This window comes from Podarcis filfolensis (assembly GCF_964270895.1).
Source record: "Podarcis filfolensis genome assembly, chromosome: 5".
Taxonomy (NCBI): domain Eukaryota; kingdom Metazoa; phylum Chordata; class Lepidosauria; order Squamata; family Lacertidae; genus Podarcis; species Podarcis filfolensis.
The window spans coordinates 76,996,242-77,068,330 of record NC_139608.1 but is presented as its reverse complement, the minus strand read 5'-3'; the positions used below and the strand labels follow the sequence as shown (position 1 = coordinate 77,068,330).

At 42.6% G+C, this 72,089-nt stretch overlaps 1 protein-coding gene across 5 annotated transcripts; it reads left to right on the top strand.

The window, feature by feature from the left end:
- The first annotated feature begins 52,894 nt into the window (after positions 1-52,894).
- GHITM (growth hormone inducible transmembrane protein) lies at positions 52,895-71,044 on the top strand. 5 transcript variants are annotated; one of them, XM_083616190.1, is made up of 9 exons: positions 52,895-53,098; positions 57,597-57,751; positions 61,091-61,190; positions 63,381-63,492; positions 65,127-65,268; positions 66,499-66,607; positions 68,121-68,309; positions 68,753-68,930; positions 69,809-71,044. In XM_083616190.1, the coding sequence occupies exons 2-9, from the start codon at positions 57,626-57,628 to the stop codon at positions 69,894-69,896; spliced, it is 1,044 nt and encodes a 347-aa protein (XP_083472316.1). In that variant the 5' UTR covers positions 52,895-53,098; positions 57,597-57,625; the 3' UTR covers positions 69,897-71,044. The 5 variants fall into 5 exon arrangements, with proteins under 5 accessions (XP_083472316.1, XP_083472319.1, XP_083472317.1 ...); XM_083616193.1 differs by having other exon boundaries at positions 52,950-53,107; XM_083616191.1 differs by having other exon boundaries at positions 53,038-53,205.
- Positions 71,045-72,089: the final 1,045 nt, after the last annotated feature.

The following is a 72,089-nucleotide window of genomic DNA, read 5'->3' as shown; positions in this document are numbered from 1 at the left end:
CTCTGTATCCTCCATCCTGACAAGCAAGAAACTTTATCAGAATTCAAGGATTCCCTCCACCTTGACAAACACTATGCCAAGCAGAACTGGTGAGTGATGTGGTTCAGGAGCTTTGTGGACTGGGGAGAGTCCCAGCGGTCAGGTAGAGAGACCTGGAGGGCTGCATTTGGCCCACAGGCTGGAGGTTCTCCATCCCTGGTATAAAGGGAGGAATCTGACCTTCTATGCTTGGTCAACAAAGCATTTCCTTGTCTGCATGCTTGGTTGATACTCCTTGTGATTCTCTAAAAATGAGATTCAGAAGTAATACAAAACACAAGTGAGTGAGAAGATTAAAGATTTTATTCTAAACAGCAAGCAATATATACATAACAAGCAAGCACCTCAATCTCCGCCAGGTAGCCTCAGTTTGTACGGCCCCACGGCCATCAGTCCGTGCAAGACTTTCTGTCTATTCTGCCCCAAACCATTCGATTTATATATCCGCTCCACTTCCCAGTGGGGAGCAGTTGTGGTGGACCACGTGGCCACCCACTCCCGCCCTCCCTCCCTATTTTCAGGTTTCGAATTTGGCCTTGCTATGGACCTCGGTTGGTCACCATTGAGGGGCCTGGTAGGAATTTTTCCACTTGGCAAATTGGCATGGGCCATTTGGTTTTCGCCTACCTTGTAGCAATGGTCACAACTTTGTAAGGTTTGGCGGTTAGGCATTGGTTGATATTATGATGGGGGAGGGAAGGTGTGGCCATCACCTGCCCCTCCAAGCTTAAGGGTATTCCATTAAAGGAATCCAGGGGTGTGGATCTTGTCCAATGTCCAGGGCTGGGCTAGGGTCATGCCCCGACCCCACTGGGAACCCAGGGGGAGCTTGAGTTGGTTTGCATCCCCCTACCAGTGGTTGACCCTTACTGGATTGCCTGCATCATTGGCAGGAGTCAGATATAGTTGGGTCAATTCCAATGCTTAAGCCAATACCGCTCACATTCTGTAGCCAATAAAGTTGTGGCCTAAATTTGCCCAATAACATTAATGAATATCTGTGTCCTTGTGTCTTATTCATCAGCAAAGGGGTGGTCTTGGGGTCTCGACAAGCAAATGGCTAGCCTGTGTGGCTTGCCCAGCTGGCTACGTGCAGATCATTCATTACTGGCTACGTGCAGATTATTAATTAGCCAACCCCTCCCAATGCTTCACTTCCTCGAAACAATGTCCAGCATCAAACAAGGTACTCATTACCATCTCTTCCTCCTAACTGAGTAGGACGTTATAGGCTGTTCTCATGCCATCAATGAACTTAAGGGACAATGAAAGGGAGAAGGAACAGAGGCAAGAAGAGGGCAACTGAGTCAGATCACTAACTCCTTGATACAATTGATTTTCTGGATAGATTACCCATACACTCCCTTTTCTATGCCTAGTTCCAGATGAAGCTGTCTGCTGACATACTCTAGCTTGAACGCTTTTATTGGCCAACCCATAATGGATAGGGCCAGGAACTTTGGGATATGCTTGCTGTCATCTGGCAATGCACTTTTCTGTATGGAACTCCGGGGTCTTTTCATTCATTTGCAGGCTCCTTGACTTTGATTGTAAGTAACCCTGTGGAGTCTGTCCTGTATTCTCTCTGGCCATTGCCTTCGCAGCTGTGTGCACACACCGTATATTAAAACACCTGCAAAGGATCTTGGGTACTGTGGTCTCCACACAGCTACAATTGTTACCCAGGTTTGGTAATGCGTGCTTCAAATGTCTGATGTGTTATACAGCCTCGGTCTCTTTTTCTGTTTCTTCTTTAACCTTGGAAATGGGGATATGGCTTTTCCCAACACGCACACACCACCACTTGCATGCATCTTGACTGTGTCAGAGGCAAAGAGAAAAGTGTATTGATTTCTAATTTCCTACCCTGTAGGTACACCTTTATTACTTGATCCCATGAGATAAGTAGGAAGCAATGAGCATGAGCTGGCATATCAATTGGGGAATAGGTAAGCAGACTCCTTCAAAGATAGACTTTGCGAGCACTCTGTAGCTTTGTGCCAGATTTGATGTTTCCTGTAGCACTTTTCAGACGTTGCACCTGTGGCAAAATGAATGTGTGTGTAAAACTCTTTGTTTCCCACAAAGGTGAAACCCAGCCAGATGGGCGGGGTATAAATAATAAAATCATTGTGGATGTTGCTGTTGTTATTGTTAGGCACAGAAAATCCAGAAATAAAAATAAACCAGTTCATTTATGTACCTGCAGCATTTATTTCCACCTAAAAGGCCTTCAGAGCAGCTTACAAAACTCAGTTTTAAGATGGTCCCAGCATTCAGGCTCACAATCTAAAAAAGACATGATACATGCAGAAAAAGGAATGGGAGGAAAGAGGGAAAAGCAAAACGCAAGTACAAAGTGGCAGTTGATGTTGGTGTGGTTCTGACTGTCTTGCCATTGATTAAAAAAAAAGCAGTCATTGCCCCCCAATTCCCCCAGTTCATACCCAAGGACAGAGCTGGCGACAACATCCACGCACTTTCCCCCCCGGACAGCTGACTTGATAATAATAATAATAATAATAATAATAATAATAATAATAATAATAATAATTTTTTATTTATATCCCGCCCTCCCCAGCCGAAGCTGGGCTCAGGGCGGCTAACAACAATAATATAATACAACATTCTAAAATCATTTAATTATAAAATTAATTCAAATCAAATTGATGGCAACCATTGGGCTAGAGTTCTGTGAAGATTGCCAAAGGAGGGAGTCAGGCTGTGCCCTGGCCAAAGGCTTGGTGGAACAGCTCTCTCTTGCAGGCCCTGTGGAAAGATGTCAAGTCCCACAGGGCCCTAGTCCCTTATGGCAGAGTGTTCCACCAGATCGGAGCCACAGCCGAAAAAGCCCTGGCTCTGGTTGAGGCCAGCCTAACCTGTCTGTGGCCTGGGACCTCCAAGATGTTTTTGTTTGAAGATCGTAAGTTCCTCCGTGGGACATACCAGGAGAGGCGGTCCTGTAGGTACAAGGGTCCTAGGCAGTGTAGGGCTTTAAAGGTGGTAAGAACCCTCATGTGTTTGATGAAGTTCCCTCCAACTTCACCAATGTCAGCGATAGCTCTTGGAGCGTTGATGGAAACAACAATTCCTGAAACCTATGAGAAGCTTCCATGATAGTCGATGGTATCTAACACCGAGTAAATTGGCAAAAATGTATAAATCTAAATCAAATAAATGTTGGAAATGTAAAGAGAAAGAAGGTTCTTTTTATCATATGTGGTAGTCTTGCAGTAAGTTTAAAGATTACTGGGAAATGATATATAATGAATTGAAAAGAATGTTTAAAATAATGTTTGTTAAAAAAAAAAATACTAGAAGCTTTTCTTTGGGGAATTATAGGGACAGAATTACCTAAACTGTATAGAAACCTATTAATATATACAACTACAGCAGCAAGAATGTTACTCGCCCCAAAATGGAAAGAAGCAGAAGTCCCAGCAAAGGAAAAATGGATTCAAGAACTTATGGAATATGCAGAAATGGCAAAACTTACTGGAAGAACAAGAAATGAAGATAACAAACTTTTTATAAAAGAATGGAATAAATAGATAAATTGTAAACAGATGAGAACATTGGCAGGATTATTGTAATAAACTGCAGTTTTATAAGAGTATATATTTAAAGTAGATTAATAAATGAGCAAATTAAGTTAATTTGAATATGCAGAAGATATTAAAAATAAATTTAAGGAACTGCAGACAGAGGGGGAAGGAAGTCAAGTTTTGAAAAGTTAAAATATTTATAAAATTAGTGAAATGTATAAATTTGAAAAGCATAAATATATTTTATTTTATTTTTAAATAAGCTTCCATGATAGTCTATACAGGTCTAGATTGGAGAAAGAGGCTGGGTCCTGAGTGAAACCTGGGCTGGGACTGCTCCCAGATCCAATGTGTTATACTGCTAGAAAAACAGAGATTTGACTCCTAAACTTTACACCGGGGGTAGCCAACATAGTGGTCTCTCAATGTCACTGGATTCCAGCTCCCTGTTCCAGATGAGAGAGAGTCAGTGTGGTGTAGTGGTTAAGAGCGGTAGACTCATAATCTGGTGAACCGGGTTCGATTCCCTGCTCCTCCACAGCAGCTGCTGGGTGAGCTTGGGCTAGTCACACTTCAAAGTCTCTCAGCCCCACTCACCTCACAGAGTGTTTGTTGTGGGGGAGGAAGGGAAAGGAGATTGTTAGCCTCTTTGAGACGCCTTAGGGTGGTGATAAAGCGGGATATCAAATCCAAAGTCGTCTTCTTCTTCTTCTTCAGATGTTGATAAAGGACAAGCATTTGCAGGACTGGTCACAGCCTGCTGCCACATGGCTGCCCAACCCCTGCATGACATCTATTCATTTCTCCACACTTTTAACGCCAGCAATTGGTTTTTCAATTCCACTTGCTGCAAGCAGCAGGAATCTCAATCTGATGCCAAGGGTTTCTGAGATGGGGATGACATAAAACCTACGCAATTCTTATTATCCAGCATTAAACGGCTTCAAAACCAGTCCCGCAGCTGAAATGTTGGGGATCCTTTGAAGCTATAATCGTACGCTGTAACTTCCTGTCAGCAACTGGAGATCCCCGCAAGCTAAATCCAGTTCCCCAACGGATGTTTTCCCAGTCATTAGAAGCATGGATAAAGTGTCAGCTGCGGCAACAGAACTTGTGGATGGAATCTCCATTGCCCACTTTCCACAATGGCCCTTCAGGAAAAGTGTTTCCTGATCAGGGCCTGATTAAGTTAGGTCCCAGGTGGAATGCCTACCTGTTTAAGGTTACTATCTCCTGGGTCAGTGTCAGTTGGTGGCATCCTGAGGCAATTATCCTCAGCCAGATCTTCCTGACATCGTGTCCTGCTACATGGCCTGGTCTAAGATGGCTCACAACAACAGCACAGCCATCACACAAATATATGGATTAGGAAGGAAGGAAGGAAGGAAGGAAGGAAGGAAGGAAGGAAGGAAGGAAGGAGTCCCCAAATGGGTGGGAACCTAGTCTGAAAACGTTGAAGACTTTGTTTCTCCAAATGGAGATTATAAGGGCCCAACGTCTCTATTATTCTAGGACTGTTCATTCTGCCATATCTTTAAGCTGATGCTTTTAAGCCGGCTTCTTCTGTGTTTTGTGGGATTTGACCATGGATGCTTGAAGACCTTGTGACAGCTCAGAGGGGCAGGAAACAGGGATACAATTGGGAAGGATGGATGGAAAGCAAGGAAAGTCTACACTGAAGCCTTTACCCAAGTATTTTTTCTCACAGTGAGAGATCAGGAGCAGACCTTGGGTAAGGGGAATGACTCTAGGTCAGACTTGGCTTCATCAGCATTTTTGGACTAGATTCCTGCCTTTAACCCATTTGGGGACTCCTTCCTTCCTTCCAAATGCATATATTGGTGTGATAGTCATGCTGTTGTCGTGAGCCATCTTGACCAAGCCATGACCCCGTGGCAGGTTCCAAGGCACCAGCTAAGGACCACTGGTGTAAGCAATAGCCTACAGCTAGGCAAATCAGCCTCTCTCTTTCTCTGCCTCCCCCTCCCCCTAGAAATGCCAGCAATAAACGAATAGCCTGGACCCATAAAGGTAGATTTGTGAGATGACAACGAGTGCCAGTAGATGCTCTGAAAGTTCTGCTGTCTCGCATCCAACGGCCCCGAGGAGGATTCCGGAGGACTGGAACAGAAGCTGCCGGAGAATGGTCGGTTGAATGCCTCCCATTTTTTAAATGTAACTCTCTTACTGTGAAGACTAATGGGAAATAAAGACAAAGACAAACCGAGCCGTTATGTTGCCTTGTAAATCCTAAGGCAGATGTGCACCGAAGTCCATGCAAGGAACAGTGGGATGGCATCCAGGCACAAATTGCTGTTCTCTGTGTGGTCTCCAAATTACTGTGTGTGCTACATTGTCACCAGGCCAGCCTGTTTTAAACAAGGGAAGAGCTCCTGCTGCTTGCCCCCTCCAAACAGATCTGTTTTCTCATTCCCTTGGTCTGCAGTAATCCAGCAATTTGCTGTTTGTCACACCATCTTCCTTTTCCACCCAACTGTTTAATAGACATACTTGGAGCCATAGCTGCAGTGTGCCTCATTATTCTACTGGGGAGAAAAGGAGAGGAGGAGGAGGAGGAGGAGGAGGAGGAGGAGGAGGAGGAGGAGAGCCAAAAAAAGACATCAGTTTAGGAGAAGCTCCCTCAATGAGTCTATTCTGCCAACTGGAGCCGACATCGCCCGAATCAATCCCCCCGGGCGGAAAGTAAGACTGGAAAGAAATAAACCGTGGAGGGTCCTTTTTTAAAATGTAGTTTTTGCCGCAGAAATGAGTTTAATTGTCCTGCCATTTCGAAAGTGCTCGGTGACTGCAGTGTGTGGGCCCTGAGCATTATTCTCTGAGATAAGAGCGTCAAGTCAAGAGCAGTCGAAGCCGGAGGTTTTAAAGGCATCTCTGCTTATCATTCCTCCTGCCACTGAAATGAGAATCTAAAAGACAGAATATTAGATGGCTGTGGTGCAGACAGAGAGGAGGAGGGGATCTTGGAGGCTTTGAGAGGCAGCAGTTGAGATAAAGGCTGGGGTCAGTTGGGATGCTGAGGCAGCCATGCTTTGCTGGGTTGTGTGTGAGTCATTCAGTAAGGTGGCAATAAGCCAGGGAGTGAAATGCAACTTTAGTTGCAAACCTATTGGTAAAAGGGAAAGGGACCCCTGACCATTAGGTCTAGTCGTGACCGACTCTGGGGTTGCAGCGGTCATCTCACTTTATTGGCCGAGGGAGCCGGGGTACAGCTTCCGGGTCATGTGGCCAGCATGACTAAGCCGCTTCTGGTGAACCAGAGCAGCACATGGAAACGCTGTTTACCTTCCCGCCGGAGTGGTACCTATTTATCTACTTGCACTTTGACGTGCTTTCAAACTGCTAGGTTGGCAGGAGCAGGGACCGAGCAACAGGAGCTCACCCCGTCGTGGGGATTCGAACCACCAACCTTCTGATCAGCAAGTCCTAGGTGCTGTGGTTTAACCCACAGTGCCACCCACATCCCAAACCTATTGGGGCAGGGACCAAATTCTCTTGTTTTTCGTATCTCTTATGTTGCTCTAGAAAACACCATATACAGTGGTACCTCTGGATGCGAATGGGAACCGTTCCGGAGCCTCGTTCACATCCTGAAGCGAATGCAACCTGCATCTCCGTGTGCGTGGGTCGCGATTCGCATGCACGTGACGTCATTTTGAGCATCTGCTCATGTGCGAGTGGCGAAACCCGGAAGTAACACATTCCGTTACTTCCGGGTCCCCGCGGAGCATAACCTGAAAACGCTCAACCTGAAGCATATTTAACCCGAGGTATGACTGTACATTTGAAAGCAGTGGTATAATAACTGCAACACTATGGTTAGCCCTAAGTATTGGAACATGGAAAGCTGCCTTATACCATTGATCCACCCAGCTCTGAAATTTGTGCAGCGATCGGCAGCAGATCTGTGTGCTCTGCTCTCAGTCTTTCCCAGCCCTACCTGAAGAAGATAGAGAAGGAGTCAGGGACCATGCTGCAGGACTGAGACACAGCCCATCTTGGCTCTAGAGCAGGGGTGGCTAACCCTCGTGATGTCCTTGGGTTGCAAATCCCATCAGCCCCAGCCGAGCATGGTCAATTGTCAAGGATTATGGGAGCTGCAGTTTAGCGATATCTGGAGAGACATGGGTTAGCAACCCTAGAGAAATTTGAAGTATGATATTCAGCAATGCCGAGAACCCACAACTTTCAATGGTAGGGGTGTTTTTGTGTGTGTGTTTTAGCCACTGCAGTCAAGTCCCTAAAATGCATAGAATAACAGACTGTGGGGAATATCAAAAGGCTATATTGCCCACCCCTCCATTCTAAGGCAGCATTATTATCAAACAAAACAAAAAGAGGCAGTAATCATAATTACATTGCGGCTTATTTTAATAGGGAGGAGGAGGAGGGGATAATCAAGACTACTGTGCTAATTGTGTGAAAGAAAGAAAGAAAGAAAGAAAGAAAGAAAGAAAGGAAGGAAGGAAGGAAGGAAGGAAGGAAGGAAGGAAGGAAGGAAGGAAGGTAAAGGACCCCTGGGCATTAAGTCCAGTCAAAGGCAACTATGGGGTTGCAGAGCTCATCTCACTTCAGGCCGAGGGAGCCAGCGTTTGTCCACAGATAGCTTTCCGTGTCATGACTAAATCGCTTCTGGTGCAACGGAACACCGTGATGGAAGCCAGAGCACACGGAAACGCCGTTTACCTTCCTGCCACAGAGGGACCTATTTATCTACTTGCACTTGTGGGCTTCTGAACTGCTAGGTTGGCAGAAACTGGGACAGAGCAACGGGAGCTCACCCTGCCGTGGGGATTTGAACCGCCAACCTTCCGATCAGCAAGCCCAAGAGACTCAGTGGTTTAGACCACAATACCACTTGTGTCCCTAACCAAACACACTTAAAATAAATATTGAACCCTCTGTCAATACTCATCATGTTTAACATACAGGTGGAGTTTAGAACAGCTGTGAGAGAAGCAAGATCCATTCCATCCCTGGTTTAATTAGCCCTATCAGAGCTGCATATCGTTATGTGGCATTTTTAAGAAATAAACGTCTAAGTATGTGCATTCCGGAATTTCAGGTCTGTGGCTGCTGTTTTTAGATTACCTAATCCCATCTCAGTAGCACTACGCTGATCCCAGCATAGTGGTACCTCTAGCTACGAACTTAATTCATTCCAGAGGTCTGTTCTTAACCTGAAACTGTTCTTAACTAGAGGCATGCTTTCCGTTCTCATCCTGGGGCAAAGTTCTCAACTCAAGGTAACTCTTCCAGGTTAGAGGAGTTTGTAACCTGAAGCATTTGTAACCTGAGGCGTTTGTAACTCGAGGTACCACTGTAATTGCTGGTGGTGGTTGTCTCACATCCAGGAATGCCTTTTCTACACGGAAGCAACATTGATTTCCCTCCCCTCTTCTCATTTTCTACATGAATCGGGGGATATTTTTCTCCTGCCATGAAACACTTAACATACCAATTCAAATCCGATATTAACTGGGTAAAGAGAGTATGAGGTGGGGAAGTACTTTAATTATAACATGTCTGTTTTGCTTCTATACACAGGTATGTTTGTCAGTACCAGAATGAAAGGTTGTGTGTTTGCATAATTTGCTGCTATACCATGGACCCTAAATAAATTAAAAATTGAGTGCTGCAAAGTAACAACAACAACAACAACACCCTTGAAATAGTGTTATATTTGTATCACAGCTATCTTATCCAACTTTCCCTCTAGGTATTTATTTATGTATTTACTCCTCTGATTTAATCCATGTATACACTGCCCAAAGCAACTAATAAAAACAGGACACTAATAAAACTAATAAAAACAGGGAACAATAACCAGTAAAAATGTAAGATAATCACAAAAGGAACCAGTTAAAAGCACACAGAACCACAAATAAAATATTTTGAAAATTGTGAACCAGGAACACTTTAAAATATCTGCCAGAATAAACAGAGTCCAACATCAGCCCTGCTTTAGAGGCAGTGTTGCTCCTCTAGAATAGGTGATAGCACAAATCCACACAGAGAAGTCATTTACTAAGCAGTGCCCTTGCCTCATCTGAATTGAGCTTCCTTTTGTTAGCCTTCATCATGTGGGTTAAACCACAGAGCCTAGGACTTGCCGATCAGAAGGTCGGTGGTTCGAATCCCTGCAACGGGGTTAGCTCCTGTTGCTCGGTCCCAGCTCCTGCCAACCTAGCAGTTCGAAAGCACGTCAAAGTGCATGTAGATAAATAGGTACCGCTCCAGCGGGAAGGTAAACGGCGTTTCTGTGCACTGCTCTGGTTCGCCATAAGCGGCTTAATCATGCTGGCCACATGACCCAGAAGCTGTACACCAGCTCCCTCGGCCAGTAAAGCGAGATGAGCGCCGCAACCCCAGAGTCGGTCACAACTGGACCTAATGGTCAGGGGTCCCTTTACCTTTACCTTTATTCCCTTGTTGCACCCATTGCCTCACCTGGATCAATGTTTGGTGACCGATCCTACAAAATAGTTTTGTTCTCTAATGAGATTACAATATTTTGGCATGGATGGTGGAGCCCCTGCTATACCACCGTGGCAAAAATATTCATGTTGTTGTTGTTGTTGTTGTTGTTAAGTATGCTTGACCTTTTTGTGCCATTGGTTTTTTGTTTTTGAAACGACCGTTGCCTTGCCTCGGTAATGGACTGGATGAGAACCAACAAACTAAAGCTCAATCCTGATAAGACTGAGGCATTGCTAGTGGGTAGCTCCCTAGATGGAATGGAGGGGAGGTTGCATGTTCTTGATGGGGTTGCACATCTTCTAAAGGTATGGGTTTGCAGCTTGGGGGTATTTCTGAATCCTGGCTGTTGCTTGAGGCTCAGGAGGCCTTGGTGGTGTGGAATGCCTTCCATCCTCTTTGGCTGGTGTCCTAGCTGGTCAGGGATTGCCTAACTTCTGTCATCCTTAACCCAAGGTTACCAGACGTCCCCATTTCCCAGGGATAGTCCATGGATTTGCAAATCAGTCCCCCTGCAAAATCCATTGAAGTTGAAAAGTGTCCCCGGATTCATTGAAAAAAATCTGGTAACCTTACCTTAAACTGCTCAGGGCCACAATACCTCAAGGATCGCCTCTTTCCATATAAACCTACTCGGACCCTGAGATCACCTTCTGAGGCCCTCCGTGTGCCGCCTCCTCAGGAGGTTCAGAGGGCGGCAACACAAGAACGAGCCTTCTCTGCAGTGGCTCCCCATCTGTGGAATGCTCTCCCCAGGGAAGTTCGCCTGGCGCCTTCATTATACACCTTTATGTGCCAGGCCAAAATGTTCCTTTTTATCCAGGCATTTGCTTGATCTGATTGACATCCTATGCCCTTTTAAAATATGTCTCTTTTTTGTTGGGGGGGGGTTTATTGGGTCATTCTTATTTTGATTTTATATATATATATATATATATATATATATATATATATATATAGTGATTTTTATGTTGATCTTTTCTGTGAACCGCCCTGAGACCTCCAGGTATAGAGCGGTATATAAATTCAATAAATCATCATCATCACCACCACCATCTATGCTGTGGTAACATCTAGGTTAGATTACTGCAACACATTATACATGGAGCTGCCTCTGAAGGCAGTTCAGAAATTTCAGCTGGGGCAGAATTCAGCAGCCAGGATGCTCACTGGGGCAAGATGGTTTGATCCTGGCCCAACTGCACCTGCTCCCAGTTAGTTTCCAGGCCTGATTCAAAGTGCTGGTTTTGACCTATAAAGCCTCAAATGGCTCAGGAATGCAAGACTTCAAAGACTGCATCTCCCCATATGAACTGATGAGTGCACACTACTGAGGTGTAAGGCAATCTCCAGGCAGCTATTTTCCAGTAAGCAAGCATTATTTCAAATTACAGGCAGATTAGTGACAGTTTCATTTTAAAAAAAAATCAGTTGAAAGCCACACGCATAACAGATCTTTCATTGTCACTGGGCTTCGTGTCTACAGACACACAGGAAGTGCAAAGAACACAACTGTGGACACGCGTTGGCCACCCGGGATGACCTGCAATGTCATCAGGTGGAGAAGGTTGCTTCAGTTTAAGGTCCTCTGTACTCCATGCCACCTATCAAAGCCTGTTTACAGTGGCAAACAGAAAAGAAACATTTGCTCTCCAGCCTCTAGTAATGACAGTGGACTCATTAAGTTGTTGTTACTGCTTACGAAGATATTTTTAGACACATCGGCGTAACTGCATATGCTTACAAACCTGCCAGGAATGCCACACACCCTGTCAGATGGATTTTATGATACGCATTCTATGGATTTATGTGATAGAAAACAGAAACAGTCCATTGAGGATGGAATCACATTGTCCTAAACTCCTTTCCACCCCCCTGGACATGAACCCAGGTTTAGATGGTGGACTTGGAATGCCCTCTAGTGATTGTGGTTGGAGTTTCAACTCATGCCTCTTTGGTTGTTCAGATCAATAGTCTTTTCAAAGATCCTGCAGCGATGGATCTTTGTAATCTTTAGGATTCAATTGAAGATGTCCTTTTCGTTGGGGATAATTCTGATGGAAATTCCCAGGTATGAAAAAAGGTTATTTATGTATGCTGCTACTGCTGCCCGTGTTTTGTTAGCCCAAAAATGGAAAACGAGCGAGGTCCCAACTAAAGATGAATGGCAACTTAAACTGATGGAATATGCGCAGCTTACAGATTTAACATATAGATAGAATAAGAGAACAAGAAGAACATACGTTTAAACAAAATGTTTAAACAAAATGTTTATTGATTATATGGAGGGAAATTGTGTACACTTGAAATGTGGGCAGCGTTAAGATGAACTCAACAGTGTAAATAAGTTGTGATGGATGTAATAATAGAAGTTCTTGAAGCTACCAGCATGAGTTTGACCAAACTGCAGAAGGCAGTGGGAGACAGGAGTGCCTGGCGTGCTCTGGTCCATGGGGTCACGAAGAGTCGGACATGACTAAACGACTGAACAACAACAATAATAGAATACTGAATGGTTAAGTTTATGTAAAATATGCAGGGATTTATGTTACGCAAAATGAACCATGGAAAAAGAAGAATGGAAGCCACTGATACTTTAAGGTTGTTTAAATGAATATTCTAAAATGTAACACAAAAAAATTAATAAAAATTATAGAGTGAAGATGGTCTGTAGGGCTGTTCGTGAAGACAGCCACCGCCGATTCCTTAAGTGTTGTGTGGAGTCAGGCAGCGCTATTTGAAGCGGGGGGTAGAGGTGCCAGAATTCACCATCAACACTTCCCTTGTTCGTTTTGAATGGCAATGGTGCCCACCTGAGACATGCTGAAACTGCTTGGGGAAAAAAGCCCTGGAACCAGGGACTCTGGCGCTTGAGCCACACACCTCACGGCCTAGACCCTAAAGCGGTGATACACCTGTGCATTTGCTCCTCAGTACCCTCTTCAGACCCGGATTAGAAATGTGTAATATGGTAGAGGGAATGTTCTTTCATATGTGGTAGACTTGTAAAAGGGTAGAAGAGTATTGGGAAATAATCCATAATGAATTGAAAAAAAATGTACTTTCCCCCAAAAAGCCCTTTCTGTTTCTGTTAGGGATATTTCAGACTGAAATTCCCAGGTGTCAAAAAAGGTTGTTTCTGTATGCTACTACTGCGGCCCGTATTTTATTGGCCCAAAAGTGGAAAACAAGTGAGGTCCCAACCAAAGAAGAATGGCAACTTAAACTGATGGAATATGTGCAGCTTGTGGATTTAAAATATAGAATAAGAGAACAAGAAGAACATACGTTTAAAGAAGATTGGGAAACATTTATTGAATATATAGGAAATAATTGTGTACAGCTGAAAACGTTGGCAACACTAAGATAAATTAAACGGTGTAAACAAGTTTTGATGGATGCAATAAATTATTACTGAATGGTATAGTTTTTGTAAAATATGCCGGGATTTATGGTATGTAAAATGAATCATGGAAAGAGAAGAATGGAAGTCATTGATACCTTAAGGATGTAAAATGAGTATTTTAAATTGTAAAACAGAAAACTGAATCAAAATTATACACAAAAAAGAGAGAAATGTGTAATATGAACTCTGCATAGGCAGGCAATGAAAAGTCTCTGGATTGGCCAGACTTGGAGTACAAATACAAGAAGCCTGATCTTCTAACCTTGCAGTTAACCCTACCTCCAGCCAGCTGTATGTTAGCTGCAAGCCCAAGCAAATAACTTTAAAGGTCCTGGATTGGCAGGTACAAATGCCATCTAGATTCAGGTACATCCTTCCTCAGCACCTGGCCCTGACAACGGGGAACGTGTTGCTATGGTTACGTTGCCTTCCAGTTAGTTTGGGATCACATCTGAAGGTCCCTGTTCTGGCATTTAAACGGGGATCTCCATATTTCCATATCTCAGTGCTTCAGTCAATAGATCATTCAGAGAAGTTGCAACGATTTCACATGTAACTTTAAGGAAAGCCATTATTATTTTCAGGTGGTATGTGACACATGACAAACCTAGGGGGGGAATGTACAGTATCTGAGTTGGAGATGTCAGCGAGAGAAAAAGTGGATAATTTTCATATGCATGTGTGGTGGAAAAAGCGTTCTGGCTAAAAATAATTTAACACATGACCTCCCTCATTAAATGATTGTTGTTGGAAAATATTAAATATAAAAGGCAGAGGACTTGTTTTTATATTTGTTGATACCTGATAGCAATTTTTTTAAAAAAAAGCCAGGTATTGTATTGTATTGTATTGTGACAGGTAGTGTCTCGATAGTTGTTTCTGTATCGTAAGAGCATTGTGCCGTATCCTTTATATTACAGAGGATTTTACTCAAAGTCATGGGCCATTATTTCTATTAATCACTGATGAATTTCTATAAAGAGTGATACATTTATTACAGCTTGCAAATAGGAATTGATGGGAAATGAAAGGTACACATTAGTCCATTAGCTGAATGAGCACATTGGCATTGGGCCTAATGACCTGAGTCGTCACAAAATGTAAGCTTTTTTCATCACCGTCTCAGAGCATCAAGCCATCCTAAAGCTTAGGAAAATGAATGATGGGATTAAGCCTGGGAGTCATCTTTTCCAATGATCAGTCTAGAATGTGATCAGGGTCCCTGCTCCTTAACTCAATAGCCATGTTGAATCATGCCTGCCAGCCCCAAATATATATAATTATCCCACCTTGCCAGCTTTTAGGAGGCGCTACGTGTTATTCAGTAGGTCTTTTGCACTGCTGCCTCCTTGATTCATTTTTGAGGTTGTTTTTATCACCATTCACTCTCCCGTATTTGTGTTTGTCACAGACTACCTATCCCTGAAACAGCCAATGTAGTTCCTTCCAGATGTTGCAGCTGACAACATCATCCCTAACCATTGGCTATGTTGGCAGGGGCTGGAGGGGAAAACATCTGGAGGGTACCACATTGGCTGCCCATGGCCTATCCTTACTTGAGCAATTGTTAGACTAAGGAGGAGCATAAGGACAACTCAGCGAGAAACTGTCGCAAGTTTCCAAAGCAACACGCAAAACCCAGGCAAAGCCACGCTTTGAAATTCACACTCCTCCAGATGTTGCAATGCCCATGTTTTCCACCCATGCAATGCATACAAAAGACATATGCTAGGATAAAGTGTGCATTGAAATGCATATATGGACAACCCTTGATTTTTCATGGGGGTTGCATTCTGGGTCAATATGCGCATGCATGAAATCTCATGCCGTTGAAACACCCCATTCTGCCCCCTCTCTGCCCTGCTCCGCTCCCGCTCAACCCTTTTAGTGGCATATTTTATGACATTTCTGGTACACTTCCAGGTTTGGCGCTGTGCATGTGTGTGTGATTGCACACATATCGGTCACGCGTGAAATGGGGGTTGCCTGCATTGGCAAATATAGTGTGCAAAAATGCACCGTGTAAGGGGAAATTGCTTTGCAAAAATGAGAATATTTGGCAAAATTGCATATGACATGTGAATTGTTGTTGTTTTATATGCTGCCCATCTCACTGGGTTGCACCAGCCACTCTGGGCAGCTCCCAACAAAAAATAGTAAAAACACAATACAGCATCAAGCGCTAAAATCTTCCCTGAACAGGGCTGCCTTCAGAAGAGAAATTCACAATAAAATTTTGCTAAATTATCATGTAAAAGGTAAAGGTAAAGGGACCCCGGACCATTAGGTACAGTCATGGACGACTCTGGGGTTGTGGTGTTCATCTCGCTTTACTGGCCAAGGGAGCCAGCGTACAGCTTCTGGGTCATGTGGCCAGCATGACTAAGCCGCTTCTGGCGAACCAGAGCAGCGCACAGAAACGCCGTTTACCTTCCCGCTGGAGCGGTACCTATTTATCTATTTGCACTTTGACATGCTTTTGAACTGCTAGGTTGGCAGGAGAAATTATCATGAGGACTTCATAAATCACAAACAGATGAGGAAATAGTTGTGGCGGTCTCATTGTCTTAAGAGCCCAGGTACGATGATGATGATGATGATGATGATGATGATGACTGCATCTGCACCTTTGAACCCAGTATGACCACAGATAAGGAACAGGGAAGCATTCCCCTTCCCTTTGCTGTTTTACCATCAAATATTTGCGTTTCAGGGCATTACATCAAAGCGCATCTTACTAAGGATGTTCTTGAATCAAAAGTTGCTGGACTTGTTGCAATGAAGCACTTCCCTGTTGCCTAGAGATGGTCCCTAACACCCCCACCACTTTTTGCAGCAATCTATATTAAGTAGGTTTAAGCATCCCTTGCTGATAGATGTGGCATCTGGACCCTTAAAAACTGCACTCCAAGCAGTATATTATGGAGAAGGGCAGTCAATACCACTGTGAGTCTAAAGAGACTGCTAGAAGGCAAGTCTGCAATGAGCGCTGAGTCTTCCTTCCAATAAAGATGGTGATCTGGATTCTTTCTGCCCACAAAAGCAAAGCTGATCACGAATTCCTGCTGCCGCTCTACCAAGGCAGCCCTTATCAGCTTCCTGCTATGCAGGAGCTAAATTCCCAGCTATGTCACCGGTTTAGATAAATGCAAAATCTGAGCTTGTTTTAGATGGGGTAATAAAAGACAGATGAGCAAAGGAAACCTAAGGAAATGGAAACCTTTCGGAGTGTTATTGCTTATCACCCTGGGACACAATATGAAGTAGATACACCCCGTAGGATATACTGAAGGGGGAATAAAATGACATTAGCTCATCCCTTCTACTGTAAATGCTGGTGAAATTATAAGGAAATCCCAAATAAACAATGGGAGGAAGAGTTTTATCTATGAAGCGGTCCTGTCTCTTATGGTTATACTTAAAACACACTGTCAACGTTTTAATAGACCATCCATCTCCCATTTTAAACGAGATGTATCTATATTAAAGCAGACATTCCTGCAGTATTTGATGTGTCTTTTGCTTGTTAGATGCTGACATCCAAAAATTCAGCTGGTGTCCTTGGCCAAGGAGGAAAGCAGAGAGCTTATGGCAAGTGGCAGCCCTTTGCTATAGGACTTCTCCCTAGTGAAGTCAGACATGGGAGCTGTTGATCTGTGATCAAGTCCCCTGCAGCTGGGAGGATTTATTTATTTTTCAGGATGCAGCCATACGGGCAGAGACCAGCCACATGTTTCTTGTGCAGCGATGCCAGGAAAGAGCGGCTTGTGCAAGGGAGCTGTCTCCTGATAAACAGATCTTCTTGAAACTTGAGACACATTCAAAGGTATCCCAATTGTGGCTGCTACCTTCTGTGGGTGGCAAGACTTAAGAAGAGAGGACTACCTTTAAGAGAGGACTCCACAATCTATTTATTCTATTTTTGTAGCTGCTATCTTATCGCAGTGTGAAATTCTTTAATAAAAATCTTGTTACAAGTAATAATAATAATAATAATAATTTATTCATACCCACCTATCTGGCTTGGTTTCCCCACCCACTCTGGGCGGCTCCCAACAGAATATTAAAAACACGATAAAACATCAAACATTAAAAACGTTTCTAAACAGGGCTGCCTTCAGATGTCTTCTAATTTCATTGTACACAGGTTGTACAATGACAATAAAGGTATTATTATTATTATTATTATTATTATTATTATTAAAAAGTCAGATAGTTTACTTCCTTGACATCTGATGGGAGGGCAGTCCAAAGGGCGGGTGCCACTACCGAGAAGGCCCTCTGCCTGGTTCCCTGTAACCTCACTTCTCGCAGGGAGGGAACCACCAGACGGCCCTCGGAGCTGAACCTCAGTGTCTGGGCTGAACAATGGAGGTGGAGACATGCCTTCAGGTATACTGGGCTGAGGCCATTTAGGGCTTTAAAGGTCAGCACCAACACTTCGAACTGTGCTCAGAAACATACTGGGAGCCAATGTAGATCTTTCAGGACCAGTGTTATATGGTCTCGGCAGCCACTCCCAGTCACCAGTCCATATAACACCAGTGTGGCAGGAAGGAGGCTGTCCCTGAGCCTGTGATATTTCACAAAAGGAAAAAAAGCGGTGATTAGTTTGTGGCAGAGTGTGTGTGTGTTTGTTTGTGTGTGTGTGTGTGTGTTCCACTGAGCTTCTGTAAGAGAGGAAACAGATGTGTCAAAATAAGGACCAGCAATAACCTTGCTTTTTCAGAAAAGCACTTAAAAGAATTGTGGGGGTTTTATCCTTTCCCTCCCTGTGGAAGAATGCTTATCTAAAAGTCAAAGAAAGGCATGCTGTAGAGAACTTACTGCTGCCACCCAGAGTGTCTCCATGCGTAATATCAACAACACTTTGCTTGTGGTTTTTTATTTGGGGAGGGAGGGAGGGAGACTGGCGAGATTAGAGCAGATGATCCTTCTGCATATAAAACAGTCTGAGACAGCATGATGGATCATTGCAGAATACATTTTGGCCCATGCATAATTGCTTTCTGATGCTCCGCTCCAGAGCATTATCACAAGTCCACGCCTTGACTATATTACTTAACTTGTAGAAGCCACAGAGCTTCCTTTGCCTGTGTCTCTCTCTTCTGTTACCATACTTGGTTTGGGGTCACTCACTTTACACATGGCATTGCTAAATGTGACGGGGGAGATTCCAAGGCTGAGCAGAGAAAGTGAAAATTGGCTGCATGTTGCATCCAGGAAACAATCACTTATTGGCATTGCCTAAGACGCCTCGAGCCTATTTTCTACTTAACCCTCGGACATTTATTAATTAGCCTTGTGGATTGGACTGCAGCTCCTTAGGTTTAAAAAGAAGGAGAAGACAGCGGGGTGTCTATGAAAACAAATCATTTCTACTTACTAGGAATTCCTCAGAGTGAGGTGCTTCATATTAACATGGGGAATGTTATGTATGCAGTGATCTGTGTTTGCCTGAGCTTGACTCCAGACTAAGGATTCTGAGCCCCTGTGTTCTGATTCATGATATCCAATACATGATATCCAATCACAGAACATTCCAGGATTTGGGCCTCTGCCATTGGCCCTTAAACTCCGAGTCATGATTTGCAGCTTGGAAGTTTAGACAGCCAATCACGTTGGGAGTGCCCAGGCCTGCAGAAATGTATATAAGCAGTTGCTTTGCCCCTGTTGTCCAGTTTTGTTAATTCAGTAAAGGTTCTTGCTGTTATCACTGTGTCTTGCCTCGTGGGAACCCACCTACACTTCAGGAAACATTATGCCCAGGGAATGGAAAGGAAGACCCATGGGTTGCAAGCTCCCTTGGGCCTGCTGTGAGTCTCTGTGTGCTCTGCACAGAGACGGGGCTCAGTGACATGGTGTTGGGGGCGCAAAATTGTTAGGGGTGCAAAATTGTATTGAGGGTGCTGCCTCAATACAGCTTCACGCTTCTGTCATTGGGCTTCATTGAAAACGGCTTCTCCATGCAAACTAGGAAGTGACCTTTCCAGACAACATAACGACTCTTCTTTTCTTACCTCTACGGCTGTGATCTCCTAGATGACAGTCCTACCCTTAGGTACAGTGAGGTGGCTGCCTCAGGTAGAACGTTTTGAGTACTGTGAAAGGAAAACAAATTTTAGGAAATAGGTGCCAGGTGAAAACATTCCTCTTTTCTCAGGCAGATGGTTAATTAAACAATCTATGTTTTATGTTTTTATTTTATTTTTGCATTTTCTATTTTACATAAACAAATGAATTAAAAACATATAATCCCCTTTGACTTTCCTCCCCCCCCCCCCTTGTGGATCTTAATATAATGATTTTCCCTTCTGCATCTCTTTCATAACTCTATTGTTATAAATCCTTTATCATTCCATAGTTTAATTTTTTTCTACAAGTTTTCTGTCAGTCCTACCAATGTGTATAATTCCTCTTTTTCCAGGCGGTTGGTTAAAGAGTGGTTTTCCCCAAGGGGAAGCAGTGGAACAAGAGGAACTATGTATAAACACTAAAAACACTCAGGGGTCAAAGCAGGTCCAGTGTGAGATGTGGGCTCAAGAGAGGTGATGGCTGTCTCCCAGCCCCCTGGGTCAGGACATCTGAGGGGCATCTGAGGGGAGGATATCCCTAAACAACACAGAGAGTTCTGAGGTCCAGAATGAGAGGCCTTGAGGGCCACATCTGGCCCAGAAACCTGAGGTTTCCCACTGCTGATCTAAATTATTTGGGTAGCTATCATTTTAAGTTGTGACAACTTGGAGTGTGTGTGTGTGTGTGTGTTTAATTTACTGCTTCCTATTTGGCTACAAACAAGAAAAATCTGATGACTTGACTGACTGACTGGGATCCTGGCAGGAGAATTTATCACCTCATATGATAGGAATAAATCATGCATGCAAATCACACATCAAAGTTGTGAAATGGCCTGCAAATGCGATGAAAAATAAGGTATTCAAAAGCTGAATAAATTGAGGTGTGTGCTATTTGGTCTGGGGCTGGCCCTGTACATAATTCAATTCCTTATTTCTCAGTTATCCAACGCTTTATGACTAGCAGTTGAATGTATGAACAGACTCGGCCGAAATGAATTGTATCTGAGATGATGGTGATCACAGGAATATACTATCTCGATGCTGGCTTTTTTCCCCCACACATGCAAGGCATCACGGTACCTTGCATTTAAAAAGTGGTGATCCTATATGTATGCAGTGGCTGTCAGCGATTTGTGGTTTCTTCCAAAATGACTAAGCAGCGAGTATTCACACTATTCGGTTTTGTGATGAAGATGCAATTGTTACTGAGACTGTGTAAGAAAATGCTTTCAGAAACAGCCCATATCATAATGCCTTCGGACAAATTGGTGGTGTAACAGCTCTTTGCACACTGTGTGTACAGTTCTGGTTACTATCTGTTCAAAAATATTTTGACATGGACCGTAGCAACCCCCTTATGAGGAAAGGTTTCAAAAGTTGGGGCTTTGCAATTTAGAAAGAAAGTGGAGGACAGGATTAGAACTGCTCATGGGCAAGAGAAAGCAGAGAAGCTTCTCTCTCTCTCTCTCTCTCTCTCTCTCGCTCTCTCTCATAATACTAGATTTTGGGGCCATCTAGAAAAGCTGAATGTTGGAGAACTCGGGACAAAATTAAGTACTTCAATATACAATACGTGAACTATGGAATTTCTTACCACAAGACACAACAATGTTCACCAGTCTAGAGCCAATGGCAGAATTCCACCATTCAAAGCAAACATTCGCTTTAGAAGAGGGATTATCTATTAAACCAATGGAATATGCGCAGCTTGCAGACCTAACATATAGAATAAGAGAACAAGAAGAACATATGTTTAAAGAAGATTGGAAAATGTCTATTGAATATATGGGGGGAAATTGTGTGCACTTGAAAACGCTGACAGCACTAAGATAAATTCAACAGTGTAAACAAGTTTTGATGGATGTAATAATGGAATACTGAATGGTTTAGTTTATGTAAAGAAAAGCTGAAACTGGCATACAAACATACAGTAAGTGTCACATTTGGCTTGGTCCCAACAGGGCTTTCACAGAAGATTAGACAAATTTGTGAAGGCTAAGCATACCAGTCATGAAGGCTGGGATCACAGGCCATTGAACAGCATTGCTGGACAGCAACAGCAGGAGAAGACTATTGTCTTCATGTCTTGCTGGTGGACGTCCTATAGATATCCAGCTGGTCACTCTGGGGTAATAGATGCAGGGCTGGTTGGATTTTTGGTCTGCTCCAAGAGGGCTCTTCTGATATTATTGATATATTACACCAATCCTGGTCCGACTGCACTAGCTACCAATTAGTTTCCGGGTCCAATGCAAAGTGCTGGTTTTGACCTATAAAGCCTTAAACGGCTCAGGATCACAATACCTCAAGGACCGCCTCTTTCCATATGAACCTACCCAGACCCTGAGATCATCTTCTGAGGTCCTCCTTTGTGTGCCTCTCCCTTTGATGTCCGAAGGGTGGCAATACAAGAACGGACCTTCTCTGCAGTGGCTTCCCGTCTGTGAAATGCTCTCCCCAGGGAAGTTCACCTGGCACCTTCATTGTACACCTTTAGGTGCCAGGCGAAAGCATTCCTTTTTAACCAGTCCTTTGGTTGATCTGATTTACATCCAACACCCTTTTAACATGTGGTTTTTTGGGGGGGGTGAGGAGGTTATTGGGTTGTTGTTTTTATTTTGAGTATATATTTTGTTTTATATTTTTATTTTGTTCTGTGAACTGCCCTGTAAACTGCCCTGAGACCTCCACGTATAGGGCGGTATATAAATTCAATAAATAAATAAAATAAAATAAACTGTAATCTGCAACTTCTGTAATCAGAAATAGTTTATTTTCTCCACATACCTACCCTCAGCCATTTTCCATAAAAGGGGACTATAGTAGAAACTTATTTCCTTGCCTGTCACCTGCACACCATGCAGAGACGTTTTATGGGATTGAGTCTGTCCTTCAATAGAATAAGCAATTAATAAGCCTGCATAAAAATAAATTTGCAGATTGCCAAAACCTTGATACAGTGTCTTTTTTGAGAACTGGGGAAAAGTGTAAGGTATATGTACAATCAGACACCATCACTCCTTTGTGGAAAGAAAACCTCATATTAAAAAAACCCTATTATGAAGGGCTGGCCCAGTAATTGGACAGAATGAGACCATTGGGCACAATTTATGGGTGACTCAACAATTTTTTTCTTATATAGTTGTTTATTATAGAAACTATTTATTATTAACTATTTAGCACAAATGTTGAGGGGGGAGGGGTTCCATTTGGACTTTACGTTTTAGGAACCAGAGTAGCTCATAATTGACAGTATCACCAAGTAAAATTGGCCTCTGTGAATTAATCAATTTAAGATTTAGTGGATTAAGCTGTTGATCAAAGCTTTCAGAGTTAAAACTTTTAATACAGAGGAGTTAGTGCCTTTTTCTAGTTTCTGAGCACATTGCAGAGGGCCTTGAAAATGATGAAATTAATCCATGTCATCTGCAAACGCATTGATATTTCTTCCTATTACCCCTTTTTTCCCTATTCTTTCAGCACAAATATCAGCTCTGTTCTTAAACGCTGCACACAAATTGTGTTGTTGTTTTTTTAATCTAAGTGTGTGTGTGTGTGTGTTTTTTTTAGTGGTGTGAGGGAAATGGAAGAGAGAGAGAGAAAATATTTCCTTCCCTTAGGAGTGTCAGATGAAGCCAGTTTGCCTTATTTATAGCTGACCCTCATGAGCAACCACAGGAAAAATGTGCTACAAGCAGGGCAGAGTATAGACAAGGTGGAGAAGATGAATACATGTGAGGGTTTATCGAAACATGATAAGTAAATGTTTAACTAGGACAATTCAGTGAGCTGGGAATACTTCAATTTTTCAACAGTCACCATATGGCCTTTGCCAAAACATATGTTATCATTATATATATATATATATATATATATATATATATATATATATATATATATTAAAAAATCTGTGTTATTTGTGATGCTCCAGGCAAATAACAGTTATCCCAATGGCTATGCTCTATCTCCACTATCAAAGCCAGTATGCCTCTGAATGCGCGTTTCTGAGGATCACAATTGTAGACAGAGCTGTTATGCTCAAGTTCTGCTTTTGAGTTTCCCACAGGCATCTGTGAGAATGGGATGCTAGACTAGATGGGCCATTCGTCTGATTCAGCAGGGCTTTTCTATTGTTCCCAAATGGCAAGACAGGAAACATAGTCTTCTTCCCTGTCTTGCATTTCCAGGTCTCATATGTAACTTCTTCTTTGGCGATCACTCGTAGCCGAGTGAAATTGTCTTCCATGAACACGGTCTTAACAGTGAGTCCATATGTGACTGGAGGCCAATTCTGGATCCACACGTCCTTCCACAGTGGGGACAAAGGTGGGAGTGGATTATGGCAAGGGTTCGCCAAATGCGCCTTCCTCTTAGCACATTTCTCCCTTTTTTCCTGAGTTTGAGCATCTTCAAAGCCCATGACACCTTTGGTAAAGACTGTTCTCCAATTGGACTGTTCTCCAATTATAAAAAAAAATGTTCAAAACCACTTTCCCCCCAAAAGCCAGAGTCCTTTCAGTTAGGGATAACCCAGATGAAAATTTCTAGGTGTCAGCAAAGGTTATTTATTTATGCAACAACTGCTGCCCATGTTTTGTTAGCCCCAAAATGGAAAACGAGCGAGGTCCTGACTAAAGAGGATTGGCAACTTAAGTTGACAGAATATGCCCAACTTGCAGATTTAACATGTAGAATAAGAGAGCAAGCGGAACCTACATTTAAAAAGGGCTGGAAAACATTGATTGAATATATGGAAAATAACTATATACAGCTGAAAACACTGGCAGCATTAAGATAAATTCAACAGAGTAAATAATTTTTGATGGATGTAAAAGTGGGAAACAGATCTGAATGGTTAAAATAAAATATGCAGGGATGTAAATACATAAAATGAACCACGGAAAGAGAAGAAGGGAAGTCATTGAGTATTTTAATGTTTGCAAAATGTTTATTTGGAATTGTAAAACTGAAAATTTAATAAAAATTATTTTTTTTAAAAAAATGTCTCTACAAAAATACTCTACAAGGTTAAAGCTGTATTGTGGGGATGCTGAGACAGGAAGAGCTAATGATTCCTTGTGTGAGCAGCTCAATAGACTCAAGATAATATAACCGTATATATATATATATATATATATATATGTAAACAAACAAGAAACATCCATAAAAATGAGAAACGTAGTTTCTTTCCCAAATAGGTTTTATCTGAAATGACTGCAAACACAGTAAATAAAGAGTTTCCCTGCAATATATCAGTGGTTCAGCGCTCGGATGTTGTTCCAGTAATCAGACGTTTTGTCGCTAAAGAGCTTAGTCATCAAGCTTTTATAATATACAAGAGAAGGCAGTATGTAAATGACTTAAAGAAGGGGTATATCTGTCCCTATTTGCATATTTCCATCGGGAGGAGCATAGAAAGAAAACGTTATATGAAAAACAATTTAAGCCAATTCCATATTTTAGGAAGAAACAGGTCTTTGGAGGAAAGCAATGCTTTTAAATGGTTTTCATCATTGTTTTTAATAGAATCACTCACTGAATTGCTTTTAAATATCCATATAGTGTGCTTTTTATTGTATCTTTTTCTATTTCCTCTGTGAGACGCCTTGGGTCCTGCATTGGGAGAAAGGCGAGATGGAAATAAAACATTTTTTTTTTAAAAAAAAGAGGAGGATAATGCCCTTCAGTTTGTTAAACCTCCAGCATCAGCTCAGCAGCTACCCATCAAAGCTGAGCAACCAGGTGACATAGCCACTTGACCAGGCTGCAGCTTAATGAGTTCATGGTAGATGAGACATTTGAAGTCAAGGACTTCTTGGCTCAAGACTCACATTCAGCCACTACAATTCATCTTTGATGAATGCTTCGGGGAGGGGGAATGTACCTGGGTGAAAGGAAGTAGAGGATTGCATTTTGCTAGCATAGCAGTTCGTCATACAGACTGTACCAGGCGTTCAAAAAAGCACAACTGATGTCAGAATTACAGGCTCTCTTGATGATATATCAGCCAGGAATTTACATACATCTCTCAGATGTGAAGAGCAGGTTTCCTGCATTTTCCTGCGGAAATAGGCTGGGCTTCTAAGCATGCTGCTATCCCAGAAGCCTGCCGATCTGTCGGGCTGTCTCTTTCTCCGATAATTGTTCGTATTTCGCTTCATGCCTTGCCTTGAAAGCCAAGCCTCCGTTTAAACATGTCAACACAGAACTGCCTTCCTTTTCTTTGAGACACGGTAGCTGTTTAACGTCTTGCACGTCTCTCTTTTTCGGGTGCGCAGGAGGAGATGTGAGCATTGCAATGCTGCCGTTTCCAGGCTGCATTGCTAAGCACTGCTAAGACATTTCGTCTCGGAAAATGTTTTGGTTTTTTGCTCCTTGCGTGTCAAAAAGTGTACATGTAATTAGCCAGTGAAACATCAGGGCATGGGAAATTAGTAAAATGCCTGGATTTCATCCAGATCTTATTAATCAGGTTGTTGGGGGGATTCTGTCTCCCTGCAGCTCTGCTTCTCCTTCCATTCTGCACCATTTGAGCTGTACCAGCCAAGCGGCCTTGAAAAATGTGTCAGCTGCAGACATCTGTTTGTTCCGTTTTATTTATTACTGACATATCCTGGCTGATTGCCTTGCTAACTAGGCTCTTTAAATATTGAGAACAAATAGGCTGGCACTCAGACACAATGCTGCCTAATTAAACCCTGCCCCTCGATCTTATCTTATTAGGAATCCGTTCCATTGCAGGGTTGGTTCATTGTTGTTTTTTCCAGATTCTGCAGAGTGCTTTGGGGTTCCCGACCCTCCAAATGTCTCTATTTTCCAGGGACAGTTCCAGATTTACAGAAGCCATCACCATTTCTTATTTCATCCCGGAATGTCCCGCTTTTCCTTAGGATGTCCCTATTTTCATTGGATAAATGTTGGAGCATATGGAGTTATGCGATCCTTGAGCCAAGCAAGCAAGGAACTACACAACCTTTAGAAGATAGCCCTGTATAGGGAAGGTTTTTTTAATGTTTAATGTTATATTATGTTTTTATATATGTTGGAAGCTGCCCAGAGTGGCTGGGGCAATCCAGTCAGATGGGAGGGATATTATTATTATTATTATTATTATTATTATTATTATTATTATTAACCTATTGGAGGGCATGGGGTTCCTCAAGTATGCATCGATCTACACAACAATCCTATAAGATTGACATGGATTGATCTGCCCAAGGCTGTCCAGTGAGCATCAGGTCTGATCGGAGAGCTGAGACATATGCAGAAACATTGGAATAGTATTTGACTTTTTAAAAATGCAAATCTAAACGAAGACATGATACCATTGTTCTAACATAAGTGTCGCCACAGTCAGTGGAAAACTGGTGTCCAATATAGAAAGATCTAAGTTTTAGAGCGAGACTCAGCAAACGCAGTCTGATGGGCCCTCCTGCCAGGCTTAGCTGGTGATGGTAATGTTGGCAGACAGTGGTATTCCTATGCAGCCACAATTATAATTTTATAGAATGTCACCAATTTTAATTTCATATAATATCACACCAAAGCACTATGGGAAATCTAAAGGGCAACCCCCAGATCCCACACTTAAAGGCTATTTAAATTTCACCCAATGTCCCAAAGTGATGCTCCATCAGGATACAGTGAGAAATTAACATGCCAGCTCCCAGAACCAGCAGACTTCTTGTTTATAAGGAGGTCTTTGGGCAGACATCAGTGGTGGGACATTCTGGGATTTCAGGAGTTGCCTGAGAAGGCTGTTTGCTGACCCCTGGCCATGATGTAAAGGTAAATTTCCAGTTATATCAAGAAACACGTAAGTCAGATCAACAGGACTCAAATGACATGATACAGACAGGATTGTGCATCCAGCCACATATCTTTCAAACACAGGGGGTTACTCAAAACCCTGATATTCAAAGCTCAACTGTAATATAATTAGAGCTGTGCAATAACTCCAGCCAAATCCTAGCTCCCAAGCCAGATCAGGCTGATTTCATTCTACCTGTGATTCTCATTGAGCAGGTTGACATCAGGTCCTCAGATCAGGTCCATTCAAAGAGATCTGGGTCTATTGGGGGTAGGGGGAGACGGCAAGGAGACCCTCTCCCAACCACAAGTTTAATTAGAGTTAAAACCTTAATGAAACACTGTGCCCTCTGCAGGGTGGTGAAGAAGCAATGTCTAGGAAGTTCTTAATGGAGGGGAAGCCTTTCTCCAGAAAATAAAAGCTGCCATTCCAGCTGTGATTCCTCTTGGCATGTAAAAAGAACCCATGTAATTCCACTACATTCTGCCTCTACAACTTATTTCTTTTACATTTCTGGAAGTCACTGTATATCAGCTGGTGGGAGAAGTGAGTTCAAACTTGCTTTCTGTAGGGATGCTCACGAGGATCTCAGTTGGGCAACAAACCCAGCTGTGTCTCTGCCTGTCTCTCATCTGATGTCATATACAATATTAGGCATGCGTGGTTTGGGGATAATGGCCTCAAGAGCAAATTGAGAGTCGGGCCAGGCCAAATGTGGTCTGTGGGCTGAGGGCTCCTCACAGTATCTGGCTGCAACTCTTCAGACAAGGGACAATACCAGCCATATCTGTAGACGTGGGAGACTGAACCTGCAACCTTCTGCATGCAAAGCAAGTGTTCTGCCACTGAGCTATGGCCCTTTCTCAAATCCAACTTGAGAACAAAACCCATGTGTACCATTGCATGCATGCACAGGACAAAAGGAGCCTCTTTGTGTCTTTTTTTCTTTTCTACTTTTGGCATTTGTTTATTTCTCTCCCTCTGCGGCTTAATGCGCTGCTGCTACAGTGGTACCGCAGGTTAAGTATTTAATTCGTTCCGGAGGTCCGTTCTTAACCTGAAACTGTTCTTAACCTGAAGCACCGCTTTAGCTAATGGGGCCTCCTGCTGCTGCCACGCCGCCAGAGCCCGATTTCTGTTCTTATCCTGAAGCAAAGTTCTTAACCTGAAGCACTATTTCTGGGTTAGCGGAGTGTGTAACCTGAAGCGTATGTAACCTGAAGTGTATGTAACCCAAGGTACCACTGTATTGCCTTTTGCTTAGAGCAGCTTTCGGATTTCACCATTTTCCATGGATCACTCAGATAGAGCTTGCTTCAAGAATGATGGGTTGAAGGGAGAGAAAAAAAATGATTATTAAATTAAGAATTTTGCCATGATGTAACTTTAACACACACACACACACACACACAAAACATTCAATGGAAAAGGAGGGGGACTTTCCCGAGCTCTTCTTCTCCACTTCAATCCCTCGTTCCTTTCCAGTGGCTTCTAAATTTTACATTTGCATCACTGCCAACTTGGAACAGCAAATAAAAACACAGCTCTTCAATAATGTATGTGCAGCCTGCTCTGAAAGCTGTGAGCATATTTTGGCAAAGTCCTTCTACATCAAACCAGGGCCTCTTCTCTGAGATTACGTTTTCTTCCATTGCCTCAGGGAAGAGGCTGTCCAAGCTCCCAGCTCAGTTTTCATTTTTGGGGTTTTTTGTGTGTCTCCCCCCCCCAAAAAAAAACCCCACCACCACTTTGTTTTGATTAAGCTCTGTAATGTATGGAACGGCCTTCATACTAAATGCAATGGTACAGATTTATTTGGTCTGGTAGAAGAGGGCACTAATAGAAGCAGGGTCGATTTGTTTGTTTCTTAGGGGTCTTGTATGCATATCCCCTCCTGCTGCGATTCTATGGTGGTGACGCTGCAAAGACCCCAGAGCTGAGCTGCCGCTCAATCCGGATCCATGTCAAGCAATTCTCATACCTGATTTCTTATAGCATTGCGCTAAATCAAATATGGTGGTCACCAAGCATTGCTTGGCTCCAAGGCCACTGTAGTAGCACCAGGTAAGCCACCTACTGAGCCTCTTGGGCTTGCCAATCAGAGGGTCAGCAGTTCGAATCCCTGCAATAGGGTGAGCTCCCTTTGCTCTGTCCCAGCTCCTGCCAACTTAGCAGTTTGAAAGCACTGCTAAGTTGTTTCCATGCACTCTGGTTTCCATGCACTTGGTGTTTCCATGCACTCTGGTTTCTGTTGTGGTGTTCTATTGTATCAGAAGCAATTTAGTCCTGCTGGCCACATGCCCTGGAAAGCTGTCTGTGGACAAACGCCGGCTCCCTTGACCTGAAAGTGAGGTGAGCACTGCAACCGCATAGTCACCTTTGACTGGACTTAACCGTCCAGGGGTCCTTTAACCTTTTACCTTTTTTTCAAGGGGAATGAGAGGCTGGTCTGTTTGCTGCATCAAGGACATAGCCCAGTCAAGATGTCAGCTCTATTAGTCCTGCTGGGACACAGGGGCCCCAAGCAAATGTCCCAAAAAGCTAGGTGTTGATGCTGAACCTACCTGCCTGCCCTTTTACCCAAGGACAAAGCAAACAATTTGCATGCGGAAGACACCAGTTTCGGTCTTCAGTTTCTGCAGGATCAGAAGTCTAAGGACCGCCACAGCTTTTTCTGTTAAAAGAATCTCAGTACCCATCTAAGTAGCTCATCATCAGGGACACGTAAGTTATGCCCCAGTCTATAGCATGCCATAGGTTCCCACTCCTGGAAGTGGTGCTGTAAAGCTATTCAGTTAGTGCTCAGAAGTTGCTGATGCAACACCTTGATAGGCTCAACTCCTAGTTCCACATGATGCGATAGCTGGACAGCTCCTCTGCTGCTTGGAAACCTTTTGGGACAGCTCCCTAGCCCAGCCTGTCAGATGAAAATTTGAACCACACATCAATGGTGGCAGAAATGGGACACTCTTACGGTTAGGGGGAAGAAAGAGTGGGGAAGAGATGGGGGTACTGTTCTATCATTCTATTGCATAGTGTTCGTGTGGGGGTTTGTGTCAGCATCCCACGGGTAGGTCCTTTCCTTGTATATCTATTTATCTTCATTGGCATTGTGAGGGGTTGCGGGGTCCAGAGATTGGTTGGTTGTGTTCAGATGGTTGCAGTGTGGCTTGTTTGTATGTGTCCACAAGTTAGTGACTTATACTGAACATTGACAAACTGGGGAAAAGACTTTGAATCACAAGTGGAGACAGTCTGTATACTTTCCCTTGTTTATTTTGTAGCATAAGAAGATCTTCAGTAGAAACTAATTGAAGAAAAAAGAACAAACCTAACTTTTCAATATCCATTATAATGTGGGAAACCTAGCCAGAAGTAGTTTTGTTTGAAGACTGAAGGTTGCTTTGTGCATATATGGACCAATTTTGTGTGTTATCTTTAAGGGACGGGGACTGAAAGTTGAATAAAACATTTTCCTGGATAGAAGAGACAGACAGACAGATGATAGAGATAGATATTGATAGAGATGATAGATGATAGATAGATGATAGATACATAGATGATAGATAGATGATATATAGATAGATAGATATAGATAGAGATGATAGAGATGATAGATAGATAGATGATAGATAGATAGATAATTAGATAGATGATAGATAGATGATAGATAGATGATAGATAGATAGATAGATATAGATGATAGATATAGATAGATGATAGATAGATAGATAGATGATAGATAGATAGATAGATAGATAGATAGATAGATAGATGATAGATAGATAGATATAGATAGATGATAGATAGATAGATAGATGATAGATGATAGATGATAGATAGATAGATAGATGATAGATAGATAGATGATAGATATAGATAGATAGATAGATGATAGATAGATGATAGATAGATGATAGATGATGGAAGGAAGGGAGGGAGGGAGGGAGGGAGGGAGGGAGGGAGGGAGGGAAAGGAAGGAAGGAAGGAAATCGTACACTCTCCCACCAATCCTTCATGGGGGGAAAGTGGACAGGCAGAAAGAGTCAGGTGGACTTGCAGAAGGAACAGGATTATAGGCCACTCCTATGCCAAGATTCCTGTTAACCCTAGTCTGACAAATTAATATGGCTGGATGCGGGATTAATTATTGAAAGCCGGGGAAGAGAAAACCACTTTATTGTGGGGAAAGAACACAGTCCCACATCACACTCACAAGATGCACCTGCAAAATCCATCTGTCTCTGCGGATATTGTAAAAAATTATTTAGACATCACTGGAAGCAAGCTAGAAGCAATGAGATAAAAGCTGTACTTTATGAATGCTCTCGGTAGCTCTCCCTTCGGCAACATAAATACCTCTGGCATCTGCGGGGAGATATGTGTCACCATAAAATGGCAGAGGCTATTCATTTGTTCATATCTATTATTATTCTGTCCTTCCATGCCAACTCCCATGTTTCCACTGACTCTGGCTGAATTGCATGGCTCTCCCTTCCAAACCAGAGCACTGAGTGATAGAGGGATGTGTATTTTAAGAAGTCAACATGACATGGACTGAGTCCCCTTCAGCATTTAGTTCCAGCCCCATTTCACACACAAAGGATGGATAAACCTATCAATTTCAGTTTCTCCTTTTCCATTCACCCCATTTCCACATCAGCTTCGGATTTATTTATTTTTAAAGGAAACTGCACGAAATCTGTGACACCTCTTCATGTGCATTTTCCCTAATAGAGGCATTCTTGCAAGGACTTTTCCTTAACAGAATGCCTTTTTTCTGCATTATTTTCTATAATGTGTGCAATCCTGTGCACACGTCACATTTTGGAGAACCACGCTGCAGAATTTTGAGAAGTGTGAGTTTTCAGGGATAGCTCTGTTTCAGTACAAGCCTTGGTGATGGAAGTTTGATTTAAAGAGGTTTTAGGTAAAAGGTAAAGGTAAAGGATCCATGGACAGTTAAGTCCAGTCAAAGGTGACTATGGGGTTGTGGCGCTCATCTTGCTTTCAGACCAAGGGAGCCGGCGTTTGTCCACAGACAACTTTCCAGGTCATGTGGCCAGCATGACTAAACCACTTCTGGTGCAATGGGACACCATGACAGAAGCCAGAGCACACAGAAATGCCACATACCTTCCCGCCACAGCAGTACCTATTTATCTACCTGCACTGGTATGATTTCAAACTGCTAGGTTGGCAGGAGCTGAGACAGAGCAACAGGAGCTCACTCTGTCACAGGGATTTGAACCGCCAACCTTCTGATTGGCAAGCCCAAGAGGCTCAGTGGTTTAGACCACAGTGCCACCCATGTCCCTACAGAGGTTTTACATTAAAATGTGAAGCCCATACCTCATGATGCCATCCCACACCAACAGTGCTGGATTTACGTATAGGCTAAGTAGGCTGAAGCTTAGGGCCTCTAAATCTAGGGGGCCAAACTAGACTGCCCGCTCCCCAGTGCCCCAGTCTCCCCTCTCCCAAAATTGCAAACCCAAGACTTCATGCAAGGGCAGGGCAACTCGGGCCCAGCAACTATGAGACTCAGGGCTAGCCAGTGGGGCCCAATTTGAAGCAGTGGGGTGCAACTTGAAGTTTGGTTGTTGTTTTTTTGTAGGGCCCCAGTTCACAGCCAAAGTCTGCAAAATCTTAGAGATATAAATAAAATCCAAAAAAAACCCAAGATCATGGCCACTGGGCCCATCACCTCCTGGCAAATAGAAGGGGAAGAAATGAAGGCAGTGAGAGATTTTACTTTCTTGGGTTCCATGATCACTGCAGATGGTGACAGCAGTCACGAAATTAAAAGACGCCTGCTTCTTGGGAGAAAAGCAATGACAAACCTAGACAGCATCTTAAAAAGCAGAGACATCACCTTGCCAACAAAGGTCCGTATAGTTAAAGCTATGGTTTTCCCAGTAGTGATGTATGGAAGTGAGAGCTGGACCATAAAGAAGGCCGAAGAATGGATGCTTTTGAATTATGGTGCTGAAGGAGACTCTTGAGAGTCCCATGGACTGCAAGAAGATCAAACCTATCCATTCTGAGGAAATCAGCCCTGAATGCTCACTGAAAGGACAGATCCTGAAGCAGAAGCTCCAATACTTTGGCCACCTCATGAGAAGAGAAGACTCCCTGGAAAAGACCCTGATGTTGGGAAAGATGGAGGGCACAAGGAGAAGGGGATGACAGATGAGGTGGTTGGACAGTGTTCTCGAAGATACAAACATGAGTTTGACCAAACTGCGGGAGGCAGTGAAAGAAGGGCCTGGCGTGCTCTGGTCCATGGGGTCACGAAGAGTTGGACACAACTAAACGACTAAACAACAACAACAAAACAGATTGCCCTGGTGTGGGGGCCCCCTTTGGAGCAGCCCATGGGGCCCAATTTGGCCCAATTGCTCCAATTGCCTTAAGGTCAGCCCTGATGAGACTGTGCAGAGGTTGGACTGACAAGCCCTGCACTTTCTAGGGCCCTGGTGTCACTATTCAGAGTACAGACTCAAGGACTTTGTTCCACACTGTGACTGCAGACCAAATCACCTGTCAGGAGAGTTATGAAATTCAGGTGAGGGTCAGATGCCTTGTCAATCCCAGTAGGTATATAAGAGGACGACCACCCTGGTCAGGCCTTCACGTTACAAGAAAGGAGATTCTGACTAAGCATTGGGAAATCTGCTCTAAAGCCTTTTTGAATTTTCATGAGGACTTTTTTAAAAGAAGTGCAAACTGGCCTGGAAATGTGCAAAACTGATCTTAAGATTTTAAAAATCAGAAACTGGGAGAATCCTACATTGATAGATTAGCCCATCCCTACATTAGGATCACCACCTGTTATGTACTGAGTTGAATAGGATCCAAACTGCAGCAGTCTGATTGGTCCTAGAACAATAGGATCCAAAAGGCAGCAGTCTGATTGGTCCTAGAACAATAGGATTCAGAATGCAGCAGTCTGATTGGTCCTAGAACAATGCAGCAGTATGATTGGTTGGCAGGAACCACCCAATCATGCTCCAGATAGAAGTGAATCCACAACCTGATTGGCTTACAGTAGAATTCCGGAATTAGCCAATCATGTGCAGCCCATTGTGTAAATAATGTATATAAAGCAGATACCTTGAGGGGACTTTCATTCATTCCTCCTCACCACTATGAGCTGAATAAAGAGCATGAAATCACTTTGCAACTCTGAGTATATTTCACCACCTGTGTTTCAAACCAGTGAACTCTCATTCACGCCGCGTTCACCTTAAAGAAGGAAATGTGTGGTTTTCTTTAAATGTCTACGAACTGTGTTGTCAAACAGGCTACCTATCAAACCTTCCTTTTGATCTGGAGAAGCAGAAGAAGGTAACCATGAGAACAATTCTGGACAGGCCTCCTCCTTTCCTGTTCCAATCTCTGTTCCACTCCCCTGGGGCTTGAGGCAAGAGAAATGTTTCCCAAGGAGAGTGTTATTTCCATTAAACTGCTAAAATAAGGCCTCCCCATCAAACAATGATAAATGGTTCCCTTTAGGGGAAAAACATGCATCGTTTAACAGATGATGTTTTTACAGGTTAAATGAAGTCTCCTAACCAAGCTATTCTCTTAGTGTATGTACGGAGCATAAAGAAACACAATTTACACCCAAAGTTCCTTTGGATTTGTTCAAAAGTGCTGGTGCTCGTAATAGCAAAGCTACTCCAGGCCTATTCATATTTTGCACAGGAAAGAATTCCAGTATGAATGACAGCATTATTCCTATTGAAATGAATCTAGTACTATAGAGAATCCTTAGAATAGCATGCTACACCTAGCGTGGAGAGATCTCAAGGAACAGTTTTAATTTGAAGATTCTGAATTTCACATCCATATTTTAAGATTTCTCCAAATCTCTGGACTGCCCACTTTCCCCTCCATGGGTCCTACTGTATAGCCTCTCAACTGCATATTATTCCATTATCCATATTTTGTATTTTTCCATATTGTCCATGATATTTGCTACATTACAAGTGTTGTTAAAATCCTGCTAATGTTTTTATTTGCTTACAGTGGTCTCCTAGATAAATTATATATATTTTTCCCCCATTCTTTATTGAAGTCTTGGTCTTCTTGGTTCCTGAGCCTTCCAGTCAGTTTTGCCATTTCACCGGATTCCAACAGCTTGATTTGCCATTTCTCTCTGGTAGGGACTTTGTCTTCTTTCCAACTCTGGGGCTAGTAGCATCCCCACGGCTGTTGTCACATACATGAAGCCTTTTCTGTTCCTTTGGAATGTCAGTACCTATAATTCCTAATAAAAAAGCTTCAGGTTTGTCGAGTTTTATAGAAAAACTCATGATTGCATATATTATCTCCTCTAAGCTACTGTGGTTTTGCAGTGCATAGGATATATCGCCAAAAATCAAAATGTCATTTTTAGCAGTTCTTGAATATAAATTGCTACTATTTTAATCAATAACTCTTCTCTCATCAGGCTATTGCACAAATTTCGACTGCTGCACTTGCCTCCCATCCCATCCTTGCCACTACATCTAATTGAAAGGAGAGTGGGGACTGCATTGTGCTGCATGTGCTGCTTGAAGTTATAACATTCAGAATTGCAGGATTCCTGCACTGAGCACAGGACTGGATCAGAAGACCTCTTAAGGAAGGTCCCTTCAAACGCTGAAAACCTGCGATTCTATGAGAAAGAGCGGGGCAAGTTTCAGAAACATCCAAGAATAAAACATGTTTGAGACTCAGCCAAAAGCAAAGTCTCTTTATCTACTGCTGAGCTTGTTCACATACTTGGGGAAGGGTTTAAGGGTCACTGTGAGATTTGCATGTAGTTGAAGCAGGGGGCCAATAAAAAAGAACATTTCGGAAAGGCTAGAGCATCTGCTTAGCATGTAGAAGTTCCCAGAGTCAGTGTCTAGGTAAGGCTGGGAATGTCCCTTGCCTGAAACCATGGAGAGCAGTTGGCCAGTAGTCAGGGCAGACAATACTGAGCCATATTGGCTTAGCAGACGGCAGCTTCCCATGTTCCTGTGTCACAGACTGAACTCTTAAAGAGTCAAGGAAAATCTTGTTTGGTGTGATCTCCTACGAAAAGGATACAGATTCCGTGAACCTCAGCAGATGGGAAAAAGTCATCTACCCTGGGTAGTTTTGTCACCTTAGCAATGTTTTATTTTTTTCACACTCGCCTTTCCTTGCACGGACATTTCTCTTTGATTCAAATCCCTGCAGATCTTTGTGTATAAGAACCTTTAAAAATTGAAAACCCACCTGAGTCTTCTCATGCAACCGATACTTACGCAAGGCAGGTTTCATCCATTATTTATTCTCCGGCTTCTGCCAACCGTGCCTTTTTGTTATATTATCTGTCTCTTCTTTCCCCTTCCATTTTCCCAACATAACATTGGGTTGAAATTAGCAGGAATATTTTAGCAGGCGGCCTTCACCGTTAGACCCTTAGCAAGTCAAAGGCAGTGGAGATGAATAAATCATTGGTCAAAGCCTAAGCCTAAATCAAGTACAGTGGTACCTTGGTTCTCAAACGCCTTGGTTCCCAAACACTGAAAGCCCAGAAGTGTTCCAGTTTTCAAACGTTTTTTGGAAGCTGAACATCGAATGCAGTCGTTGGCTATTGTTTCCGGGGCATCTGCACCAAGCAGAAGCTGTGCCTTGGTTTTCAAACATTTTGGAAGTCAAACACACTTCCGGAATGGATTAAGTTTGGCGCTTTTGTTTTTGCTATTTATTTTGTGTTTTTGTTTTTGAGGCTTTTTCAGTTAATTTGTTTTTGTGACTTTGTGGAACCCAATTCAGCTACTAATTGATTGATTGATTGATTGTGTGACTGCAGAAATGGATAAAAGCCCCCCAGCCAAACAATGACTATCATCAGTGCAGGTAAGAATTTATTCTTTAATCATCTACAATGCTCTTTTATTTATTTTATAGTACAGTACATTGATTATTGCTTTCACTCTATGGATCAATAGTCTCGTTAGATAGTAAAATCCATGTTAAATTACTGTTTCAGGGGTTGTTTTTAAAAGTCTGGAATGGATTGATCCGTTTTGCATTCCTTTCTATGGGAAAGCGCGCCTTGGTTTTGGAACGCTTTGGTTTTGGAACGGACTTCCGGAACGGATTAAGTTTGAGAACCAAGGTACTACTGTAATGCACTGAAAAGAGATGTGGGGGGAAATGCAAACCCAAGGAGTCAGTAAGCATAGGTAAGAACCTGCTCTGCCACTAAGCTATAGCCCTTCCCCAAAATGCCCTCCTGTCCCTCTCCAAATATCCTATTTTGTGTGCAGTTTCTCACTATCTTGGCACCTACCACTGCTGAGACAGATGTTGAGTGTGTGAAATGGCTATCATAACTTGTAACAAGATCATGGGTGTTTGTTTGTTAGCAAGGCCATCAGTTCCCCCAAAATAATAATAATAATAATAATAATAATAATAATAATAATAATAATATCTTTATTGTCATTGCCCCCTCTCAGGGACAACGAAATTACTTGACTGCTCCATAAAAACACTAATTAAAACAAAATAAGGTAAAGGGTAAAGGGACCCCTGACCATTAGGTCCAGTCGTGACCAACTCTGGGGTTTCTGTGCTCATCTCGCTTTATTGGCCGAGGGAGCCGGCGTACAGCTTCCGGGTCATGTGGCCAGCATGACTAAACCACTTCTAGCGAACCAGAGCAGCACATGGAAACACCGTTTACCTTCCCGCCAGAGCAGTACCTATTTATCTACTTGCACTTGATTTGCTTTTGAACTGCTAGGTTGGCAGGAGCTGCGACCGAGCAACGGGAGCTTACCCCGTCACGGGGATTCAAACCGCCAACCTTCTGATCAGCAAGTCCTAGGCTCTGTGGTTTAACCCACGGCGCCACCCACGTCCCTTCCCCCAAAATGGAAGTCAGCAATTAGCATTTTGTGTATTAGCTTCCCCTTTTCATGAAATGCACGGGCCTCAAATGTGCTGTGTTTTTCACATTCTAACTCCTGCCACATGTAACTCAATGAGGAAAACACATGGAATGTCTGTCGCTGAGGAGCCACCTTGGATGAATCTCCCTTCTCCTCTCAGCCATTTCTGTTACGCTATGGAAATATAACTAGAAGCTGGCAGTCCATTTTTTACAGTTTTTAACTGCAGGTTTCATTATCCATGGATAAGGGGATTTGTCTTTTCTCTCAGCGGAACAGAATGAAAGCAAATAATAGCAAGGACATTTATTGGGTTAGCTAATGGAGGGAAAAAACCTGGGCTTTATTCTGCAGGCACATCATGTATGCCGCCAATTTCCCATGCTTCTCCGAATAAAGAGATCAGGATGTCTCTGAAAACACGCCGTCTCAACTTGACGCTCTATCATTCAGTGATTGTCATGATGGCTAAATTAATACGTTTATTAAGATACCTTCATTTCCTCCCTCTCTGCCGCAGCTGCTACCGCATCCCTCTTAAAGCCTCGCTTTCCCCAAGAAGCTGGAATTGTTCAAATGACCTTTGCATGTCTAAAGCAAGCAAATACTCACTGAAGTATCCCTCAAGACACCTCACCAAACACTTTTAATGAGCTCCTGTCTCCTCTTCTTCTTTCAAACTTCAGCCAATCTGCAAAAAAGGCATAAAAGACCCCTGTATCTCGTTGCTCTAGGCAAACCATTTGCTTCTCCACATAATGAACAGCTGCTAACATCTTATTGCTCTAGGCAAGCCGTTCCAACCTTCATCCTTGAGAGAACAGCAAGAGCTTCCTTAAGTGGATAATTCCTTTCCTGGGTTTCCCACTCGCTTAGCCTTCTGATCTGAGACCTTTTTCACGGATGCTTTCCTCTGCCTGAGACTGGTCTACTGCAGGGATGGGGAAACCTGTTCTTAGGCTCTGGCTCCATCATCCTGGGCTATGGACCATGCTGCCTGGGGCTGCCTGGAGACAAGAGTCCAACATCTGCAGGACCACATATTCCCCACTCAAGAATTACTGCAAACAGGATACTGATGGTTGTACAGGTTGCGAACAACCAATAGTGTGCCAAGTTGGCCATCAATAAGGTCCCACAGACTGCCCAGGTAGGTTGCCACCAATCCCTACTGCATCGCTCCATGCAAAGGTGCACACATGAGCTGTGATCTTCCTGTGATCTACCACACTGAATCTTTGATATGCTCTGTAGGTGCTGGTTTCATCATCATCACCATCTGGCCAGGCCTCCCCAGCCACTCTGGGTGGCTCCCAACAGAATATTAAAAACATGATAAAACATCAAACATTAAAAACTTCCCTAAATAGGGCTGCCTTCAGATGTCTTCTAAAAGTCAGGCGGTTGTTTATTTCCTTTGTAGCACCCTGCTTGTGGTTAACGCTTAGCTGGAATGAAATATTCAACGCAGCAATAGAGAAATTAAAATAATAATTTATTTGTCAGACAAATAAATGTGAGGCACAGTGGTATAAGGTTACCAAGCTCTGGCCTGGCCTCCTGCCATTATGGCCAGCACTTATATTCCCTCAGCTCAGCCCCCTTGCTCCTCCTTTGGCTGCCTCTGTCCAATCAGCCTGGTTGAAATTCCTATTGGCTGTTTGCTAGAACCAATCATAAAAGATACACCCATTTCCTATTACCTTTTATGGGAGACAAAGAGCTATATTTCCTTCTATTTATAATTGGCAAACAGCCATTAACCTCTACAAGGCACCTTAATTACCAGATAACCTTTTGCCCTAGACTAGGCGCCTTAACTAACATTTCATCTTTTGCCCTATTGCCCTATTCACTCCAAAACAGATGGTGGCTAATTTTATCTGAACAGATCTTTTTGTTCATCTTCCCACACATTATCAATGAAAGATCTCCTTCTTTGGAGGTCATTAAGCAGAGGCTTGACAACCATATGTCAGGAGTGCTCTTGATGGTGTTTTTCTGCCTGGCAGGGGTGGCCCTCGTGGTCTATTCCAACTTCTTCTATGATTCTATGATTTCTTACTTTCTAAATCCTTTGCATAATTACATTTAAGCCAATATTTCATACATAACATATATAGATTTTTAGAAGCAAAGATCTTGTCTTAAGTAAAAAGGAACTTAGTAAAAGCTAAGTTCTATAAGTTCTCTAAATTCTCTGAAGCTTCAAAGCAGCTTCAGAGAGAGAGAGGCCTCTTCCCTAGCCAGCTGCTGTTTGTATTAGCTCTTGCCCTTTTAACCTTAGGAAGATGTGGCTCAAGTTTAATGGGAGGCAGAATAATTAATTGTTTTTGCAACCTTGATTGTATTCTATCATTTGTATGGTCAGTGTGACCTTTTGCTCCCAGCCTGTTTTATGACTGCAATAAACCAAAGGGGCCTCTGACAAAGACCTTGCCTGCGACAAAGACCTTGCCTGCTGGTTTCCTGTCTCGAAAGAAACATGTGAATTTAAGCTCATTTTTAGAATACAGGAATCTGATCAAAATATAAGCCTTGATTAAAATGCAGGCTATGATCAGATGCCTCACCTTGACATCTGATGGGAGGGCGTTCCACAGGTCAGGCACCACTACCGAGAAGGCCCTCTGCCTGGTTCCCTGTAACCTCACTTCTCACAGGGAGGGAACCGCCAGAAGGCCCTTGGCCCTGGACCTCAGTATCCGGGCTGGATGATGGGGGTGGAGATGCTCCTTCAGGTATACTAGGCCGAGGCTGTTTAGGGCTTTAAAGGTCAACACCAACACTTTGAATTGTGCTCAAATGCATACTGGGAGCCAATGTAGGTCTTTCAGGACCAGTGTTAATATGGTCTCGGCGGCCACTCCCAGTCACCAGTCTAGCTGCATCATTCTGGATTAGTTGTAAGTGATGCCTGAAAGCAAGTTGCCTGAGCCCTTTTCTATTTTTTAAATAATATTTTTATTAAATTTTCAACAAAAACAACAACAAAAAACAAATACAGTGGTGCCTCTGGTTACGAACACTTCTGGTTACAAACGCTTCAGGTTATGAACTCTGTTGACCCAGAAATAGCTGCTCCTGGTTGCAAACTTTGCCCCGGGATGTGAACAGAAATTGCGCGCCAGAGGTGCACACGCAATAGGAGGCCCCATTAGCAAAAGCGAGCCTCAGCTTAAGTACGGTTTCAGCTTAAGAACGGGCCTCCGGAACAAAGTTCGTAACCAGAGGTACCACTGTACAATAAAAGCCACAAACAAAGAAAAATATACACTAAAACAATATCAAATCCATAAAAAGGGATTCTATGAATCCAGTGACTCCCCCCTCCCCCGCACCCCTGGTTCTTTCATTTTTCTTTTCAACCGCATATCATTTGTACTCCAAATTATTTTTTACCTCAAAGTTCCTGTAGTATTTCTAAAATAGCAAGTGTTCTTAAAATCCTGCCATTGTATTAATCTGTTTACAAGACTTTTGCAAATACATACATAATAAACATTTCTCATTCTTTTTTAAATTTCTTGCCATCTTGATAATAATATCTTATTTCTAGGAGAACTTCCGTCCTTTTGGCACTCATAAACCGGGCCTCCTCCTCCTATTGGTAAACTGCTATCGTTTCACAAGGAGAAGATGGGAGTTGTTTTAAAAGGCTAAGCAAATTCACAAAACAATTTAGGGCAGGAGGAACAGCATGTCATACTGCCGTGTCAAACAGAGCTACAAAAAAGACAGAGGATAATTTGGAGATGAGATGCAATTATTCAAGTTGGACCAGAGCCAGGATGGTGACAGTGATATCTCTGCTCTTTGTGGAAAGTTACTATGGAATGTTTTGTTGGATGGGTCCCTTCTAACATGTAGGATGGCACACCCATCAGCTCATGGTTCCCAGCACTAAGTTGCCGAGTGCGGGAAAATTAGCAAGAGGAAAGAGTGCCATCTCTTGAAGAATATGTGTAACTAAGCTCAACACCCTACAAATTGTTTCGCTGATACTTTACTTAACAAATGAAGTGCTCTTAAGTGATCTTTATGACTATTAGAAATGTGTTTCATTTAGCGCCTTCCATCTAAGAATCTCAAATCACTTACAATAATCATCAGAGCTGATTGCAGACTCTCTCTCTCTCTCTTTTTAAGATGAATTCCCCCATTTATCACCGAATGTTTTATTTCCTTTGGGCCTCCAAATTGCTTTGGTATTAATCTTTTGGTTTCCGTAGAGGGACAGATTACAACTGCGGTTAAAGATCTTCAAGCCTTTTCAACAAGTATGCATTTTCACCGAAGAAACAGAACTTTGGTGGATCACATCTGGTCCAGTATCTTACTTCCGGGAGTTGATTATTAACCGATAACTGATTATTAACCAATACATTCAAACCTTGGAATTCAAATGGCTCCGTTGCCGAACGTTTCAGTTCCCAAACGCTGAAAACCCGGAAGTGTTAAGGTTCTTAATGTTAAGTGTTAATGTTAAGTGTTAATGTTCTTCGGAACTCAAACGTCCGACACGGCTTCTGCTATGCAAAAACCTGTCAGCCAATCAGAAGCCACACCTTGGAACTTGAACATTGCGGAAGTCAAATGGTCTTCCAGAATGGATTATGTTCAAGTTCTGAGGTTTAACTGTATTTATTTCCTAGAATCATAGACTTGGAAGGGTCCACGACCCAACAAAAGCCTCTAATACTCCCTAGAGGTCATCCTAGAGGTATCATGTGGTATCATGGAGGCTTCTGGGGAATTTTACCTGTTTGGGGAACACCCTTTGGGGTGACCTCCTAATTTTCAGTGGGAGGGGCTATATCCTGCAAGGTACTGTAGAAAGGGTGTTTTCCTTCTCTCTTTGTGCTAAGGAAGTGGCTTAGACAGCGCAGAACAACTGCCTAGACAGAGCCGCTCTGCTCTCTGAATCGGGTGCAAGCATCTTTTCCCCAGACACAAATAACTGGGTTTTGTTTTGTTTTGAAAGTGGCTCTTCTCAAAAGTTACTGACGACCACCACCGTGACCACAAACTACAAAGCTTTGCTGAAAGCTTTTATGTCCGTTTCATGAAGTCTGCACAGCATTCTCCTGTGGGAGATTCTCACTTTTAGATGGTTGTTGTGCCGTTTCTATTTCTTCTGCTCAGATCTTATTGAGCCTTCCATTGTAGTTAGTCTACAGAGAGGAGGGAGGTGATTTGTGAGACAGAACACTTGGGGTGTGTGTTTTCTCCCTACATAGCATCATTTTCCCATCTTCACGGTTGTAAAGATAAACTGGTCAATGCGCACAAAACAAGCCTGTTCTTGCTACTCGTGATAGAAAACAACCGGGTGTCTATATTTGTTGTCACATCATGTCTCTTTCCTTGACCTTCTCTCCTCAGCAATCTCTTTACGAAGCTGCAATAAATACAGTGATCGCTGTAAGGAGAAAACTAGAGTACACACCTATTTCAACAAATTTAGAGTTTCCTGCTTGGTAAAACCTCCCAGAAATGTGAAAGGAAGCTGTTTCAAATAAGACCCGTTAAATTTCATTGTGGTTACTTACACCACGCTGACACCAGATTGTCACTGGATTTTGCCTAAAACAAACTTTAGAAACGGCTGTAGAGGTTCTTCTCTGGATAAACGCTGAGGAATTTGAGGAATTTTGAGGACAGCTCAAAGCATTTCAATAGCCAGGGTTGACAAAAAATAATAATATAGAGTTGTATAAACATCTGTGAAGCAAAACTATCTCTCACCTCGCCCCACTGTCATACAGGCCCTTCAAATGTCCCTATTTTCCAGGGATATCCCTGATTTAGAGAAGCTGTCCCAGATTTGGTTCTGGAAAGTCCCAGTTTTCTTTAGGCTGTCCCTATTATCATTGGAGAAATGTTGGAGGGTATGGAGTTATCTGACCTGGGAGCCATCTGAAGACAATCCTGTACAGTCAAACCTTGGAATCTGAACAGCTCCATTGCCGAACGTTTCAGTTCCTGAACGCCAAAAACCCGGAAGTAAGTGTTCCAGTTTTCGAACGTTCCTCAGAACTCAAACGTCTGATGCTATTTCCACTTGAGTGCAAAAAGCTATTGCAACCAATCAGAAGCCATGCCTCAAAACTTGAACGTTTCAGATTACATTTGACAACTGAAGTTTGACTGTATAGGGAAGGTTTTCTTAACATTAATAATAATAATAATAATAATTATTATTATTATTATTTATTATTTATGCCCCGCCCATCTGGCTGGCTTTCCCCAGCCACTCTGGGCGGCTTCCAACTGAATATTAAAAACAATGCAGTGTCAGACATTAAAAACTTCCCTAAACAGGGCCACCTTCAGTTGTCTTTTAAAAGTAAAATAGTTGTTTATTGCCTTGACATCTGCTGGGAGGGCGTTCCATAGGGCAGGCACCACTACCGAGAAGGCCCTCTGCCTGGTTCCCTGTAACCTCACTTCTCGCAGTGAGGGAACCGCCAGAAGGCCCTTGGTCCTGGAGCTCAGAGTCCGGGCTGGATGATGGGGGAGGAGATGCTCCTTCAGGTATACAGGACCGAAGCCGTTTAGGGCTTTAAAGGTCAGCACCAATTGTTTTATTATGGGGTTTTTATATGTTGGAAGCTGCCCAGAGTGGCTGGGGCAACCCATTCAGATGTGTGGGGTATAAATAGTAAAATTATAATTATGGAATGGGATGTCCCTATTTTCATCAGAGAAATGTTGGAGGGTATGTGTCATATCCACATTTTGTCTCTGCTGAGCCTCACTGCCCGCTGTTATTCACATGTTGGGAGCACACCTACAGAGAGGAACCTGCTTTGTGTGGATAGACTTGCTTTGTGATGTGGATCCTTAGGTCTCAACCTATGCTCCTACAAAAATTTCCCCTGCACAGATGCACCCCACACTGCAAAAACAGTGCATGCATGGAGTGGACTAATAAGACAATGGTTTAAAGGAACCAATTCACCTTAATCTCTAGCAATGCATAGGCTGGTGAAATCCACCTCTGTACTGTAAAGGAAGACAAACAAGGGTTGAGAAACTAGGCATTAATATTATACACAAGTTTAGAATAGATATTGGTGGCTATGTTGATGTTTCATATGGCTGTTCGTGTCTCCCGTGCACTATGATCAATATTTTACGCTTCACATATATGCTATATATATATATATATATATATATATATATATATGCTTTGTGTCTTTGCATGCATTTATGTTGTAACCAAAATATTATTAGATGAGATATGTTGCTTATTCCGTGGCATCTATTTTGTATCGGTTTGTTTTTCCTTCAAAACAAGCACAATTTTTAGAACTGCGAATGTGGCAAACATGCTTGCAAACATGGGTAAAAAAAGGTATATGCAACAGGGAATAATAATAATAATAATACAGTGCTACCTCAGGTTACATACGCTTCAGGTTACAGACTCCGTTAACCCAGAAATAGTACCTCGGGTTAAGAACTTTGCTTCAGGATGAGAACAGAAATCGTGCTCTGGCAGTGTGGCAGCAGCTGGAGGCCCCATTAGCTAAAGTGGTGTTTCAGATTAAGAACAGTTTCAGGTTAAGTACAGACCTCAGGAACGAATTAAGTACTTAACCCGAGGTACCACTGTAATAATAAATGGTTACAGTTCGCTCAATGGCATTCATAGCTTTGTATAAAGTATAAAATGGCTCGATCTGTATTGATAAGGGATATCAAGGGTTGATGATGCTCACCACAAACCTTTGCACACCAGGAGTCAAATAATAATTGTTGAAATTGATTCATGAAGTGTTTATTATATTTGTCAGACAGATGCTACGTGTGCAAAAATATTTGCAAATATTCCACACCTCTGCTATCCTTTGGATAATTTACTGTTGTCTTTCTTGCGCATTAAATACTTTCTTTGTGTAATTGTTCCCAGGAGAATGAATTAAAAAGAACCATGCATGTATTAATAGACTAATAAACCTCACAGGAAGAAAATTTCCCTGCATCCCAGTGGAAACCAATCACTTCCAATCATAGCCTGATGTAGCTCAAAGAGTATTTTCCTTTTTCTGGAAAGGCTGTGGGAGAACAACATATTGGAAATAGCTAGAAAGCACAAATAGCAATTTCAAAAACAAGTCCCGGGTTTTATTTCCCAAGAAACACTGTTCCTGGTTGCTGAGGGAAGTGTGTATTGATTGTATATTTAAGGGGAAATGAATATCAGTTACATACATGCTAAAGTGAGAAGTGTATGCATCTTCGGATGTTCCTGAACTACAGCTCCCATTATCCCTGACCATTGGCCACGCTAGCCAGGGCTGATGGGAGTTGGAGACCAACAATTTTCATTCCTAGAAAATCTATGACTGCCAAAAGCTTCCATCAATTCAGTTTAATGATATTTATTAATAGGAACACTGTGAGGATCGAATGCTCCTGTGGCCTCCTGGCTTGTTGACAGTAAAGTCATACCTTGGAAGTCGAACGGAATCTGTTTCAGAAGTCTGTTCGACTTTCAAAACATACGGAAACCAAGGCACAGCTTCTGATTGGCTGCAGGAAGCTCCTGCAGCCAATCAGAAGCTGTGGAAGCCATGTCGAATGTTCGGGTTCCAAAGAACATTCGCAAACCACAACACTCACTTCCAGGTTTTCGGTTTTCGGGAGCCAAAACGTTTGACTCACAAGGCATTCGGGATCCAAGGTACGACTATATGCACAAAAATGTTTCTTTGCTATCACAGGCATCATTGGTAGATTAATATTTCCATAAGGGTGAAAGTAAATGTTAACGTTTTAACATTTTAAGAGTACGAGAAGGGTTTTGCTAGCCCTATCACCATCCTCCAAAGACGTGGACCCATTTCTTTCCTCTGACAAATGGTTCTGCAAGTTTTCAGCATGGCTCGGCTTCAACTGGCACAAAACTAGTTGAAAAGGATGCCTGATGGCATGTGCCTGTGACATCATCAACACCTTTCCCCTCAGTAGTGAAGGAGGTTTGCAAACTTTCTTTTAAAAGGTTAATGAATCTAGAGGAAACAAGTGTAAGCATGGATTTATATCGGCATGAACACATATATCCTTAGTAAACAAAGCAGACCAATGCATGTGGAGTAGGCAAGATGAAGCCATTTGATTTCATATCTGTGGTTCAAGTTAGAATCGTAGAAATGTGGAGAGGCAGGACTGAGATGTGGAGATATGCTTCAGAGATCCAGACTGTGGGGAGCTCTGAAAAATTAATAACTATAATTTGGACTATAATTTGGTCTTTTTGTTTTAGTTTTTTATTTTAATTGGAGTATTATGATTGGATATATTAATTGGATGCTTTTTATTGGAAAATCAATAAAAATGATTTTTTTAAAAAAAGAATTGTAGAATTGTAGAGTTGGAAGGGACCCCAAGCATCATCTGGCCCAACCCCTTGCAATGCAGGAATCTTCTTTGCCCAACGTGGGGCTCAAACTCACAGCCCTGAGATTCAGAGTCTCATGCTCTGCAGACTGAGCTATCCCCTGTTGAAGTACAAAAGCAGAGGAAAATGTTCTACTTCTCCCTCAGGCAGAGGGTGCTTCTCCCGACGGAAAGTGGGAAAGGTCATGCCTCTGCAAGGAGCCAGCGGCTGCTGGTGCATGCAGAGGGAATGTCAGAGAAGCTTTGCTCGATCAGGCGAAAGGCCCATCTAGCCCAGCAGAACTTGAGTTGCAACGATGCTCTGCCTGCTCTCGGGGGACCAAGAAAGCAGCAACACAAGAGGTGCTGCTTCTTATCTGGCAGGTTCTCCTCTGAGTAAGAGTTGTTTCCTGTTCGGAAGGGTGCCTTGCAAAATGGGGAGCACCTTGCAAGGCCAATGTGAAGCTGGGAGAGAGAAGAGAGTCCCAAAAGATCTCTGGGGAATTGTTAGGTGGTAAAAGGATTTTGGGAAATGATATATAATGAGTTGGGAAAAAAATGTTTAAAATAACCTTTGTTAAAAAACAAACAAACCTGAAGCCTTCCTTTTAGGAATTCTAGGTACCGAAATCCCAAAGGAGCAGAAAAAACTATTTATGTATGCGACCACGGCTGCACGGATGTTACTGGCCCAGAGATGGAAAGAAGATAAAGTTCCTACCAGAAAAGAATGGCAGATGAAGTTGATGGACTATGCTGAAATTGCTAAAATGTCTGGGAGAATCAGAAATTAGGAAGACCAAATTTTTAATAAGGAATGGGGAAAATTTCTAACTTATCATAAATACCATTGTAAACAGTTAAAATAGTTAGTAGGATTGGAATATCACTTGTGGTTTAAGGTTGAATTCTGGACATAATGGAAGAGGTAAAGGGTTTGGATTATCATAAAAGATGTGGGAGGAACTGATTAATAATAGGACCCACAAAGGGGAGGATGGAAGTCCAGGAGATTCCTTGGAATCTTGTTTTGATGATTTATGTTTGATATATCTCTGTAAAACTTTAAGTTGAAAAATCAAATATTTGTGTGTTTTTTAAGGAAGATCACAGGGGAAGTAAAGGAAAGCTACTGGGTCATCTCTGCCGCAAGGAATCACACAAAAGGCAGAAGGCCTTTTCGGGAGTCGAGCCTGCCCTGTGGAACGCCCTCCCAGGAGATGTCAAACAGCTATGTGATTTTCAAAAGACATCTAAAGGCAGGGATGTTTTTACTGTTCTTTTGTTCGGAGCCGCCCAAATTGGCTGGGGCAACCCAGTCAGAGGGGTGGCATAAAAGTAAAAACTTAGCCCAACAACGGAAAGTGAGTTAGGTCCCACATAAGGAAGACTGGCAACTTAAGACAATAGAATATGCAGAACTTACAGGTTTGATGTCTAGCTTAAGAGAACAAGTAGGACATGCATTTAAAGAGGAGTGGAAAGCTTTTGTTGCATATATGGAGAATAGCTGCGCACTGTTGAAAACACTGGCAGCAGTAAGATAAATTTGACTGTTTGATTAATATTTGAGTGGTGTAAGATTGGAGAACAGACCAAAATGGTTATGGTAAAATATGCAGGAATGATATAGACAACTAAAATGAACCATGGAAGGGGAAGGTGTTATGTAAAATGTTTGTTTTGAGATGTTAAACTGGAAACTTAATAAAAACTATTTTAAAAAAAATACAAATAAAAACTGGCTGTTGTTGTTATTATTTGGGAATCTGTCTGTCAGACCCATTTTAAAACAGAGCACCTTGCCTCCCTCTCCATCCCAAAAACATAGTTTCACTCATAAAGAAGCAGGTACCCACAGGTCCATTTAAAACATGTACATACACAGAAAGAGAATTATTAAGCGAGGTGGACCAGAGTTGGCTCCATGCGCATACTTCCTATGCTCCCTAAGTACGCCATTGAATTCCCCCAGCTGAAATTTGAGAGTGGCTATGTTTTAAACCGCTCTGTCTTGAAACGGGGAACCGTGGCAATCCTGAAGGGCTCGGTCTTTTTAATAGAAAACTCTTTTCCCTTTCCCATTTGTGAGATACAGCGATGGCAATAGATACTGCTATTGTCTCCTCAAATCCCCACACTCCTTTATTTATTATCTAGCCTAAAATAGGAGCCGAATTTCTTATTAAATGGGCTCTGATAATATACATGGCAGCAATAGATAAATCCCCAAATCTTGTGCAATATGCCAGCAGAGGCATCTGGAATGCTAAAGAGTCAGCCGGGCTCCAGAATGCTACACTTCTTTTTTTGGTATCTCCCCACCACCCTGTGCTTCTGATCTCATTTGAAAAACTTCAGCGAGCCAGCTTGCTCCGAGGAGAAATTGTGCTAAGCACAGACTCATTTATTTTCTGCTGATGAACACAGCCGTGTGAACAATTGATAAAGTTGTCGGTTTGGTTTTCTTTTTTCTGCAGAGGGAACCAACAGGCACGCCAGAGCTGTAAGCTTGCATTTCAAACTTCATAACCATCCTATCTGTTAATGCAATTATGGGGTTGTTTGCTGCTCTCATGGCTCCAGCATTTGGGTACATTTAAATATATTTTATCTTTTTTTTCTCCTCCAAGTTTTATGGTTTAAATACAACAAATAACAGGGTCACTTACTGTATTTCAGAATTAATAATTCCAGTCCAACGCAGGGCCTTTATATTAGCCTTGACTGAACGTTTTTCCTCAGCTTTTTAAAAAAATATGTTTATTAAAGATTTCTTAATTTACAAAAATACATGCATTGTCTCTTTTTTCAAGTTGTGTTTTGTCAAGGGCAGGTATTTAAACATCCCCAGAAATGATAGACATTGCAGGTATTCTTTGAATGTGGCAGACACAGTAGAACGTATCATTTTCTGCTGTCCATTGTACAACCAGCTACGCAAATGTGTGCTATCCCCTTTTTTGGGTAGTCTAACACCACAACACAATGAAAATATCAGATTCTGACATTAACCCAGAAGTAACTGCAAGGGTGGCTGAGTTTTTATCAGTTTTTTTCAACAGTATCTCTTAGAGTGGCAAATGGCACTATTTAGCAGGAAGAAACTCCCATTTAAAATCCTCGCTACTACCTATTTTTACACGGCTGTTTATTTGTATATATTTTACATTTTGATATATGGATGTTTTACAATGGCCTATATTTGTAATGCCAAATAAAGGTTTGGCAAAGTATGTTTTGTTGTCTTCTTTAAGGCGGCTGGCAAGGCAAAGAGAATGCATAAGAGCTAGGCAGGGCAAGCACACTTGGTATTTACTTGCAAATGGATGCACCGCTGGCAATCTGAAAATCTCTCTGGCCTAGAATCGAAATTTTACAAACCAGACTGCCCAATAACTGCTGCTAGGAAACATCTGGAGCAGATTAAAAAACAGGGATGAGAATCCTGTGGATCTCCAAAGGATTATGGATTTCCAACTCCAGCAGAAACCTAAAATTTGAACTTATCCTTAATGGTCTTCAGCTTAGAAATTGAGTTACACTTGAAGAAAAAAAAGTAATTTTGTTCCGCTCATAAAATGTACGAACCACAACTACCATACGTGTGTTCTATTTTTCACAACCAGAAAGTGGCGTATTGGCCAGTTGCCGATACTATAAAGCAAGAAAAAGGTGTTTGCATGTACCGGGTTTTTTCCAAACTGCAGTTTATCTGTTTTGAATAAGATGCCTTTTTCAATGCAACCTTCTAGCTGCAACAAGCTCAGAGGCAATCTCTATATCTGTGGGTTCTGGCTTGTTTGTTTCTTTTTAGCTTTTGCGAAAAAGAGCTACACATGTTCACAGGCACCGTTTGGCACCGTTTTCACCATTGGCCCCCCTCGCAAAGGGCAGGCACTCTGCACATGTCTAGGGGCACTCTGCCCCCCCCCCCGCTCCTTTTCTGGAGGAGAAGAGAAGAGAAAACCTTAATTTAGTTAATTTGGCTATGCAGAAGATATTAAAAATAAATTTAAGGAACTGCAGAAAGAGGGGGAAGGAAGCCAAGTTTTTAAATGTCAAAATGATAGTAAAATTATAGAAATGTATAAAATTAGTGAAATGTATAAACTTGAAAAGTATTTTTAAAAAACAAAGAGAAATCCGGTACGTATGCTCAGAGGCACTTGAATTCCATATGCTCATTTTCCTTTAAATACAGCCGATTTCCTGTAAGCGCTGCCCCTCTTTAGCCAGTTACCTGCTTTTATGGAAGCTGGTGAAGATGCTGCTTTTGGAACATGGGTATAAAATTGACAGCAGGTTATGGTTTAAGAGAAAATTATGTGAAAATGTTATATAGATGGTGCCCAAACACCTAGCAGATTGGCAAAAATGTACAAATCCAAATCGATTAAGTGTTGGAAATGTAAAGAGAAAGAAGGCACCTTTTTCCATATGCAGTGGTCCTGCAATAAGGTTAAAGCTTATTGGGAAACGATATATAAAGAAGTGAAAAAGATGTAACATTTGGTGTGTGTTTTTTTAAAAAAAGCTTTTCTCTTGGGGATTATAGGATCAGAATTACCAAAACAATATAGAAATTTATGTACGTATGCAGCTACTGCCACAAGAACAAAGAAGAAGTCGCAACAAGAGAAGAATGGGCTATGTAGAAATGGCAAAACCTGCTTGAAAAATAAGAAATTAAGACTTTTTAGTAAGGGATGGAAATCGTCTGTTGTATATTTATAAATAAATTGCAATCAAATTAAGACATTAGCAGGATTATTGCAGAAACTTGCAGTTCTTAAAACATATATGAAATAGATGAGAAAAGGGATAATTAGAGTTAATTGGGAGATCCGGGGTGGGGGAGGAAATAAATTCAAGGAACTGCAGAGAGATGGGGAGGGAAGCTGCTTTTTCAAAAAATAAAATAAAATAATTTGTGGTTGTTTCGTTTTCTCTGTTGAAATGTTTATTTGTTGTAAATGTAAATAATAAATGAACTTAAAAAGATGAAAATCATAAATGAACTTTAAAAAATTCTGCATTTGCTGGTTGTTCGTTTGCAGATTTCTTCTGCGCCCCGCCTCCCCCCCCCCCCCCCGCCGTACAAAGCGACCCAGAGCCGCTTGCCCTCATCCAACATGGCGGCCCGGAGCTTCCCATACCCGGAACGAAGATGGATGCCCCCCTCCCCCTCCCCCTGTCCGCGTGACGCACGCTCTAGGCGTTTCCGCGGCTACGGCAGCGGCCTTTCGCCGAGACGTCGGGAAGGGAAGCGTCCTAGTTTGCCCTCAGTCAAAATGGCCGGCCGAGCCTTACGAGGGAGAGGCGGAAAACAGGGCCGTGAGCAGAGCCGCTCTTCCCAGAAGGCTTTGCGCCGGCGCCGTTTCCCGGTGTCAAACGCGGGGCCAGAGGGACGGTGGTAGGTGAGTGAGGTCGGAATTCGGCGTGGAATCGGTTTATTTTGGCGGGGGGCGGGCAGCGCTTCCCCCTGTGACCGTTCTTTGCTCCGGGAGGGGTTCCGTGTTCAAAGGTAGGAGAGGGACGGGTGGGAATAGTCCCCGTGTGAGGAAGCGAAGATACACGCAGATATTAGATGCGTATACGCAGATATTAGCTCAGTGGCACTAAGGTTAGGCTCGCCATATTCCCAAAAGTAAAATTCCACCAATTGTGGAGGGTTTTTTGTTTGTTTTAGAAACCCACCAAGATTGTCGAGATTATTTTTTAGAAACCTCCAAAATTTTGAAGCTTTATTTTAGGAAACTCACCAAAATTGTCGAGCTTTATTTTGGAAAACCAACAAAATGGTCGAGCATTTTTTTTTAGGACTCCACCAAGATTGTGGAGAATTTTTTTTTTCATTTTTTTTAAGGAAACCCACGAAGATTGTGGAGCTTAATTTTTTTTTTAGAAACCGCCAAAATTGTGAAGCTTTATTTTAGGAAACTCAGCAAAATTGTTGAGCTTTATTTTGGAAAACCAACAAAACTGTCGAGCATTTTTTAAATTTTTTTTTAGGAATCCACCAAGATTGTGGAGCATTCCTCCCCCCCCCATTTTTTTAAGGAAACCCACCAAAATGGTTGAGCTTTCTTTTAGTAAACCCACAAGATTGTGGAGCGTTTTTTTATTAGAAACCACCCAAATTGTGGAGCTTCTTTTAAGAAACCCAACAAAATTGGGGAGTTTTGGGGGAAAACAAACCCAAATTATTAAGCTTTTGGGGGGAAGTTTCCCATCGCGTTGCCATATAGCCAGGTTTCCCATGACATTTTGCCACCAGCAAAATCCCCCCCCCCACGCCATTTTTGCACCCCAAAACCAGGACATGTCAGGAATTTTCCTGACCGTAGGGCAAACCTAGCCTAAGTTATGGGCGCAACAACAGAATGTCCAGGCACTCTTTTTTAATAAGAATAATACAAAGCTGAAAATGAATGAACCGCAGCTAAAATATTATGTTCATTTTTCACTTGGTCTAGTCCTTCCCCTGTCCATCCCCCTAATATTCTTAAGAGGGTCACTTCTCTAGTAGCTGGAAGTGGAGAGGCAGAAAAAGGTCATCCTTTTCTCCGACTTTGCAGTTTTAATCTGAAATCTTAGGCGCAGTACTGCTCCCAAAGCTCATAAACTGCTTGCGCTAATGAAATTCCCTATTGCAAAATGCGCCTAGTACAGTGGGAGTTTCGAACACTGCTCCAAGCCCACGTAGGACAGCAACTGAAAGAATAAAAGTGACTGGTTCTGCTAAGAAATTGCCCGTTCTTGCTGATCCTTTGCATTTGGTACATTCAGCGACTGTATCATTGATCTGTGGGGACACCACAGAAATAATGTTATTTTGGTTGAAAGTTGCAGCATCAATCTCTATTCCTCTATTTTGAGGATTACAAGACTTGGTGGACGTCCTTGTATGCATTCATGTCTTTCTCCTTATTACATCATACAGCCTTGACTCAGCATTTACTTGATGTTAGATAATGGTTACTGTGTTGCCTTCATCTGTAGCTGCTCTCTCTTGTTTTTAGTAGGTCTTAACTAGGGTTTGCCGTATTTCAAAAGTAAAAAGCAGGACATCCTAAAAGGGTTTTTTGTTGTGTTTTGTTTTTTTTAGGAAATCACCAAAATTGTTGAACAACAAAAGTTGTTGACAAACCTAGAGTTGCCATATCTCCAAAAGTGAAACTCAGGACAAAGTTATTGAGCTTGTTTTTGTTTCTGAAGGGAACCAACAACTATCAGCTTTTTTTTTGTAAAAGTTACAAGAGTTTTTGGGTTTTGGAGCTTTTTAAAGCATTTTCAGCACAATTTTGCTGGTTTTCCAGGACATTTGCCCGATTTCCAAAAAATAATCCAGGATGCCATTTTTGGAAGCAAATTCCAGGACGTATGGCAGCCCTATTTTAACAAAGTTTCTGTGATATATTTCTTATACATACGTGAGCCTTTCAAAATGTGTATCTACACTGCAGTCCTGTGTATTACTACTCAGAAGTAAGTATAGTTTGTAACCAAAATGAGGCTTTTCTGCTCAGTACTGACTGCCAGAGGCTCAGATGTATAATAGATTTGAAACCCACTGAACAGTTTTTCATAGCAAATACAGACTATGGTATTGTTCACTTACGAGTGCACCATGAAAATGCATATTACTACCCCTCCTTCCCCCGTACCTAGTTCCTTAGAAATTATTTCATGGGTCTTATTCACAGAAGGACTTATTTTATCTAACTTGTGGTTGCTAAACAGCCACAACTTTTCCCATTTCTTTTCCTTTCTCTTCACAAGATTTGTTTTATTTTTTTAAAAATCTGCTAAATTCTAAAAACCTTAGGTAAGGAGAGAATTATCATGTGTCTGATTTTTTCTGATTTCTCCAGTTTAAGGCTAAATTAGCATCCCAGCTTGTGACTTCAGCTGTTCCCCGAGTAGTTTTTTGTTTGTTTATGGTGAAAGTTAAATATTTCTTTAATTTTTGTGGCTTAGCCTGAAGGGATCAGTAGCAACCATGTAACAGGTTTAAAGTGGATGGGAAGTATTAGTGACACAGCTCTGCAATCCTTGCCACTTTTATTTGGCTGTCATTTAAATTACAGCCTCTTAAACAGCTTACTGGGTTGGTGTGTGTTTTGCCCGGGACATAAGAAGTCTTTACTTGCTTGAAGCTTTTGGAAAGGTTCAGAAATGTATTCACCACATTCCAACAAACCCTTTTGGTTCTTGTATTCTACTGACCCTGTTCTATTTCAGGGGATCAGCCACTTGCAAGTCTGTCTATATGACCACATTTTAAATTTCAAAGAGGTTGTGTATATTTTCATTAATGAGTATTTCTTCCCACGTGCTTCTGACTGAGAATAACAACATGGAAAAATGACATAAAGGGGCAAAGCGAGGATCATATTTACTCCAGTTTGCCTAGCTTCTCTTTTCTTCTTTCTGCCTTTCCACCCCTGTCCCTTGGAAAGTCTAGGTGAAAAGAGAGTAGTCTTGCATCTGCTTAGCTTAAACTAGGAATAACAAAATAAAGTCTTTCCTTTATTCCTTGTAGATGAGAGATGTAGAAGCTGTGGCCCTCTGTTATTGGACCGGACCACACACCCCCCCCCCCATCATACCCAATGAGAATCCTAAATCTGGAGGGCCAAAGAGTTGTTTATCCCTCTCCTAAATGTGCATTTTCACTTTAAAATTCCACAGCAGCAAATGTAACTGAAACTTAGCTTGCACTATTCTGAGGGCAGATTATCAGGCTGTGGAATCCCTAAGAGGTGGTGGCATCACAATGGTTTGAATTCTACTCTGCTGCTGGGATCCTCTCCCTTTCCTGCTCTCCATAAAAATACAGCAAACAGAACTGCAAGGAGGAGAAGCTCAGCTGCTGGGGATAATGTCGTCAGCAGCTGGACATGACCAGGGTGGCAAATGAAACCTTTTGGGAAAGCTCCCTTTGCCTTGAAGTCGCCATCTTCCAGCTCCTGCCTTGCAGTGACAACTTCCAGAGAAACATTGTAGTATACCTTTTTAAAATGTTGGCATTTTAAAGACTGCAAAGGAAGAGAGAGGATAATCTCTTTTGAAGCCTCTTTTCCCAGCAACTGAGTTGAACACACTCAAAAGTGGCAGAGTAAACTTTATTTTTTTCACACACAAAAACAAATCAAAAAGCTGCTACTACTCAAGGCAGTCTGCTGTCCTAATTTAATTTTGAGTACTATTTTTTATCGAAGTTTGATTCTTTTCATTCATAAAGGGGGAGGGGCTGTAGCACATTGTTTGTGCCCATGCTTTACATTTTGAAGGTTCCCAGTTCATGTATGTCTTGATGCGGGTGGCGCTGTGGTCTAAACCACTGAGCCTCTTGGGCTTGCCGATCAGAGGGTTGGCCATTATAATACCTACGACGAGGTGAGCTCCCATTGCTCAGTCCCAGCTCCTGCCAACCTAGCAGTTTGAAAGCACACCAGTCAAGTAGATAAATAGGTACCACTGCGGTGGGAAGGTAAATAATGTTTCCTTGCACTCTGGTTTCCGTCACGGTGTTCCGTGTGCCAGAAGCAGTTTAGTCCTGCTGGCCACATGACCTAGAAAGCTGTCTATGGACAAATGCCGGCTCCCTTGGCCTGAAAGCGAGACAAACACCACAACCCCATAGTCTCCTTTGACTGGACTTAACCGTCCAGGGGTACTTTACCTAGTCTTGAATCCTTGGGATCTCCAGGTAAAAATGTGCTGGACCTTGAAGAGCTGCTTCCAGCAAGAGTAGACACTACTGGGTTCAACAGTTAAGCAGAGGGATGATTTGAAGCAGCTTCCTATATCTACTCTCTTTTATATAATGATGTTAGCAATTATTTTTGGCTCCATGCTCTGCTTTGCAGTGCAGTTGCTGTTATGTAACTCTCTTTCATGTTGTTACAGGTAAAATTTTGCCATTGACGACCACAGCCATGTTGGCAGCAAGATTGGTGTGCCTTCGGGCTCTCCCTTGCCTACGGCCTGCACACCTTCAGGCTTCACCTGCACTGAGAAATTCTGCTCTAAAGACGCAGCATTGGGTCTTGCAGCCTTCTAAGGTAGGCATCTCTTCGGAATCTTATACTAGTTTTGAGATTTCTCTTTTAAAAACAGTTTATGTGCAAGTTAATACATTCAGTACATGAATTAAAGTAGCCTATTTTTTTCTTTCTTAAAACCATATGGATCTGCTTAATCCTTGGAAGCCTTTCATGTGAACAGAAAACCATAACTTACTTTTACATTTGGACAGTTTCTGTTTAATAGCTCTAGCCCTGCAGAGTATGGATCACGGTCAAGGCAGCACAACTTGACATGTTCATGCAGCTGCATCAAAGCCAGCCCAAAATCTGGCTTTGCACGCATGCACATCCCACAACTATCTTCATGGGCCCCACTTCTTAGTGGTATGCTCCAATGTGGAATTTATTTACTTACTTTAATAGATTCCTGCCTGCCGTTTACTTTAAGGTCCCAGCGCGAGTTACTACCATAAAGTATACAATTATATAAAACAAAATGGTTGTAAACATAAAAGAGGAATCGTGTAAAAACAGCACCAAATGAAACAGATCCAGAATTTAAAACCAAGCAAACATTTAGCAATTCCACATATAAAAACAGCTTTAAATACAGTACAGATGCAGAGTGGGAGAAAAGCTTGTTGAAAGAGGGTGGTCTTCTGTAGATGCTGAAGGGACAGCAGAGGTGGTGCTGGTCTGATATTCTGATTCCTACCCTGTAAAATAGAGCTGTCAATAAGAGTGTATCTACAGAGCATTCTCTCCTGCAGAGCACAGTGATGGAGCAGGTATAGGAATTTATGTGCCAGTACTAGCACATTAAATGTAACATGTTAGCTCATTTTCAGCCAGTGCAATTCTTTCAGCAGTAGTCTGCCCCAGTGAGTAGTTGTGCTCCTGCATTTTGCACTAACTTCAGCTTCTGGGCCAACGTCAAGGGTGGCCTCACATGGAGCCCGTTGCAGTAATGCAATCTGGAGGTTATCAACATATGGACAATGGTGGTCAGACTATCCCAGTCCAGAAACAGACAGATCTGTCTTACCAGCTGAAGCTGATAAAAGACACTCCTAGCCACGGAGGTCATATGGATGCTTACAGGATACAGGAGCATCCCTCATACCAGGCGCATGCTCCTTCAAGGGGAATACAATCCTGTCCCAAGCAGTCAGTGGTCCAGTTTTCCGGATTGAGGAACCACCCACCCACAAGGCCTCTTGTTTTGCAAGATTCAGAGTTTGTTGGTCTTCTTTTAGCCCATCATGGGGTCCATGCCCCTATCCACGGTTTGAATGGCCTCTCCTGATACATACATTATACATGTGAATGACCCAGTTGAATAAGTTTCGCATGTCATAATAATAATAATAATAATTTATTATTTATACCCCGCCCATCTGGCTGGGCCTCCCCAGCCACTCTGGGCGGCTTCCATAGAAAACAAAAATACAGTAAAATATCACACGTTAAAAACTTCCCTGAACAGGGCTGCCTTAAGATGTCTTCTGAATGTCAGGTAGTTGTTTATTGCTTTGACATCTGCTGGAAGGGCATTCCACAGGGCGGGCGCCACTACCGAGAAGGCCCTCTGCCTGGTTCCCTGTAGCTTTGCTTCTCGCAATGAGGGAACCGCCAGAAGGCCCTCGGCGCTGGACCTCAGCGTCCGGGCAGAATGATGGGGGTGGAGACGCTCCTTCAGGTATACTGGACCGAGGCCGTTTAGGGCTTTAAAGGTCAGCACCAACACTTTGAATTGTGCTCAGAAACGTACTGGGAGCCAATGTAGGTCTTTCAAGACCGGTGTTGTATGGTCTCGGCGGCCGCCCCCAGTCACCAGTCTAGCTGCCGCATTCTGGATTAGTTGTAGTTTCCGAGTCACCTTCAAAGGTAGCCCCACGTAGAGTGCATTGCAGTAGTCCACGCGGGAGATAACCAGAGCATGCACCACTCTGGCGAGACAGTCCGCAGGCAGATAGGGTCTCAGCCTACGTACCAGATGGAGCTGGTAAACAGCTGCCCTGGACACAGATTTGACCTGTGCCTCCATGGACAGCTGTGAGTCCAAAATGACTCCCAGGCTGCGCACCTGGTCCTTCAGGGGCACAGTTACCCCATTCAGGACCAGGGAATCCTCCACACCTGCCCGCCTCCTGTCCCCCAAAAACAGTACTTCTGTCTTGTCAGGATTCAACCTCAATCTGTTAGCCGCCATCCATCCTCCAACCGCCTCCAGACACTCACACAGGACCTTCACCGCCCTCACTGGTTCTGATTTAAAAGAGAGGTAGAGCTGGGTATCATCCGCATACTGATGAACACCCAGCCCAAACCTCCTGATGATCTCTCCCAGCGGCTGCATGTAAATGTTGAAAAGCATGGGGGAGAGGACAGAACCCTGAGGCACCCCACAAGTGAGAGCCCAGGGGTCTGAACACTCATCCCCCACCACCACTTTCTGAACACGGCCCAGGAGGAAGGAGCGGAACCACTGTATGACAGTGCCCCCAGCTCCCAGCCCCTCAAGACGGTCCAGAAGGATGTTATGGTCGATGGTATCAAACGCCGCTGAGAGATCCAGCAGAACTAGGAAACAGCTCTCACCTTTGTCCCTAGCCCGCCGGAGATCATCAACCAGTGCGACCAAGGCAGTTTCAGTCCCATGATGAGGCCTGAATCCCGACTGGAAGGGATCCAAATGGTCCGCTTCTTCCAGGTGTGCCTGGAGTTGCTCGCTCAATCACCTTGCCCAAGAATGGAAGATTTGAGACTGGGCGATAGTTGGCCATTGTGGCCGCATCTAAAGATGGTTTTTTAAGAAGCGGTTTAATAACCGCCTCTTTCAGCGGGTCTGGGAAGGCTCCTTCACGGAGGGAAGCATTCGCCACCCCACGAAGCCCATCGCCCAGTCCTTCCCGGCTAGCTTTTATAAGCCAGGATGGGCAAGGATCCAGGAGACAGGTGGTTGGTTTCACTCGTCCAAGCAGCCTGTCCACATCCTCGGAGGTAACAGATTGGAATTGATCCCACTCAACTTGACTAGACAGAACTCTAGCACTCTCCCGCCCCGGCCCTGCTCCCACGGTGGAGTCTACTTCTTCCCGAATCTGAGCGATATTATCTGCAAAAAACTTTGCAAAATCATTGCAGGAGAACATGTGGCCCGTACTGTCACACTGATATTTCTCCAAACTGGGAGATGATTGTGTGATACATGGTTAGACTCCAGCTATCTTTCCCCATTGTTCAACTCCTCCTAATTTGATCCTTGATGTGCAGTATGCTGTTTCTCCAGATTAACTGGAGGCATATTTATCATCTGTTCCCTTGACAGCAATCTAGAGTCTTTCTTTCTTTCCTTACCTTTTGTTGTAACAGGGATATGCCTCCAAAGCCAGGTTTGGTGTACGCAGGGGGAGAACTGGTCAAGAAATTAAGGAAGCAGCTTTTGAACCATCAATGGAGAAAGTGTTAAAAGGTACCTGTATATCTCTCTCAGATTTCACTTACTGTGGTTGACAGAGGAGAGGCAAAGCAACACTCAAAAGTAGTGTGGAGGCAAATCGATGACTCTCTGTATTTTTATTTTTGGGCTTTAATTTTTAAAAGTTTTTAAAAGAGCCATGTTACAGATAAAGCATATAAAAGCACAATTGCCGATTTTTTAATTGATTTATTTCAAAACTGATATAATCAATATCTCTTAAACTTGATTCGTGATCCTCTTGCAAACTGTTTTATTTGTTGCATTTACATAGGGTGATATCTAGCTAAGGTCCCAGTTACACTATACATTTAAAGCAGTATCATATCATTTTAAGCAGTTATGGCTTCCCCCAAAGAATGCTGGAAACTGTTGTTTGTTAAGTGTGCTGACAGTTGTTAAGAGATCCCTATTCCCCTCACACAGCTATAGTTCCCAGGTTAAACCTCTCTGGAAACTGTAGCTCTGTGAGCGGATTAAGGGTCTTCTAACAACTCTTAGCAACTGTAACAAACTACAGTTCCCAGGATTCTTTGGGAGAACCCATGACTGCTTAAAGTGACATGATACTGCTTTAAATGGGGCCCAAGTCACACAGTGTCAGTGGATTTAAGTCTGAGTGCAACTTGGTTGAATATCACTCATAGTAACTTTGTGCCAATAAACTTCTGACAGTTTATGTTACAATAAAAAAAAATGAAAACAATAAGATGGCAGAAGAAGTGATCTCCACAACCTCTTCCTCTCGCCTTCCATTCAGGACACAGGTCTTTTAAGTAGCCCCAGGCAAAATTGGAGAGGGACTGTCCTAAGATTGGCTTATAGACTGCCTGCTTTGTACAATAGAAAAAAAGACTCCAGGCAAGCATTATAGATAACACACATAGCATATGTATGATTGAGAGCTTTCTGATGGATTTGGGGACTTGTAAGCACAGGGACTCTGTGCCAGGTTCCTGAATACACCATCCTGCCTCTCAGCAGGATTCATCCATCGATCCCTCAGGGAGAGCATGTACTCCAGTTTTATGTCCTATAGCTACCTGAGCTCTGCAGTACATTCATTTCTTAAACCATGAATATATAAATACAATTTCGCCAGCTAAACCACATTTATTTTATATCGCATGGCAAAACACTGTTTTGGACATTTGACTTTCAAATAAGTGATCTTGCCTGAGTCCTCACATCAGAATTCCCACGTCCTCTTGCCTCTGCCTAGATATAATTATATGAAGCAACAGACATGCGGGATGAATGATTATAGGTTTTGGAATACATTGCAAAGCAGTATGAGCTAATTGTCATAGTAGCCTATTAGTATGCATGGTGGTTCTGAACTGTATGGGTAACGTGCTTTAAAGCAATTCCTCTTTGTCAAAATCTCGGAACAGCCTTGTGGCTTATGGATAATTGCCATTTTATTGCAGCTCTATTAAAATGGTCCTTGGTTTCCTTATTTTTAGAAGTTTACAGTGCAATCCAGATCCCCTTGCAAAGGACTGTTAGATTTGGGCTGTCTCACCAACCAGCCCCTGTGCAGGTGGGATCCCTGCTGATGGCAGCTTACAGCAAGCTCCATAATGTGAGGTTCTGAGGGCAGGGTAGGGCCAGGGCTGAGCCACCCTGAGATCTGTCAGATCCTGAGCCAGTTTCACTGCCGTTTCATGATGGCATCAGGCCCCATTGCTCCAGGTTGGCATGGCAGTCTTTCTCCACCCTGACTGCTGGGCAGCTGAGCTACAGATGCAGTGATGGTTCTTGCAGCCAAGGTTTGGATTGCACCATTAATTGTATGAAACTTTTGCCCTTCTGAACAATTGGTAGTGAACTCTGTATGCGTGGCAAAATATTATAGGCATAAAGTAAACAAGATGCATGGCAGTTCTCTCAGTTCTGTGGCCATAAATACATAGTGAAGAGCTAGAAACTTCAATGTTCATTCAAGAAGAATAAAAAAGAAATCTTCTAAAGTTGATGTTAAAGAATCATCGCTTCGACACTGGTGATCTTTGCTTCTTCCAGTAGAAATCATACCAACCCACTCACTCACTTGTTCAGCTATTCAATGTGTATTTCTTAGGAGAAAACTACTTACTTTTGAAATCATAACATTGCATTGGTATTGCCGCAAAATGGGGAAAACGTTTTATGGGGTAAGCTTAATTTTATTCTCTTTACCAGTTGATCGAATGGGGAGATGGATTGTCGCTGGAGGTGCTGCTATCGGCCTTGGGGCAGTTTGTTACTACGGATTGGGGATGTCCAATGAGATCGGAGCCATTGAAAAGGCCATGTAAGTAAAATACCCAAAATGTGTTGAGTTTTTGTGGTCACAACAAGACAGTTAAAAGCAGTTTCAGTGAAATCAATCTATAGTCAGCTGTGGTTTTGAAAGTTCGCTGTTTCTTTCTTTTTTTGAACACAACAAAACCGTAATTAAATGTGTGGTGCCCTTCTGCTTCGAGGGACTCAGAACCAGAAAGAATATCTTGATTTGTCATTAATGATTCTGCTAAACCAGTGACTGAAAAGATGCAGAAGCTACTGGTTTTGGCTGCAACCCAAACCCCCAATCGGCTGGGCTGGAGGGAGTTTGGATGAGGCAGAAAGGTTTCTCCACCCAACGCTGTCTAGCTTTACCAGTCAGGATGTTTCAGGGGCAGAGTTCAGCCAGCAAAGGAGCCAAGCAGTCCTGATCTGGCTGGCTTCTGTCATGTGATGGCAGCAGGCCCGCTTTGAGCCTGGAAACTGGCAGAGTTTCAGCAAGAATCGGGTTACCCAGGCTGAGCCGAAAGGAGGGTTTAGGTGGGGGCTAGGGTGGGGAGTGTTTTGCAAAAATATTTTGGTGTCAGCGGTGGCATTTCCCCCCCCCCCAACAACTTTTTAGGGGTCGGTTGAAAAACGTTAAATCCATAGAGTGAACCCTGGCAGGTTTGGATTATCTATGTGACCATTGTAAGAAAGAAACATAGCTCATTTTCTAAAAAGGCCTCGTTTGTCCTCAGTGGCACCATCCCATCCATAATGTGACCCCTAAATGACTGAAATCATTTTAAAATGAAACCAAGAAAAATGGTGCTGAAATAGCAGTGGAGCAGAGAATCTGTGTTCTGTGGGAAGCAGATTGGGTATAGTAGGGGCAGAAGAAGCCATGTTTTCCTGCTATGTAGATACATTTAAAGATGCATCTTCTCCAGCCCATCCTAGATGCGAGTCGTTCGTATTCTGTTGGTCTATGCATTTCCCCTCTATTCTGTGTTTAGGATGCAAGGAGGAAGTGTGATATGTGAAACTTCTGTGCTTTTCTGATCGCTATTGGTCTTTTAAATAAATCATAACTAGCCATTGAAATTTTGGGTTTTGAAGTCAGAAATACAATTGACTAGAAATTTTGGGGAGAAATGGTTACAGCAAAGGAGATAATGGTTCTATTGAAGAGAATTTTCTCGCCTTAATCTACCCCCATCCCTACCCTATTTTGGTTCTGGCATGTTGCTATAAAAAAAAATGAGAGAGAAAAATAGGAGGACCTTCTCATAGTTGTTGTTGAAATACCTCTGTATGGGTGCTTTTTTGAGCTAACACACAATGTAAAAGTGAACAAAAATTAATTGCCCAATGGGCAAATAATAAAAAAGCTGAGTGATCCAAAACTACTCTGTGGCTAGACACATGTGGTTGCAGGGAAATATGGTCTCAGATTCCTCGCATTGTATTTTTTACTGTTACCTTAATAACTAACATGATATCCACAACACATGCTATATTAAGGGAGCAAAGGGAGTGTCACAAACCCATTACATTGAAAGCCTGGATTGCAAGTATTGAAACAGTTTTTCTTCTGTCAGAGTGCAAACTTGCTACTTGCTGTATTCTTGCCCCCTTTAACATATTCATATAACTTAAATATATTCTGTTTGTTTCCAGTATCTGGCCACAGTATGTGAAAGACAGAATCCGTTCCACCTACATGTATTTTGCAGGAAGTGTTGGTTTGACAGCATTGTCTGCTGTTTTAGTTAGCAGATCTCCAGCCCTCATGGGGCTAATGATGAGGGGGTCTTGGCTGGTAAGTTCGGTTTTTTTGGTGTTCTCTATCTAACATCGGTTAGAATGCATCTCTCAAAAGAATTCTTCAACCTCCCGTTGACTGAGTTAAATTTTCTCATAACCTGTAGGGGCTCTCTAAATCGTAAGTGATGAAAAGACCAATAGGTAGACAGGATTCAATAAAATATCCCATGGTTTTGACCCTATTTGAGTGGTGCTGCTTCTCACAGAGAACCCAGGGAACTGTAGCATAGGCGTGCTCAGTTAGTTGCCCGCTTGCCAAATGAAAAACGTCAAAAGATTACGTGTTGTTTCATGTGTGAGAGACTGATTCTGGAGTGAAGCACTTACGGCCAGGTTTGTACAGAGCCGGGATTAACACAATCTCTCTCACGCTGCTTAGTTAACAATTAAAACAGGTGGGTTTTCAGTATTGATGCTGAAGTCTGTGCGCACAGTGAGGGGCAAGTATTGCATGTTCTTTTTGGGGGCAGGCGTGTTCTTCCAGAAACAAGGAGATTTTATACCTTGTTGGAATATAATTTATTTTGCCAGGGATGGCACTTGGTCGGCAGCAGATCTGTGCTTGCTATAGGTTAATCGCCTATTAACACAGCCCCTTCAAAGCTTATCTTCCTAATTTCTTTAACAGTGTGGTTGTAAATAGACGTGGAGAAACAAGGGACCTAGTTTCACCACATGGCAGTAAATTGAAGAGTTTGCAGTCACATGCTGAAGCAGTGATGGCATTATGCTGCAATCCCAACCCCAGTTAGATGGGGATATGCTCCACTGAATTCTCTGGGATTTATTTTTTAATAGAGATGGATGGGACTGCAACATAAGCCTCAAATCTCACTTTTAAAAACACCCAGTATCTGCCATCTTGCCAAAAAAACAACCTGAAGATCCATTGTGCCCACTAGAGGGAGCCACCGCTAATTTAGTCAAATATTGCCTTTGTGTGGAAGGTTTCGGCAAGATAATGTGTGACTGAAACACACTGGCTAGGAAGAAAGTGTATTGCACAAGTATAGCCATTGCCAAAGCAGAATTGGACGAAGCTGCCTGATTAGGACCTTTGTGACACGAGTATAATTTCCTGCCATGTTATCTGGGGAAAGACCCCGAGTGAATATTGCCGTATCATAAGTGAACCTTAGTCAGCTGTAAAATGCTTAGTAAAAAAAACAAAAACAAACCCAAAACTATAAAACAATTTGCTAGTAATAACAACAATCTTTTACAGGCAATTGGTGCGACATTTGCTGCAATGATTGGTGCTGGAATGCTGGTTAGATCAATAGATTATGAACAGAGCCCTGTCCCTAAACATCTGGCTTGGATGCTGCACGCAGGTAGGTGGCTTCTGATTTTCCCAAACAATTATTGTTGTTGCTGTTGTTGACCTCAAATGTAAGTTGCATTGAGAATTCCCCTGATCAGCTCCCTGATTTATTTATTGATTCACTGAAGGATGGATAGTTCTCACTTACAATCAAAAACATACTTGACAATCCAGCTGATTTGCTGTGGAGCTGTAGAATAGTGCTGCGGGGTGGGTTAAAATACATTTAGAGGGAGGCAATCAAGGTTTATTATTGTTGTTGTTAGAATGTATATACTCCCCTATACCCAGAAACACTGGCCTTAAAGACACATGCCATCTAGTGTGAAGATATTTAAACATGCAGTGACCAGGTTCCAAACACCATCCATGCAGATAGGTAGCCGTGTTGGTCTGCCATAGTCAAAACAAAACAAAAATTTTCCTTCCAGTAGCACCTTAAACTTAGTTGGTCTTTAAGGTGCTGCTGGAAGGAAAAAATTTTTTTTGTTTTGACCATCCATGCAGTTCCACATCCATATGTGGCAATCTTGACTTCTCCTGGTGTCATTTCTTTCTGCCCCCCCCCCCTCAAAAAAGCCCTCAGCTCCAAAGGTTGGATCCCTCAAGAATAGCACCCCTAGCAGGGCAAGGGATAACTTGCTAGAAGCTGGACAGTCTTCATGCATACATGGAAGTGGGTTTTAAAAATGTATATATATTAAGGAATTTTTCTATTACAAAACTTATGCACCTTTCACAGTCTGTCTCTTCTCTCCACTTTTAATTCATAGAGTCTTATTCTCAGTTCATTTACATTTAGGGAGAGACACTTTTGTCATAGACATCTTGCAGTCGGGGGGGGGGGGGGGTCAGATGGGATCCAGAGCTTCTGTTGCAGTTCCCTTGCAGTGTTCAGTTCTACAGAATTTTCATGGCATCTAGCATAGACTTGGGTTGTTGTTGACTCATAAGGGTGTCGTGGAACTCCAATCTGAGGAAGCCTGGGGTGATTTAAAATATTGGCACTTGCGGCCAACGTTGCAGCAGGGTGAAAATGTGATTGCCTCATCACCAGTCGGTAGTTAACTAGGTTTGCCATATTTCAAAAAGTAAAAACCAGGACACCCTGAAAGTTGTTGAGCTTGTTTTAGGAAGATCCCAAAATTGTTGAGCTGTTTTTAGGGGAAACCCAAAAGCATTTTTCAACCGTGATTTTTCGATTGACGTCTTAAGATGGCTTTGACATCCCAGTAATGTCCGGGAAAGTCCGGATGTATGGCAACCCTAACTTAACTTGCCGCATACGTATTCCCATTTATCTAACTTGTATCCCAAACCTACAACACTGATTTGTTTCTAGGGCAGCTGACAGTGTAGTAAAACACAAAAAGTTCGAACTAAAACAGCGACAGGCGATTTAAATAGATGGCAAGACTAAGCTCCTCTAAGTTTGGTTTCTGTTCGCAGTCCTTAAAAGCCTTGATGTGCCATGTATGCAGTTGAGTAACTGAATTAATATTGGTACCTCTTTCTTCCCTCAGGTGTCATGGGTGCCGTTGTAGCTCCTCTTACTCTACTGGGTGGCCCCCTGCTCATTCGAGCTGCTTGGTACACAGCAGGAATCGTTGGTGGTCTCTCGACTGTGGCTATGTGCGCACCGAGTGAGAAGTTTCTGAACATGGGAGCGCCACTGGGAGTGGGCTTTGGCCTTGTGCTTGCTTCTTCCCTTGGTCAGTGGATGATGTTGGGTGTAGAGTGTGATTGAGCTGCCTAGAATCAAGCTTGCTTTATGCATTTCTTCTGTTCCTTAACAAATGTGTTCCGAAAATTTGTGTTATGTACATTTCTGCTGGTTGGCCATCTACGTTTCTCGGCATATTAAAAATGTTCTGTTTGAAATTAGACCTACTCAGGTTTGTATTTCGCTCTGGCTCTCCCTCCCGCCCCCCAGTGAACTTGTAAAGAGCAAATATCGGACATCTAAAGTTAGAAAAAGGGAGGCTGATTATAAGTAACACGTCCTCAGTGATTTCATGGTCAATATCTTATTTAGATAATGCTTTCCATTCAGTGGTGCATTTTGCATATGAAAGCACTGTTTGCATGTGGCATAGCTGTGTGTGTCCCCAAAATGCATACTTGGTTCTTGATAGCCTTTGTGTATATCTTCCAGGATCGATGTTCTTTCCTCCTACGACTGCTTTTGGCGCCGGCCTCTATTCCGTCGCTGTTTACGGTGGCTTGATACTTTTCAGCATGTTCTTGCTCTATGACACCCAGAAAGTCGTACACCGTGCAGAAACTCAACCGCTGTATGGCGTAGGGATGCAAAAGTATGACCCCATCAACATGTAAGTGCTTCCTCTTGATAAACGTGATGCAAATTCATGAAACATTTAGAGAATCCTAGTTTTCTGGAATACAAGCAAACTGTGTGCATGCTATGTTTAGGTCTGCCTAGAAGTCTATAGACCTTTTAATAAAGGGTGGCTTGTCATTCTTTTCAGTGATTGCTGCTTAGAAGGTTAGGAAGATGAGGAGCAGCTGCACCAGGAGGCCGGGTGCAATAGACAACCTCTGATTTTCATTAGCTATCTCCAGTAAAAACAACCCTTTGTGTTACAGGCTTAGAAACAGCTGTTACCTAGTTTAAGGAGAACAATTTCCAGTCGTACCTTGGAAGTCGTACGGAATCTGTTCCAGAAGTCCGTTCGACTTCCAAAATGTTTGGAAGTTTGAATTAATTTTATAATTAAATGATTTTAGAATGTTGCATTATTTTATTGTTGTTAGCCGCCCTGAGCCCGGCTTCGGCTGGGGAGGGCAGGATATAAATTATTATTATTATTATTATTATTATTATTATTATTATTATTATTATTATTAAACCAAAGTGCGGCTTTGTTGGAAGCTCCGTTGGACGTTTGGGTTCCAAAACACCTGAGTACCAAGGTGTTTGGGATCCAAGGTACGACTGTACTGGTGACAGCAAGGAATATACAATAGGATGACTGGGGAGGAAGCCATTTGTGGATAGTATTCACTAATATTTGTTTGTATACGCTAGTAAGGTCCGTGAACTTAGTTTGTGGTGTTTTTGTATCAAAACCACGAATGGACTTCAGTTTGAACACCAGGGTGCTGTGCCAAATCATTTGCATCATTCTTTTTCCTTGCTAGAGGACAAGGAAAGTTTGTTAAACTAATGGCTGCTTCTCTTGTCTTTCAGGTGTATGGGTATATACATGGATACTCTAAACATCTTCATCAGAGTCGCCACCATGCTTGCTACCGGCAGTGGCAACAGGAGAAAATAGACCGCAACTTCCTTCCTCGGGCCGAACTGATAGCTCACCAAAAACTTTGGCTTGTCTGATTAGCACATTATATCTCCTAAAACTGCCACTGGGTTGGAGGCAGCTTTCATGTAGCAGTCAGATATTCCTAGCACTTCCACGTGACCTTTTAAGGTGTTTTCGGAGTAATGTGATTTGGATCTTAACACGAGTGGAAAGTAAATTGCTGCATGCCATTAAATCATTTCTCCCTGATTTGGGGGGGTTTGGAAATGTGTAAGAAGTTTATTTTAAAATATGTAGATTTGTAGCTGGTGTAAGTTTAATTTCCTCCTCTTAAAAGGTGAAGTTGTGGTCTTAACTCCGTATATAGGAGCAGACCCAAAGGGCGCTGCATTTAAACCAAAATTAACATCAAAGGGAGCTGTATTTGGAAGTTATTTGCAACAGATTGTGCTCCGCAGCATACTCTTTGTTGGTAACTGAGTGTAACATACTCGGGACTGAAAACAGAAATGGCTAATAAAATAAAATCTCTAAAAGGATATTTGTTAGGATCCTCTTTGCTTTCCCTTGCAGACAATCAGGGAACTTACCAACAGACTATATTGTATTTGTACTACTGTCACACAAATGCCATCAGCTAAGTGTTGCTTCTCTTTGAAGAGATTGTGGAAGCAACGCTGAAGTGTAGGTTAACTCAAGAGTTGCTTTTCGCTATCGCTAACAGCAAGGGTAAAGGAATCAATTTGAGCATTTCTGACCTCCATTTTCCTTCAAAGTCAAACTGGGACACAATTTTAACTTTGAAGCCCGCATCCCTCTCTTCCGGGCTCAAAATGTTACCTATCAACTGGCAGTTTCTTTTGATATTTATCTAAAGACATGTGGCCTCCTTTACAGAACACTGATTTCTAAAAGATGTCTAATTCAAGAGCCACACTTCTGAAAAGAATATTTTTTTAAAGCTGGGAAAGCAGATGTATGTGAATTCATTCATCAGACGGAACAGAAGTTATTTTGGAAATTGCTGGACCTCTTTGTTACCGTAGTACTCGTCTGTTATTTTTAAGTATTGTGGCACAGCAATTCAGTAACTTTATTTTCCATCCGCTTTTGCCATTTGTGCTTGTACCAGCTTCTGAAACAATAAAGTCTTTGCTGAGAAATTTATTGGTCTTGTTTTCTGTAAGGTGCTACAGAGATACTTTACTTAAAACTGTACTTTTAAAAACACTTTTCATATACTTGAAGGCACTTGAGCAGTTTTCATTTTCCTTCCGAATTTACCCTTTTTAGGGGAAACTTCACAAAATTGAGTGTTCACAGATCGTACTCTGTTTAGTAATCTGCCAGCTCCATAGAGCTCTCCTTTCCCTCCACCAGGCATCCATATTTGGGGGTTGGTTTTTTTCCTTGCGCTTTACACCTATAGCCTCAGAGGCTTCTGGGTGTTGTTGGGGAGGGTGGGGAGCCTTGGGAAGTGGCTGAAACCGTCAGAAGGGGTTTTCCTTGAGGGGAGACATGTTTTTGGAGATGGCTCTTTCTGCAGACCCATCAGAGTCTGGGGACCCTGGGCACTTGTGCAAGGGATCCTGGTATATGCCCTGAATCCAGCAGCAGCGACTCCCTCACCTGCCCAGGTGTAGGGAACCTGAAAAGCTTGCTCCAGCACTCCCAGAGGTTCTGGATGGAATCTACACACATATAAAAAATGATGTGAAAATGCTTTATGTGAACATTTCGAAAAATAAATTGAAATTGCCATAGCTCACTGTCGCCATCTAGTGTCACGTTTATATATTGCACCTTACAACAAATTTAAAATGTTTCATCTGCAGCTGTATAGCTGAGTCCCTGGTACACTGGGAAAAGAGGGGAGGGGGCTGGCTCATGCCTACACCTCACAGGATGCCACCATTTTGTTCTTGAAGGGCTGGCCTATCTGGGACAGGCTCTTGGCTACCTGCAGCCTTACATCCGATTCACCTGAAAGTGGTGCCTGATAGGCCAAACCGGTGCCAGATAGGCCATGTTTCCAGGTACGCCAAAATATGAGCCCTCGGCGCCCTGACCTGCATGTCACGGTTTTCGCCAAAATTCTGCCGTCATCCAATTCACTCGAAAACAGCACCAAACACCTGCAAATGTTCCCTGCAACTTTTGGCATTGTGAATGCCATGTTTCACAGTAGGCCATAAAATGAGCACCCAG

Excerpts from the sequence above, each read along its gene's own strand:
- GHITM (XM_083616190.1), top strand. The coding sequence starts at position 57,626 with ATGTTGGCAGCAAGATTGGTGTGCCTTCGGGCTCTCCCTTGCCTACGG. Across the intron at positions 65,269-66,498 it reads TGATGAGGGGGTCTTGGCTG|GCAATTGGTGCGACATTTGC; the intron begins GTAAGTTCGGTT and ends AATCTTTTACAG. Across the intron at positions 68,931-69,808 it reads AAGTATGACCCCATCAACAT|GTGTATGGGTATATACATGG; the intron begins GTAAGTGCTTCC and ends CTTGTCTTTCAG.